Consider the following 56,921-nt stretch of genomic DNA (forward strand, 5'->3'; position numbering starts at 1 on the left):
ATTCATACAGGATAAATGGGACCAGATTAAATGGCACTGATAATCTTCCATAGACTAAATATATCTTCTACCTATAACTGCAGATTGTTGTGTGGGAATAGGAGTCAAAGTACGACAACCTGCCACACTTAATATATAATGCACGAGTCAACGCCTCTTTTATGCAAACACATACTCAATGTGAGCATCACTATTAGAGGAAGAAGTTTTGCATTAGATTTTATAGGTTTTATTGTGTCCACTCCGATGTAGGCTTTGCTGTTAAGCAGTTCTTGGGTCTTTCACTTCAGCTCAAAGCAGATGTATTACATGAGAGAGACACCCGACATCTACAGTAGATGTAATACATTTTACATGCACACTGTAACGTGTTGAAACTGCCTGGATGAAACATGGTGAAATAAATGCTGTGTCTCCTTCAGAAACATCACACTATTATTTCCCTTTGTGACAGTCTTCAAGTAAACCCAGTAACACACTGACGAAACTGCGGAGGCTTCAACTCATTTGCAGCTCAGGCCCTGCACAGTGGATTTAGATTTCACAGCCAGTACAACATATAAACATACAGATATAGACAATACATAAGGTCTTCATGTTGACATCCATACATCCGAGCTCGCAACGGCGTCGGCGAGGCAGTTTGTTCAGGGCGTCTATGGCTCAAGGGACGAAACTCTTCTCCGACCAGATGGCAGTAATGTGAGGTGTTGACTGAGGGGGTGATCAGCGTCATTTGCTATTGAGAGGGGTAGGCGTGTGACGGCGCTGTGGTTCACGTCTGAGAGCTCGGCTGTGGGGAGGTAGATGATGTGTGATGCCGGTACGTTTGTTTTTGTTGGAGATGGTTAATTAACATGGTGAAGAAGCAGGGGGCGAGCAGTACAACAACAGGAGGTGGGGGGCAACAAACAAGGGTCTTTATGGATAGAAGTGATGTGTTAAGTCCAAGGGACATGAAGCTGCTCCCCTGTTCAACTGTCATGCCATGTCTTGGATGGAGGTGGGGTTCAGTCCAGTGTCGGGTGTGTTTGATACGCTAATGACCAGTTATTTTGATTTGTCCACATTCAGCTGCAGGGAGATATCAGTGCACAGCTGTGTCAAGTGAGATGAGTTTTGATAGGCTGTCATTGAGTAGTGAGAATATGGCAGTGTCATCGGCGTATTTGAAGTATGTGGTGATGGGTGAAGGGCTGGTAGTAGTGACATCTAGAGGACACTAAACTGCTAACCACCGTGGATGTGTATTAAAGGATGATCAAAGCAACATTAGTGACAGCAAATAATAACCAATGAAAAACAGCTGCAGGCATTTCAACTATTTATTTAGCGTCAAAACAAAGACTGTTGTTGGTATGTTGGAAGAAGAGCATATACACTATGTCTGTGAACCAGCTGCTAACCTGAAAAAAGCAACAAGCTAAAAAAAAAAAAAATGTACACGCAAGAAAACGTCTTGTTTTTCCTTTAATATGCAGCATCACGTCTCCCAAGTGCACAAACATACACACAGTAGAGTTGGAGATAAATTACTCTGTTATGGTACATGTAAGACTCAGACACACACACTTCTCTCCTGCATTCATACTGTACATGTGCGTTTGTGTAACACCAAGTCCTCCAACCACACATACACCCCCACCCATTTCCATTACAGTTAACTATAGAGTCTGCGGAGTGTGGTGGTGGTGGAGCTGACAGGTGTACTGGCCCTTCAGACCATAATAAGCATTTTTAAATCAATATATCATTTAATCATGGAGGGAAAAGTTGTCCAAGAGGATAACTGTGGTTTCAGACAGCAGCGGCCTTCTTCTCCTTGTATGTGGCCATCATCTTCTTGATCTCAGCTATCGCCTTTCCTGGGTTCAGGCCCTAAGAGGAAGACGACACAGATGAGGAAACAGCAGTAAGAGTTATTTTGAAAAATTTAAAGAACAGAGAGAAAGACACCCTGCAAAGCACAAACAGCACATGTTGTCTGTATATTTGAAGGGCACTAGATATACGTAGCATGAGTTGTGGTGTGCATGTGGCTGAAGATTACCTTGGGGCAGGCCTTGGTGCAGTTCATGATAGTGTGGCAGCGGTAGAGGGAGAAAGGATCCTGCAGCTTGGACAGACGCTCCTCTGTGAACTCGTCTCGCGAGTCAATCATCCAACGATACGCCTGAGAAGCAACAGGATGTAACCCATGAACTCTTCGTATGTGGTCATTTCTTATGCGTTTTCAGGATTTAATCAGTAATTCCTAAACGTTAACATGCTCAGACACAAACCTGCATCAGCACGGCAGGCCCGAGGTATTTGTCTCCGTTCCACCAGTAGCTGGGGCAGCTTGTACTGCAGCAGGCGCACAGGATACATTCATACAGCCCATCCTACACAGGAGAAAAGCAGGAAAGGATATTTATTTTCATGTGACTTTGAGCAATGGAAAACCTGTCAATGTCTTAGCAAAATAAAAACAGCAGAGTACCAGTTTCTGTCTGTTCTCCACAGACTGCAGGTACTGCTCCTTGCCTTCCTTTGACTCGTCCTTCTTCTTCAGGTAGGGTTCAATAGACTTGTACTGGGCGTAGAAGTTACTCATGTCCTGCAAACACAATTGTACAATCAAGGATCCAGTCGGCATACAAATGTCAGAATAAAGCTTTATAAAACAACAACAAAAAAACAGCCCTTTTTAAATGCTTCAGAAAATGCGATAAAGGAAAACTGGATTTTGGTGACAGCACTTCTAAACGTTCATCTGTGCATCTGACTAACTTGGTTCACAAAAGGCCAAGACTATATCAACAAAGAAGAAGTGGCGTTGCAGCAAGTGTTGACCTGATATCCATGTACTATTCAGTAATATGTCACATTTAACCAGTTGTATTGAGTGTGGCATTTTACCTATGAGTCTATCAAAAGAGGCTGAAATGATTCTTTTTAGCAGCCACATGAACACTTGCATTTCTTGCATATACACCAAATTTACTATGTACATATTTTGAGGCAACTGACACACAAATGGAAATTGATAGGACTAGTGGAGTAACATCTGTTATCAGTTGGAGCTGTTGCAACAGTTCGGGGCGTGGTGGATATTTACTCACAGGTACCAGGTCCTTGACCACATACATATGTGGCAGAGGGTAAATCTTAGTTGGCTTGCTAATATTGGTGTCAATCTTGTCCAGACAGGCAAGTGTGTTTCCTCCATTAATGTTCATTGCACAGGACCCACAAATACCTGCATTTAAACAAAAATAATAAAAGCTTTTAATATCATTTCTGAGACAAGACAATCTGAAGACAAAAACACACTTTTTCTACCACAATACAGTAGTTTATTATTGTGGTGTAATAACAGAAGAGTAATGTAAACCGTATTTTTTGTTTAAAAAAAAGAGAGAGGAGATTGTGCAGCATCATCTTTCATGGTTGAATGTTGTAGTCGGCATGAACAAATAATCACTTAAAAATAAAAATTAATCTACAGAGCAGACTTCCAAAACTTTGGTATGTTCCCATAAAGGTCCAGTGTGTAGGATTTAGTTGCTTCTAGCAGTGAGGTTGCAGATCGCAACCAACTGAATATCCCTCACCTCGCCCTCCCCTTCCAAACGTCTAGGAGAAACTTGCGAAAGGCCTTATCTAGAGCCAGTGTTTGGTTTGTCCGTTCTGGGCTACTGTAGAAACATGGCGGTGCAACTTGGTGACCTCCGTGGAAGGGGACCCGCTTCCTCTGTAGATAAAACAGCTTATTCTAAGGTAATGAAAACACGATTCTTATTTTCGGGTGATTATACACCAATGAAAACATGCTTATAAATATTATATGCTTTTTCTGCCAATAGCTCCTCCTAAATGTTACATACTGGACCTTGAAATAAACAAGCCTGGAGTTTTCTTTAACTTCTCAAGAGTAAACCAACTACATGACCCCTATTAAATGTAGGCTGCACCATCATAACTGAGTAATTTGAGACTTTTTGTGGTTAATTATAATCTATTAATTGACTACTACATCTACAACTACTACTATTACACAGGATTATTATTTGCCACATTTATCCTTTAAAATTTATAAACAGGTTTTAAAAGTATGAACATTTGAATTAAATGAGCCATAATTCATTTCTAATGACACACAGAGTTGATAATTATTCTGTTCAGATTACTGACCTTCTCTACAGGAGCGGCGGAAGGTCAGAGTGGAGTCCATCTCATTTTTGATCTTGATCAGGGCATCAAGAACCATTGGGCCACAACTATGTGAAGAAGAACAAAACCAGTCGGTGAGTCCAGAGTGTCAAGACATGAAAGTGTAAAAGGGGACATCTCTGATGTGTTTGACTTGTGCAAAGAAAATCCTGACAGGTTTTATGGCTAAAGAGCATTTTTGAGTTTCGGATTCTTTTGGCTGCAGTGTCATGTTGACAGAAGTGAGGTGAGTGTCCCCAGGCTAATTAGAGGCACAGATGTCCATGACCTGTGTTAAATCTACCTGAAGGCTGTTCTCAGTTCGTTAATAATGCCCTCTGTTTACACGTGCTTAGGTACTGCTTAGAACTTGACTAAGCAATAAGCCTCCACATGATACAAGTCAACATGAACAACTAATAGCGGTGCTATTAAAAAGGGCCATATTCCCTCCGGTATTCATTATAAAAGATAAGCAGAGATTTGACTTGAATGTTAATGCTTAACCTGACTAAGTCCTCTTCACTGCACCTCTTACTAATAAAAGTTAAACATGTATAAACAATGGTCAGGTGTCAATCAATTTTAAATTCAACCTCCCTTTTTGTTTAGTAAGTGGCCACTAAATAAATGCAATAATACAATCCAAAGTGCTTCAGCTAACCTCACCCATCATTTGTGGATATCAGGACACCTTGTTGTGCATTACCACTTACGCATTTAAGTAGCTAATGAATGAGAACACAGACTGACGCACCGCAGCACATATTGGGCTTCCTCAGTGCAGAGGGAAAAGCTGTAACACCTACGTGTTGAGATCGATGTCGTAGGTCTGCATGCGGGGTTTGTCTCCTGGAGTATCTGGGTCCCATCTGTACACCTGAAACTTCTTTATTCTGGGTTCTGCTGCTGGAGCAGCTGCTGTTTGGGCATACCGCACCGACTGACAGCAGGCACAAGGGGAGAAAAAACATGATTATTTGGCACTCTACTGCTTTCATTACACACCACTGGACACTTTGGCTAAGAAAATTATGTCTGTTCAGTTAGATGATGAACTGACATTAAGAAAAATAACATTTCTTTCAATCTTTCTTTGCTTCTTTCGCTTCATGCTCAATTATCTCACTGACTGGGATAATTTATTTTTATTCTAATATTTATTCCTGTGCTTACAATCTTAAAAAATCCTAACAAACACATAGAAGAGTAGAATTTGAGAAGAGCATTTGTTGTTAGTTAAATCACAAACAAATTATGATTCACTGATAAAAGCCATCACTCATGATCTTATGAAACATTGCAGTGACATGATTTGCCAAACACGGCTCCTTTATTACACAAGGTCACGTTATAAATTCATCAATTTTGTCTGGGTTTTTGTTCTGACTGAATTTCGTACATGAAATTGTCAGATATTATGCTATATTCACTGAACAATGTTTACAAGTTTCTCCAACTCGTTTCCTGCCACGTTGGATGTTTACATGGATTTTTTATAGTCTATATTTAAAGCTAAACACACAACAACCGATAAACAAGAAATTAAAACGTTAAAATGTCTTGTTGAGTCAGTCTGACTATGACTTAGCTAGTTGACAGTGAGGGCTAGCTAGGACTTCGTAACATGAACTTCAGAGCATAGACGGCGCCTTCCGCTGTCAAAAGGGAATGAGTTGTGACGTGACAGAAACTGTAACTGACAATAACGTCAAATTGTAATTGTTTACTAATTGTTTAGTCTAATGACTTTCAACATACCACCAGTCCTGCGGGGGAGCGGAATGCCAAAACGCCACAGCGGCTCAAGGACGTGAGACCAGCAACCGACATTTTGGAGTTTCTCTGACCTCCAACGTCTGCTGTCCCAGCATCCACCGTGGCTGCGTCATAGCTCTGGCGCGTGTTTTGTTGACCGACGTCACGCGGCCGTGGAAACACACACACACACACACACACACACACACACACACACACACACACACACAGTAAGAGCGTGAATTTATGGTTTGTTTGACTTGATTGTGACATTTTTGTCACGTCTTTCGTTGTTTGTTTGCTCATAATCCCCCATTCGTTTGTTTCCATCATGACGCCGGCTATTTCTTGGTCAGCAAACCCGGGCGGAGCAGAGGACACACGGGCACCGGATGTCCGGGCTTTTAAATCGAACGAACCCAGTGCGCCTCTGTCAGTCGTGGTACGGCGTGTGTGGACTCACATAACATCGAGTCTCTTTACAGGTGGAGCTGCACTGAGGTCACTTAATCCAGCATTTTCATTGTGTTACAAAGGAGACTGTGGTGCAGTAGTGTACTCGAAGAACAGACATGGTGTTTTTGACGTTGTCTTGTTGGATCAGAAGTCGTGGACCTGACAGATACTGGAAAGTTCAAGAAGTTCTCAAACATGCACGGGTAAGGCCACGACTATTTCCTGGAGGAGAGGGGGCTACATGTTGTGATGTTGTAGTCTGTGTGGTAGTTAAACCTAAATGTTTTAGAAAATCAGCGAGTCGTATGCTAATTGCATCGGCTGTGTTTAGATATGACCCATGCTGTTTGCTCCGGTTAGAAAGATGCCCCATCATCCTAATCTAATATTAACAGCGCAATGATAGTCACTTTAGCATCCTTCCTGTCTGTTCTTCCAACAGCACTTCAGAGGCAGAAAGAACCGGTGCTACAGTCTGGCTGTGCGGGCGGTCAGGAGAGCTTTCGTCTACGCCACTAAATCTCGGAGGCTCAAGAAACGCAACATGAGAACGGTAAGACACAAATACTCATAGCAGGCACAGAGGCTGCAGTCTGAGATTTGTCAATGAGATTTTATTTGTAATATCCGAAAAATAGCTTCTAACTGCTGTGTAAACCAGACTACCTTTCTCAGTACAGGGACATGTATTGGCAATGATGGGGGCATTGTATTTCACCAAACCGATTCACTTTACTTTATTTCACCAGGATAATCCACTCAGTATCAGTACTGCTTTGCAAGGACTCCTGGGTACATACAGTATATTAAAAACATAAATACAACTAAAACGTGTCAAGAGTAGTAACAGTCTGTTGATCAAGTGTCCCAAGATAACTTTGAATGGTCACACGATGATTAAAGGGATGCTAAAAGAAAGTATGTCTTGCATAATAGGTTGAGTTTTCTGACTTTTCTCTAGTTTTTGTTTTTTCTTGTGAAATACTGGATATTTTCACCTCTTCTGGGCCCTAAAAATGCTTCAAATTGAATGATACAAGAAGGCAAAAAATCCCTCTGAACTGCTCACTAATGATGTCCACAGTAAGGCCGTAACCTGTGATTAGTGATCACAAGTAGACACTGATTCATTTTAAGGGGTCACAAGTCAAAAAGGTTGGGAACCATTAAAACGTAGCTGTCCTTCCAATCCCAGTTGTCTTCATTGTTTACAGTATTGTACTTGAGTTAATCAATATAATTTATTATATTTTTGTGCTCTTATTTCTTCAGCTCTGGATCTCACGCATTGCAGCAGCCTCACGAGAGCACGGCATGAAGTATCCCGCCCTTATGCACAACCTCACCAAGGTTAGTCAGGTTGAATGTCTTTGTACCGGTCCTCTCTACGTTCTTGATGCTGTTGGCTCACTCTACCTGTATGTAACGTATTTCCTCTCTTCCTCCATACAGAGCAGCGTTCAGCTAAACCGACGCGTTATCAGCGACCTGGCCGTCACGGAGCCTCGGTCATTCCTCTCGCTCGCAAAGCTGGCACAGACTCGCCAACAGGAAGGCTTCCGGGCGGCGTTGGGTGAAGGCAAAGAGCCTCCTGGTGTCTTCTCCCGTGTCGTTTTGCTACAGTAAAGGACTCGATACAGATTTCCAGTTGTTATGTAGTTTAAAGAACAGTGGTCTTGGATTGTGGAGATGTTCATGAAACACACTCACCTCCTTGCTTTACAGTTGTCACTTAATCTCAGTATTTTTCATATCAAGATAAAGGTAGTTAAATAATTTACTTAATTTTTGTGACACTTAATTGATCACTATACCGGGGTTGCCTCATGCTTAACGACCTGTCTTGACAACAGAGTCTGGTCACCATATGTAACGTGGGTTGCTTGGTGAAAAAGTGTCGACTCATGGCGAGGAATTAACTGGACTGCTGGACCTAAACAATTGGACATGGGTGTATAATGGAGTCTCACGTGGGTTATCCCCACGCTGGTTTTTGGTCTTGTTAGGGGGAATTTAAACAGAGATACCAACAGAGCAATGTCCCTGAAGTAGAAAGGGAGGTAATATTTTGCTCAAGGACACTCCAGCAGGACAGATGATTTGTGTTGCAGTGCCTTGATCCCTATGCTACCCTGCCTGCACCCATGCTGCGATTGGATTGTCCAAAAGCTGTGCATCTATGAAAAGAGATTTGACAAATCTATATGACTTTTCCTACCATTAAGGCAATAGGCAACTCTTAAATACTGTTGTGGGTTATTTTCAGGTGAACCATTTCAAGTAAAGAATATTTCTGCTCTCTTAAGTCATCACATGGACATAATCACAATCCAAGATGGCGGCGACATTAAACAGCATACCAATTGGTAGTCCAGACAGACCTGCTCCTGCTCCATTCACTGCTTTCAATCCAACATCAATATCACGAGGGCCAGAGATTCCCGGCTGCAGTGTTACCAACAAAATACTCCACCACAGCCCTGCTGATTACCTCCACTACTGTGATGGAGGATCAGTTTCCACAAACCTCCCTGCGTACATCATATGCAGCTTTTGTTAAGTTATGATTTGATGCTGTTTGATTGTGACTTTTTTTTTTTTTTTTTTGGAGGTTGGGAAGAAGAGTGACCTCTAGCTTTGTCATGTAATGACTTTTGTCTCTGTGTAAATATGTTTTACCATTTGTTGGGGTGAGGTTGTCCTCTGAATGTTTAGTTCATTAAACATTTTGATATATATTTTGTCATCCTGTCTTGATTCTCTTTATTGCAAAACATTGCTATTTTAAGGATGTGATGTGGTAGTCATTTGTAGTTTTCACGTTGGCTGCTTTGTCCCCTATAAATGTTCTTCTTTTATAGCCATGATAGTACACACTAATATTACATTACATTAACATGATACCATCTTAATTCAATCAACCAGTGGTATTGGAGAAGCATGAGCACCCAGGTTTGAAACATTCCTCCTGTCCAACATTTATTTCTGATGATCCTGCAGAGATCAAATCCAGTGAATGCTTCATGCTAGAAACTGATGTGCAAAGGACACATCACAGCAATGTCAATCACCAATGACTTAACAAAACCAGAAACAACCTGATGCAATCAAAAGAACACCAAGTCCATTCCTGTGAATTAGACGTATTATGACCCTCTGCGGCCACCGTATTGATTTTGGGTGGGACTACATAAATGACCTCTGCTGAAGACAGCTGTTGGGACAGCCAATGAGAAGAAGAAGTACTTATTACCAGCCAATCGTCGTTGCTGGTATTCAGAGAAACCTGCTCTCTCTGTTGCACTTGCGCAGAAGGTTGCGGCGTGACACGCGTGTGGAGGAAGTGCAGTGACAGGTCTGTAGCAGCTGCCTCGTCTCTCTCCACACAGAAGCTGCTGAACTGTACTTTATTTATTATCATTAAAAATGTCGTGGCTGTTCGGCCTGAACAAGGGGCAGCCCGAACCTCCCGGTCTCCCGGTTCAGCCGCCGCCGCCTGCCGGAGGCTCCAGCGGTGGCGGAGACAAACCCAAGGACAAATGGAGCAACTTCGATCCCACCGGGCTGGAGCGGGCGGCTAATGCGGCCAAGGAGCTCGACAAGTCCCGTAAGTGTTCGGGAGGGAGGCCTGTTAGCTTGGTGGCTGTCAACAACATTACTGCACACCGAGAGTCATGATGCATCTGCATCCAGCTCCTCTCTGGCTCACGGTTGTGGTCTCTTCAGTAATGCAGCAGCTTCGATAATGAGGCCCACACTCACAGCCAGCATCTGTACATATGTATTTAATGCCATCTTTGTGAAATTGTTGGTTGCTTATGAGAACAACGCTGTGCTGCTCTCACCTTCATTCAAACTAGTGGACTGAGTTCAAAGGTCATCACCTTGCAATCTGGGTTGCAACACCCAAATTCCACTTGTTCCACACACATGCAGTGCTTCACCAGTTGTTTCTATCTTGTTTTGTGTTCATAAATTCATTTTAAGAAAGTGGATGTAGAGAGAGAGAGAGACATGTCTGTCAGGAGTCAGAGGCAGATCATGGTGTTACATTGATCACTGAAAACCTCCATGTTTGAAGCCATCACACCTTTCAGCTCTGTGTTGTTGCCTCTCACCTCCATCCAGGACATGCCAAGGAAGCTCTGGATTTGGCTCGGATGCAGGAGCAGACCACTCAGTTGGAGCATCAGACCAAAGTGAAGGTACGGCAGAAATACACACACTAAAGTACTGATTCTCTCTTGTTCTGCTGCAGGACACCTGCGGTTTTCCAGAGGATTAGGTTCATTTCGCTAGTGCTAATTTACGTCAACATCATGTGATTTACTGGGTAGTTACTGGTGCTGAGAGATGCAGTAGAGTGTGGGTACTTTTTAGTCTGTGCTGCAGTGTGACCATCAGAATTGACAGCGACACAGCCAGTCCAGTATGAGAATTATGTGTGTGTGTGTATAGCTATTAAAAAGGTTCTTGAATAGTTTATTTTTTTTGTCACTGCAGTTTACAATGTAAAATGTAAACACTGGAGATCATTTTCTGTGCCCCTGTATCAGGAGTACGAAGCAGCAGTTGAACAGCTCAAAGGCGACCAGATTCGAATCCAGGCAGAGGAGAGAAGGAAAACTCTGAATGAGGAGACCAAGCAGCATCAGGCGGTGAGAACAGAAATACTTGGTCTTTCTCTTTTTTTAGTATTTTAAAGTAAAGAACAATTAGAAGTATATTGCAGCAGTGAACTGGACCAATTTGAGTTGTACGCTCAGTTAGTTGTTTTCTGTCCCATCACAGAGAGCTCAGTATCAAGATAAGCTGGCCAGACAGCGATATGAGGATCAACTACGGCAACAGGTGAGGCCAACTCCTACATATTTAGTATGTAAGGCTTTAAAATGAGATGCAGTACCAAAATAATGACTTATTTTTTTTGTCTTTTTTTCAACAGCAAGCCCTGAATGAGGAGAACCTTCGCAAACAGGAGGAGTCTGTACAGAAACAGGAGGCCATGAGGAAAGGTATAGACTACACCACTGCAACGCTAATGACAGGATCTTGTGGAAGCTTTTGAAGATGTTGAGCGGTGGTTTATGTACTTGTATGTTGTCATGGGGTTTTAACAGCGACGATAGAGCACGAGATGGAGCTGAGGCACAAGAATGAGCTTCTGCGTATAGAGGCCGAGTCTAAAGCACGAGCCCGCGTGGAGAGGGAGAATGCTGATATCATCCGCGAGCAGATCCGTCTGAAGTCTGCAGAACACAGACAGACTGTCCTGGAGTCCATTAAGTAAGACACACTGACTCATTTCATGGTGTTCCTGAATCAGGTGAAGATGTGTCAGTTTTGTATGTTAAGTAACTGGTTAATCAACAGTTGCATCTTGTAAACACCCAATAGGCGTGCTGACAGTTAACTGGTATTTGCTTTTAGGACTGCAGGTGCTGTGTTTGGAGAAGGATTCAGAGCCTTTGTGTCAGACTGGGACAAAGTCACAGCCACGGTGAGACATCAGTTTCCATCCACAATCAGTTTAGTGAATGATTATACTAAAAATAAAGTACATAGTAAATAATAAGAGCTGAATTTGCCTCTGAATTGCATTGATGGAAAGACAGACTGGGTAAACCGAATGAGTTCTCTGAAATACAATCTTCTACAAAATAAAGGTTAGTAATGTGTAAAAGTACCAACAAATAAATGTACTTACAGATATACAGTCAACAATCTTTCTATTACACGTATTTGCATTTGCTAGTATTACACAATTGATGACATCCAGTAACCATGCATTTCCATTTAACTGTTTAGATTGTCTGTGTGGGCAAACCTGAAATGGGTTTAAATGGAGTGTGTTTCTTGTTCCTTGCAGTCAACAATATTTGAATGTTGTATCACTGTTTCATCACATCACCAGGTGGCAGGTCTGACCCTTTTAGCTGTGGGAGTTTATTCGGCTCGAAACGCAACAGCAGTAGCGGGACGTTACATCGAGGCCAGGCTCGGGAAGCCGTCACTGGTGCGGGAGACGTCCCGATTCACTGTGGGAGAGGCAATCAAGCATCCAGTGAAGGTAGCTAATTAGCAATTGATCCTTTGCTCATTTTGTTAACTGCAGATTATAATTATGGTACTTACACTTTTTCTCTCCCTCCATCTTAACTATTTAGATGGCCAAACGGCTGAAGAGCAAACCTCAGGATGCCCTTGAGGGAGTTGTGCTCAGTGTAAGTGGACACTGAAATCTTTACAAAGGATGCAACCAACATGCGTTTTTAAAGTTTTGTAACCACTTGATGCATTTTATTTTTTTAATCTCTTAGCCTTCCCTGGAAGAGCGTGTGCGTGATGTTGCCATAGCAACAAGAAACACGAGGCAGAACAACGGCCTGTATAGGAATATCCTCATGTACGGTCCTCCAGGCACGGGCAAAACTCTCTTTGCTAAGGTACACCAGAGGACTGAATGATGAACGTAAACATTTACATACATGGAAAGTGATTTTGAACTGTAAGGCATTTCTTTTTGTATTGAGTAGAAGCTGGCAATGCATTCTGGGATGGACTATGCAATTATGACTGGTGGTGACGTGGCACCCATGGGCCGCGATGGTGTGACAGCCATGCACAAAGTATTTGACTGGGCTAACACGAGTCGACGCGGGTAGGCTACTTGATGTTATATTAAATAAATACAAAAGTACAAGCAGCAATACTGTCCACTCCAGATATAAAACATATAGGTTATCATGCATTTTTAATCCCGTTACAGACTTCTGCTTTTTGTTGATGAAGCTGATGCATTTCTTCGCAAGAGATCCACTGTAAGTCTGCATTTCCAAGAAATGTTATGTCATGAAATATTTTCTTACCCTTTTAATTTCTCGATTTATCTTTAACTACCTAACATGCAATCTTTACACTTGTTTTTTTGTAGGAGAAGATCAGTGAAGACCTCAGAGCCACTTTGAATGCATTCTTGTATCGCACCGGTGAACAAAGCAACAAGTAGACATTTATTTATATTCTGTATAAAATTTGGGCTCTAACCTAAACCTTTAAATGTGTCGTACTCTTCACTTCATTTTACCCTGCCTATACCAACTTGGCTACTTCCCAGCATGCCTCTAAGCTGCTTGATTTGTGTGTTTGTCCTGCAGGTTCATGCTGGTGTTGGCCAGTAACCAACCAGAACAGTTTGACTGGGCCATAAACGACCGTATAGATGAAATAGTGAATTTTGCTCTGCCGGGTCCTGATGAGAGGGAGAGGCTGGTGCGGTTGTACTTTGACAAATATGTGCTGGAGCCCGCCACCGGAGGGAGGCAGTGAGTACAATCCCCACACAACAACACAGCTGTTAAAATAGGGCACGAACCCAAGTCACTGCACACTAGGGATGCATACTGAAACAAGTAATGAGGCTCAGTCCTACATGTCTACTCACTCACATGTTATGTTATTAATTCTGAGTGATTTTGAGGAGTCGTATGATATTTGATAGAGTGATCCTTGGCTGAAAGGCTGTGCCAGGATGAGGATTAAATTCAGGCCCTTTTGAGATGAAGGCCAAGAAACAGCCCACTGGGCATCTGGAGTGTGGCCAATCATGCTGAGGCATTAATTACAAAGAGGTCCGATGTGTGATGGAGCCTGAAAGGTGGGGAGCGATCCACACACAAAGACCAGGAGGCAATGAACTGAGCTCCAAAAGCACAACAAAGTCAGAAAGAAATTGCAACCTGGCTAGAAAAACAGTGGAAGAGTCATTTACTTTGTCCCCCTCTCATCTATCGGTTTATGTGTGTCTTTGTGCAGGAGGATGAAGCTGGCACAGTTTGACTATGGTAAAAAGTGCTCTGAGATAGCGAAGCGGACAGAGGGCATGTCAGGAAGAGAGATCTCCAAGCTAGGTGTGGCCTGGCAGGTACGTTCCTTGTAGTCATTGTCAATCCATATCTGTAATCTAATTTTTTTTTTTTTTTAAACTGCAGTGTAAATCTTTCAAAATGCTACAAGATTTTCATGTGTCTTATGTTCTCTTGTAGGCAGCAGCATATTCCTCTGAAGATGGCGTCCTGACAGAGGCTATGATCGATGCTCGTGTTGACGATGCTGTCAAACAACACCTCCAGAAGATGGACTGGCTGCATGGAGAGGAGGAGGCTCAGACCAAGACCCTTACACCTCCCCCAGCTGGGGTGACAGCCAGCGGAGGCAAAATGGGCTTTACTCTGCCCCTCTGTGAGGCACCTCAGGCTGAAGAGGTGATCACTCCAGTCCTTGAGATAAATACAAAACAAGAAGGTGAAAGTATACCACCTCTTTCAGACATCGACCAATCAGCAGAAGGCAAAAGTGCCACCCCAGCTGGACAGGACTGCGAAGGCGCTGTCACACCGGAAACTGCGGCAACAGCGGAGAGTTTAGTCCAGCCTCCTGCCTCCAGTGAGGGCAAGATGGAAAAGGAAGACAAAACTGGATCTTCTCCTCCAAAGGATGGAACTCCAGTTTGAGTTGTAGATTTGTTAAGTGGAACGGCCTTGATTAAGAAGATTAGTGACCTGCCCCTAACTAGTCTGCAGTTTAACAGTTTGTCTAAAAGTCTGTTGGACTGTCTAAGACAGATGAATTCAGCAGGTTGGGCGAGATAATCAATTAACATTTGAAAACACAAATGACACCTGAGACTCTCATTCGAATATATAATCGCAGAAGTGTACTTTACATGGAAACCAGACTCTGTGTCTGTAATAACAGTATATAAGTGTTGTGCACAGTGGAGTGTCTGTTGAAATGATTAAATAGATCTGTGTTTTTATAAACCATAGAAGTTATGGTCTTTCTTACGTTTTGGGGTTGCTACATGATATTACACTACATGTAGCTTGGATTACAGTTTAAGACACTTGAATAATTGAGACAGCTGAATTAATATTTCTTTCAGAAAACAACATTTTGAACAGTCAGTGACATCTATTAGTCTAACCGCTACACAACCCTTCAATAAAATGCTGAAACTATTGGAGATCAAATCTTGCAATGACATTGTCATGAATTATAAATATATATGTGGTTTTGAAAGAGAGACAAAGTATAGTAACACAGTACATAAGAGAGGAGGGGTTAAGATTGGATGAGGCAGCCATACTGTCCTATAGGAATCCACATGGGATTTCAATATGTCATAGTAATGGCTGAGGGCTTGAGGAAGCATATTCTACAAAGCAAAGTCAAGGGCATGAAGTTGTCCTTTGTTTGGAATATGCCATGTGATAAAACTCCCTGTCGGACATTATAGGATGCCTTCATGCACTTTAATGTATGGGTTCGCATAAATAACCAAACAAACAATCTGGTAATTCCGATTAGGAAATTAAGTAAAAAAAATGATAATAGGAAACTATTCAACTCAGCTTGATTTAAAAAATAAACACACACATCAAACACAGTTACACTGAACAGCAGTTAGTTGCAAGACATAATACTCCCATAATATTTGAATGGAAAGCCTGTATGTGATATAGACTGGAGGTCCTAATGGCATTTTTGACATTAAGTCCCCAGGTGAGCCTATCAAATGTGTTATTTCCAGTGTGCTCACAACACTGCAACAAGGTCACCTTATTTGAAAATGCACGTATGTGTCTATCAAGGCAGGAGGTCTATCAACAATAAAATCATATCTCGCTGAATTTTCAACCAATTTTCTAGCAGTTTGGTTTGTTACAAATTCCAGACACGTATTTATCATCTGCCATGATATAATTTTGTTTAGAATTTTGGAAATAAATAAAGATTTAATTTTTAAAATGACAATTACAAGAAACACTAAAGGTAAAGGTAGAAGAAGAAGAATGTCTGGCAGGCTTCAATATTCTGTTTTAACTACAAAAAGATAAAATACAAAAATGATATATACAGTATCAGCAGTGTTGTGCAGAGTCGTAGTGGAACGATTACACATTCTGATAAACCAATCTTAGTTTTGTACAACTGAAAATAAAAGCACCAGGCAACTGACTTAGGGCTGCATGTTTATACAAGAGAGATGAACAATACAAATGTTGCCCTACTCTCACACAGTTTTTCCTTGGAGGAAGGCAGGTGCTTGTGCACTGGTTGGCTCCTGTCATACAGGCACATGCTCAGGAGCCTGCACATGCTGATGTTGGATAAATGCCCATCCATTGTCACACACAGTACTTTAATACCTCGTTTATGTAGCACCTCTATGGTACTCCGCAGCAAAGCGTTTTGTCAATGTCTCAATAAACAAGTAGGCAATGGCCGTTGTCCAGTGGACTTGCAGTCCAACAACCATAAACACAAGGGCTTCACCTGCCACATCAATGCCATCACCAAGATCCACAAAGCCTGTCACTGTTTGTGTGTGAGGGTCATACTGAACCTGCTTCTTTATGGCCATGGCTTCCACCATAAGACACACTTGACCAAAATCTTGCTGGATCCTAATTTTTTCATAGCATATCTAAAAGTCAGGTGTTAAATCCAGGCTTAGCATCCACAGTGTACAACCACCTATTTCAGGTAAAACAAAAGATAATGTAAACAAACACCACAATGCATACTTACAGAACAGAATGTGGGATACTTTAATAAGAAAATATTAAATTAGATGGAAGGTCAATAAGGTTGATTTCTAAAAGAATGTTTTTTTAAAATAATTTCACAATGAAATTTTTAAAATCAGCTATTTTTCAGTCAACATTTCAGAACAGTGGTGAGATTGCAATCTAAAATGGTGAGATGAGACATGAATTTAAACCACTATGAAAACTATCAATGTTACACATGTTTAATCCGTAAAGGAAGGGGCTTGGCAGTTCAATCAACCAGAGTCGAAGTCAAGCTTCTGCTGCAGCTCCTCTGTTAGCATATTTTTGCGTTTTAAATCCTCTAGCACAGAATTCACTACCTTCTTATGCCTTCTTTCCCGATCCTTGGCATTTCTTAAGTCCCGTTGTAATTCATCCACCTTGTCCTGAGCCTCAGTTAACTTTTTTTTAACTTTAACTGGGTCAAGGGCATACTGATGATCCTGAAAAATATACATTTTATCATAACTTAAAATTATTCTCCTCATTTTATAAATGTCCAGCATTCTGCAAGGGTGTTTAAAACAACAATTGTTTCACTCACTGAGATTGACACCTTAAGGTCCCCTGACAGCTGAACGTGAACATCTGGACATTGTGCAGCAGCTTTTTGTGAGGTCCTGCTTGACCTGGACGTACTGGGTGCCTGGAGATAAAATTTTAAAAAAACTATTTAAGTCAATACATACAATTTTGTTTAGAAAGTTTATTTTTATTGTTAGGTTTAGTGGGCATTACACATGTGTTAGTTAGAGATTAAGATTTTATGAAACATTGACATTAATTATAGAGATAGATGCCAATGACACTAACTTTGCAAAGACGGCCAGGAAATGCAAAGACTGATGGGATCACTCCTTCTTTTAAACGAGTTGTCTGTCCAGTCATGTCAAAGTCTTCTGACTTGAAATGACAACTACAAACAACTGAGCGTTGAGTTGGATCAAAGTGCCTTCTCCTCAGTGCAGCTGTCCATTTCTGTCTTTTAACTTGATCTTTTGGGAACCTATACACAAAACAAGTCCATCTGAAAAACACTATGCAATTCTGCATGCTTTTATAGCTACAATTCAGACACATTAGTAAATGTATGTCACCTCAGCGGCATGAAACTGTTGTAAACACTTTAAAGTACCTCATTTAGGACTACTTAACACAGTAATACAGTGACACAGTTGGTTGATAAATTTCATTTTCACATGGTTCCCACACTTTCTTAAACATCAAATTCAAGGGCTTTTCAAGGACTTTCCAGGCCCAATTCCCTCAAACACGGCATTGTTTGAGACATGGATCAAGGTTAAGTAGTTACAACACTGAGAATTTTTATAATGAGAACTATCAGGCTTTACAGAAGCTCACAGACAACAATTAAAGAGAGAGGCTTGAATGTGTGAACACTTCTCAACTGTGCTGTGTTACAGTTATATATATATATCAAAAGAACTTCAATTTCTTGCACAAAATATATAAATTCAAGCAAGATTTGTCTGTTTTCAAAAACTTTCAAGGATTTCAAGGACCCGTAGGAACCCTGTTTTCAGCAGCTTACTTAAATATTACTTTCTTTACCTAACATAAATTAGCTTAATTTAGTAACCTTATCAGGACAGTCACTTAACTTTATGCTAACGTTAGCTTAAAAGAGGGGTTGCTTATTGTGATGTATGAAATTCAACACATTTGTAACAGTAAAATAACTTCTCACCTGTGAAATGTTATTCCCCGTTCCTTGGTTTTGGCATTTCTTTGATTAGAGCATCCAATAGCAGCACAAAAGTCTGGCATTTTCTACAATTTGAACTGAACTGGCCAGAACCCCGCTGTAAGATGGCGGTGACAGAGAGACGCATATCACAAGCCGGAAGCGGTATCTACTCGTTCTTCTTCTTCTTCCTCCTCCTCCTCTGGGTTGGCAGTTGGCAACCAGCGTATTACGACCATTACCGCAACTTCTGCTTCGGAGTGTGGACTAGAGATCAGATCCAACCCATTAATCCTGTTTCTCTGATAAAATGCCCGATCCACTCGACAGGTTCATTCATGTTTTTATATTAAGATTCTGAATCTTGTTCATACTTATTACAATCCATGATTACATGCACAACAGACTCCTCAAACTGACATTGCTCACATAAACCAGCTGGATGCTTTCCTGTTACCTTAAGTGTGCTATTTAAACTGGAATGAACAAGTCTTATTTTGTTGAAATTGACCTCTTCTTTCCTTGACCTGAATTGACTTTACTATTTAAATTGCACACACCTCCATATCCTTTGAGGTTAGCCCAGTAGTTGGTCATTAACTGCTTCCTTTTAATATCTAGTGGCATCTCTCCGGCCAGGACTTGCAGGGCTGGGATGTGTCTTGACTTTAGTGCTTGTGATTGTATCTCATTTAGATACTCAGACTCCACTACCGTAATCACAGACCAAATCATTGCATACATAGTGTTTAATGGAGAGATGTTTGTCCCCATTCATGATATTTATGACTTTCTGACACTTTTCATGTTAACTTAGAGTCAAAAAGAATTCCTAAAATCATTCACCCTCACCAATGTTCTCCTATACATCTATACATCCCAGACTCATGTCAGGGAGAACTCTTTTCCTGGTGAAAACTACTATATTGGTTTTCAGTTGAGAAAAGTAGTTAATGTGCAAGATATTCATTCCCCTTTCCCATAAAACCCCATCATCTGCAAAAAGAGATCTGCCAATATCTGGTTGTATTTAAGAAAAAACATCATTGCTCATTTTCCAAACAAATCATAGGATCCAGAATTCCTCTTCCTTTCCTAAACCAACTTTGACTTAACTTTTAGCATATTAAAAAATAAAGTTGTGTTTGGAGTCAACCAGACCTGCAAGGGCTATTAGGTGATTAAACAGAAAACAGCACACACAGAAACGGTTGCATTTAATCCACATTTTTATCTTTCTGTGTCAAATGCTTCCATTAACATTATGGTACACATCTTGGTGCACCATGTTCCCCCTGGAGTCCTCTGTGTGTTTTGGATGTAACCGCCTGAATAAGGCCCTTGTGTTGTTGAATTTGGGCATCCGTGACCAGAAACCCACATCTGGAAAGAAAGAAAGGGAAACTGAATACCTGAAAAGATCAACAGTTTATCCCAGAATGCTCCTGATTTTGGTAAATTTACGACAAATGTTTGACTTAAGTTTATTAAGTTTGACTTAAGTGCTGGGGGATAAGGTTATGTAAAATAATTTTGGTAAAGTTAGGGTAAGGTTTTCATCCTTGTGTACTCCTTTCTATATATCACAGGCCAAAAACACGGCCTTTTTTGTACAAAAAAGTATGAATTTGCTGTGACACCAGGCTGAAACCTTTCACTTACATGAATGCTATAGCTTAAATATACAAACGTATCATATACTGTATAATCACTGAACCCCTTCCCAACATGCAGGTTCAGCTTCAGTTGGCTTCTTACTCACCATTCATTTGGTTTGCCCTCCAGTATTTGAGCCCTGAGTGCCAAACACTATCCAGCCACAGCAAGAACCAGCTGATGCAGAGGCCCAAGAGCATTCCAACTATCACGTCCATCTCCTGCTGGGTCATGATGTCACTTAAAAAGTAGGTTTCTCTGGAATCCGTCATGGACTGGCCCCCGTTATATGGAACAACATGATAGACTTGATGACTGCAGCAGACAGAGCAGCAGCCAGTGGTGAGAGATTTGCACATAGAAAAGTAAAGAGACACCATTGTCAGTGGACAAAAATGAACCCATGATGCTGAAAGATGATATAGGAGGATATGAATATTTTTTAAGTTGATACCAAAATCTGATCTCTTCCCACCCCTGTTGTACAATACCAGTAACTAATATGCATTTGTATGATAGTCTCAATAGAAAGACTTAAAAAATTGTTTGTCGTAGTTTGAAAATTTGCCTATGTATTTCTAAAATGTCAACTTTCCAGAATTTAAGAGAAACAGCCTTGTGCAGCCTTTTTAATCAGATACCTTTTACATGAGTTTTATGAGCCTAAGAGGTAGAAGAAGGGTATTGATTTAATTGATTAGCAGAGGTGGTATGCCACCAGGATCCTGACACATCTCGGCTTGTGATCAATTATGTTAGTAAATGACAGCCTAAACAAAAGCCACCATAAGTGAAAATATAACATTTGCAAGTGAAATAAAGCTTCTACTCCTTTCCCATGATGGTTCATGTTTTTCCATAAAAAGTTCTCTATGACGTTAGCAGAGCTGGTCTTTATTTCAGGTGAGGTGGCCCACCTCTGCTATAAAACACTGTGTGAAACACAGTTACCTGAAAATATAAACAATCATCAAACCTTGAAATACATAGTTGTTAAGACCATTTTATTTTTTGATAATTTAACAGTTGAATTAACTGACAATCGCCTAAACAAAGAATCCAGATATTCCAGTCTTATGCACTACAAATATTAGCAATACAAAAAAATATGTTTTTTAAAGGTGTCAGCAGCTAATATCATTGCTGATATGTTGGTGCATCTCTAAATAAAAGTTTGCACCATATTGCCACCATAAGACAGGGCCATCAACAACCGCTGGCCTGTATGATCTGTGGGGTTTAACAGGTCACAACCACACACACCACCTGAAGTCCCAGAAACCTGAGGGAACAGGTGTGGTGGCATGTGCTCCATCCCTCTGCATCAGCAGCACACAGTCTGAACATCTCTCTGAAACAAAGAGAGTGAGTAACTCACTGATAATTGATATTCTGAGCTGAAACCAAGATATAAATACCCAGGGTTCGTGGTGAGAAGTCATAACAAACGCTGTGTTAATTCAGGCTTATTGAAATGCACGAGCCTGTTTGGAGCTCACTTAATAGCAGCCATTAACACAAGTTTAGGAGTATAAGCGTCGAGTTTGTCTCACACACCACAATATAAAAGAAGGTCTCATTCCGTACACTTGGATTGTATTTTACCTGCCACAGGTGCAGGCGCAGACCCGGTCCTCCCCTCGCACTAACGGTAAGATGAAGTTGTGAAAGCGGTCAAAAAGCGCGTTCATGTCCGTCAGATAAGTCACGGTCCGGAGCAAAACAATAGCTGAAGTACACTGAGATACTCACCACAACGCTGTAATATTCCAAACACAACGGGGGGAAAAAAGATTACCTAGCTTAATTGCTATCAATTTATTAGTTAAACTGTCGGCGGAAATATGTTAATAAACTTTACGATTTGACATTAGTTGTTACCGTCACCGCAGAAGACTATAACATTAGGAGCATCATGGTGGCTTCATATCCAGACTCTTCCGTTAGCTTACATATTAGTGCTCGGAGCTGTCAGTGCCTCTTCATCCACTCCGCCCGACGTGCTGCTCAGCGACACACCACCGGGGAAGTGATGGGTTGTCCCGGTCACAGGTACTTTAACAAATCGCTGTTTTTTCTAATAATTAACTAAATACGTTGTCATGGTAACTTTTATTAGATAACGTTAGCTGTCACACTGACAATTCCCATTTAAAACCCCACTAACGGTCGCTTGGGTAACGTTACTCAAGTTGTTTCGGATAGTTTCAAAGTACGTTATATCCTACATTTGTAGTATTTTTTGGTAAATGTTATTCAAATAATGACGCTTATATTGATTATTATGTAAGCTAGCTAGTTAACTCTAATCTTATTTATTTACCATTAACTTATGCTGATTAAAGCCGAGGTCACCGAGTAACGGAAAGGTAGCGTTACATCCGGGCAGTAACGGATTGCTTCTTGTCTGCCTGATTGCACCAGGTAGACAGACAGACAGATAGAGTAACTAGGACAGACTCAATTCTACACCAATATATTTACATACAGATTTACTGTCATGCTTCCACCTGGTTTACAGCTTTAATTAGCACACCTCAATAATTTACACAAGCTTTCTGTCAATGAATCACAAGATGGAGATTGGGCGGTAACGTTACTGTCCAAACAAAGCCAAACTGAAGAAACGGTTTGAATATTTGTGCCTTACCCTAATATTCACCTGTTAAAATATTTTAAAATAATCAAACTTGCCCTTGCCCAACATGAAACCACCATGAACTAAATATCAAAAAGCAAATAAAGAATCAAGACATGTTTCTTAGAGATGCTTCTTTCTTTAGTGGATTCATATGTACACAGAAAAATCAGGCACTCTGAGCTGAGCTCGCAGTTTGCAAATAATTACAATGCTTCAATTCTTTAACATTTACAAAAGAAAAAAAAAATACTATGCCCTGAAAAATAGCATATCCAAATTTAAATATGAATCAACACATTATATTGGAAACACACTGGAGGAGTGCCTCAGAGAGGTCTAGGTTTGGTTATTCATTATTAGCCCACCCACTTTAACTTAATCCTATCTAATCTACAACACATAGTCGCACAAAAACACTCATTCAGTTCAATTAATTCTCGTCCATGTCTGACCCCAAGAAACACATTTACACTGTCCCAGGTCAGGAATAAAAGTCTGACATATATGCTTAAATGAATTACAATTATATATCTTCTGGAGAAAAAAAAATCAGCATCAATAGGCTGTAAATCAGAGAGACTTGTAAAGGAGTTGTTGAATCAGGGGCGTGGGTGTTACGGCTCTCCCTGAGGAGACATGGTTGAGTGATTTCACTTGACTGGGATGGAGGGAGGACCTTGGCCTGACCTTGATCCGGAGAAATAAAGGCAGAGCAAGAGCAGCGAGTCCGTCCTCTGCATAGAGGAAAAACCCATCATCACCAATATGTCCAACAGCAGCCATTTGTTAGGTCCTGACCCAAAGCTGTGTGTGTGTGTGTGTGTGTGTAGGCACACAATGTGTATGTACTGGGTTGTAAATGATTGAGGAGTATCAAGTGTGTGCATCCATATACTGTTGTTTGATTGCTTGTGGTCTGGGTCTGTGTTTATTGCAAATTTCTATTGAGTATCAGTAGAAACAGACAGTGTGAAGAAAAGGCCTGTTGCTCTTCTCCTCGAACTCTTGTAGAAGCTCATCAATTTCATTCTCCATGTCGTCAGTGTGCTGGATCTGCAGAGGTGGAGGAGGAAGCACATTAAGCACATCCTGCGCACACACTTGCACCAATTAACTCAAATCAATCTCTGTACACCATGTATGAATCATAGCACCTTTTATAGCATTGGCAGCGTTTTCATTAGGTGACCACACAATCTCCTCTTTTGAAAATATATTGGATGGCAGATTAAGTGACCATTTTATTCATATTACTTAAGTATATAGATTTACTGCATAATTTTTCAATATTAAACCAATGTCATAAATGACTTAACCGAGTGTCTGTTGCACTCTGTCCGCAGTGTTCCTGTACAACAGCATTTAAGAACCCTGGTAGGAGACACTCACACATTGACACAGCTCACAGATAAGGAAAGCACCCAGCGTGGCTTCCTCGTGGTTATCCTGAATGTCTACGTTGATGACGTGCACAGGCTGTAGAGTCTCCTGCTCTCTTGAATTCAGATCTGGGGAGCAACAACAGATGAAACAAAAAGTGAGGAGTGTTGGGAGTAAAAACTTGGTGTGTACAAATCATTTTGTGGGATAGAAACTTAATTGATTGTGTATGCCCACAAAAAGCTCTATCAAAGCAATGATCTTGCAAGGGGCTCTGAATTCTCAACTGTGTCCCTTCAGTGATTAGACTTTTCTTATGAGAAGCCTCACCCTCCAGCACTTGGTCATAGACTCTCTCTTCACAGGTGATGACCAGGTCAAACTTATCCTTGCAGTTTTGAAAGCGCTCCGGCTTTGATTTGATGCGCTTGTTGCGGTCCAGCATGTGCAGGATACCGTTCTGTGTGTATCTAAAGAGTGGGGAGGTCAAGGAACACAGCAGGAGCGAGAGAAACATTTCAAGGTAATACAACACTTTCGTCACACTATCAGACAGGATTTCAATCACCACTGAAAAATGCCTACCAACACCCTGTGAGCCTGTGGGGAAAAGGTAAGATATTCATCTCTCTGAATGACACTATATTTTGTTTGCTTTGTGGGGAACACACTTCTGTGGTGTCAGTGTTTGTATTAGACAAACTGCAGCACCCTCTAGTGGGCTCTGAAAAGCCTACCATTAATTAGAGGTCAGTTTGTTGAAAAAAGGTAAACAAAAAAACGAGGTAAATAGAAGAATGGCATTTCAGTGCAATATCAGTAAAATGTGAAACTTTTGACTGATTAATCCTTTCAATAAAGTTTTAATATTTATGTTACCAACAAGCCATTCTGATACTCGCAAGCCAACATCTGTTGTCCTTACGACAATATTTCTGTCCAATACTTCATGTTTCTAAAACGTTGTCAAAGTCTGTGTTGCTTTACACCTACATGGTCATCCTGCAAGACAGTGCCAAATATGTAAATAAAAAAAGACCAACCACTATGGTGAATTGTCTATAATAGTGACTATATTTTCAAGAAATCCATGCCAAGTTGCAAGAATACAACAAATAGTTGAGTCAGTATGTACATTTTCTATTCATAGTACATTGAGATTTATGGGACAATTTGTCAGAGTTGACCTCTCAACCTACCTTGGGTTGGCAAAATTTACACCTGCAATACAGTAAAAACATTAGCAACAGCAAGTAAAAATTTGGTGAAGCACATCTCGCCTACTTTTAAGCCTAGATTTTCACTTAAGTGGCCTATTTAACCAGATTAACTCAGGATGACTTTCTCAGACATAGTGAAGGAACCTTCCTACATTTGGTCTGGTCTTTAATAAAAAAAAAAAATGTATCTGAAGAATTACAAAAAGATACTGTAGGAATAAAAGCCTTAAAATATATAACCAAAAGGACCAGGTTTCACATTAGACTGCTCACTCATAGTGGAGACTATATCAAGAAGACCAAACAGTACCACTCGTCAGTACTTATTGACAGGATCAATAACTGCATCATTTTGATGAAATCAAAGAAAATGCGGTGGAAAAATCACTCACTATTGCAGTTTTTACTTCACCAGCTCCAGCAAATTCCAGGCTTTTTGTAATGTGGGCCAAGGTGGCATGTGCATATACGCTCTCACTAAATCAGGAATAACACAAGCGGTTGTAATTAATCTTCAACCTTCTTGGGGCACTAAAGCCAATATCGTCTTCATCAAAATTAAAGCTGTGGCTCAGAAAGCCAGTTCTTTAAACATGATTAACTATTCCTTGTTCACTCTATCTGGGAAAACCGTCCTAGATTAACATTTGTTAAATGCCCTGTTAGGTGTTTTTTCAGTCAGTGTCTACATGTGACCACTGTTTTTCTTTGCTAATGGAGTTATGCTGTGGTTAGTTTCTTTATACTTTCACCCTTACCAAGTTTTACAGCGTTTATTACTGATGCACCAGTGATTCACATAATTACAGCAATTAACTACAGAAGACAAGTGAGCCAGATTATTAAATGAATACTAGAAAAAGGACAATATTTTCTGTTTATCTTGCTGGTGTTATTCAAACTGCAAAAATATCTACTGTGACAACATAAAACATACATGTTGGAAACACAGGGAAACTGCACTAGCAAGGACAGTGTTAACATGAAGACCCCTCACAATTACAGACACTCAACCATATAAACTAGGGTTTTAGAAGCAAGTAAAGATTTAAATTGGATGGTCTCAACAAAAACTTTACATTATGATCTTCACCAAAATTTCACTTACTGCTGCATGCTTGTTGTATTGCAAGGTGTCTTTACACCCCGTATTTTATAGGTTTAATAAAGCATATATCTGTGGCACATTTTAAAATCCATGTACTGTGATTTACCCATCGGTGCAGTCCGATCTGCTGTGCCGTTCAAACGCCGTCACGAGAACATGGGCCATGTTTACGTATCTGGCTTCCAGTATACAGAATGTGTGTGTGTGTGTGTGTGTGTGTAAAAGTGAGTGAGAAGGGGATACAGTTCCTTGTCCTTGCGGACCAAGTCGTTGTACATCTGTACATATGTCGTTTTGAAGTCATACACATTTGGCTTATCTGGGGCAGGACCGGGTAGCTTCACATGAGACCCTGTCCCAAATGAACGCACATCAAATCCACGTTTGCTGCAAAGACGAAAAAGGACAAAAGAGTAAATTACATACCATTTCTAGCAACAACACTAGATACAAGAAAACATTACATACAAGCAGAATGCAGTAATGAGCATCTGTCCGTGCCTTAAGTGCAAAGTACCCTATGAAGTCAGCTTTTCAAGTGTCTCCTCACATACAACAAGATGTTAACTAAGTGTTTGATGTGGTCCTGTTATGTCACAGGCTAAATTAAGACATCACTGCACACTGAAAATGCGCAGGCCCATTTCCAGCTTGTCTCTTCTGTGCTGTCAGTCTAAGTAAATAATTTTGTACTAGGCAGAGGTAGCAGCTATTAGGAAATGAGACCAAATGTGAAATGTCTGAACAATCCCAAACCAGCACACACTTTGTTTAAAAACCAATAAATCTAGACAAAAATAAATGTCGAAACGGTGTGTGAATGAGGGGACTGATCAGAGGAGGGAAGCCACCCGGTGTTGCACAGCTGCAGTTGCTCCCTTCCGGACAATTCCCTATAGGGGGCGCTCTTGTCAACATATGGAGGGGGAAAAAACTACCCAACAAGTTGGGCCGGTATTTCGAAAGCACTGAATCTGTTTGAAAGCAAAATTTGTGTGGGCCTTAACTTAAGCCAACCGCAAACCTAGTAAAATAAACAGCGTTTAGAGCACGCCGTAGCCCCGGTGTAACACTCAGAGGAGCGAGTCCATTGTTAACTGCGTTGAGGCCCGACGGGTTGTCTTGTCACCGTGTCGGCATGGCTCGTGACCGGCTCAGAAAACGGCTCGATAACGCACAGATTTCGTTCACTGCATGATAGTTTTCCTTTTCTTCTCTTCCCGGCGGCTCATCTTTACCTGAGGATATTGTGCGCTTCCATACTGCGGTTCTGGTTGCTCGAGCACACAACCGCTACACGCAGCGGGTGGCTCGGCATTGCGACTCTCCGGCTGAAACTAACCGATACACGCTGTGAGGAACTAATAGAGGTAGTTAGTTTGATCCCTGTGAGAAAGAATAAACAAGACAAACCCTTATGTTACGCTAAACAATAAAACGTTTCGAGAACAAATACTGTGCGACTGGCTCTTCTTCTTTTGAAGCAGGAAGTTAAAATGGCGGCGCCCCTTTAGTTGAATACGGCTTTATCAAGTGATGTCATATGAGGGCGGAGTTTCCTCCTTGTCATGCAGAAAAATGTAGCGACGGTCGTGACGTCTATAAACAAAAATACTGTGAAATATATAATTTTCCTTGAAAGTCACATTTTTACAGCAGTAAAAGTGGCCATTAAACCTGAAAATTAAACCAAACCTGGTGACACTGCCGCTGAAACAAACCTTAGTGAAAAAAGCAAAATACAAAAATAACCTCTAACTCTTGACTAATATACTGCACAAGCAGACACCATGTTACAGTGTACACATAAGCAGAGTGTGTACCTGTATGCCATATTTGATGATATACTTTTCCCTTTAATTTGTGTTCAATACAACACAAATTATATATTTAAATTACTTAGTATCTTCATCCATAAAGACATAACTGCATATTTTAACTCTTCCTATAACGTCTACCTCCATGTTTTTGATAAGGTTGTATACATTCCACAACATTCATGTGGATGTTACTGCATCTGTTACAAGTGTGTATAATGGCAGCAACATGTTGTTGTTTGTTTGTTTTACTATATCATATTGTGCTTTGCAGTGTAGATTCTCCCGACTGGACGTATTTATTGTTTCATCCAATCTAGAGTTGAGCTATATGATGAGTACCCTGAGGTGACGTGCATTTATTAACCATCAGAGATTTCGCCATACCGTTTATACTGCAGCAACTCTCGCTTTAACATCTCTGGGTGTATTTGGTCATTTTGGGTAAAGTTGTAAATCAATGAGCAGGCTTTATGGCAATGTTGGACTTTTATAGGATTTTTCCATCAATGTGATGAACTACCTTGATTTTCCAGGTATTTAATTGGCCTAATTAGCCATAAAATTACAGTTACTGTTAAATTACTGTTATTTTAGACATTTTCAGAAAATCACTATACATATCAATATTGTGACATAACCTTGCATGTACCCTGATAGAGGATGCATACCGCCCACTTCTGATCTCATCATATTTTCAGCCTAACCTTAAATTTGTAACTACTTTAACCATCCAGAAAGACCTAAACAAATGGGATCAAGCCCAGTGGCGTCATTAGACCTGGGCGTCTGACGCTACAGCCCCGAATGTTTTATGAATAGCCCGGGATCTCAAAAAATGTCAAAAATAAGAATATAAAAATAGCCCCGGATCAGTGGTTCTCAAACTTTTTGTGACAAGGCACACCATTTATGAAAACAAGTATTTCCAAGGCATTTCCAAGCTATGTAAATCATTAAAAATAAGACAAATAATTACAAGGCACACAGTTTGAGAACCGCTGGTCTAGCTAGCCTGCACTCACTGTGATATTAATGTGCAACATGGGCTAAGCATAGAAAGAAAGTGTGATGACCTTACTTTGCCTTTGTAGAATCCAAGTCGTCAAGCCATAATTTGTTTCCACTGAAACATATGTGTGAAGTATATGCATCTCTGCAACTGATTTGGCAATTGAAACATAGCTAGTTAGGTAACTACCAGGCTACCATAGTACACGTTCAATAGCAAGCAGAAATGTCAGCAGCAAGGTATGCTCATTTATTATTATGATTATTACTATTGTTATTATTATAATATTAATATTATTTACAAAGTCAACTCCATCATCCTACAGGAAACAAAATGTGTCTACTCAGTCTGTGTCACTTTTAATTATTTAGAAGAAAAAAGTCGACTCATTATTTGAGTGTATTTTGTGTAAGTTCCCCCTACACATTAGTGTGCCATTCAAAGATGATATTTAGAGGTTAAAGTACCATGTAGGCATCTTATATTCATTTTATTCTGAAATAACTTGAAAATTGTGCACTTATCGTGTGAAAACCTAAAGATTTCTGGGCTGGGCTACACCCCCAGTGTTTCAAGAGCCTAACAACGCCTCTGATCAAGCCCTGTTTTGTGATTGACCTGCGTGAGACACCAAGAAAGGGTTTGTGTTTATACAGATATTTTGAATTCCTGTCTGTTGTTGATTCTTCTAAATTGTCCTGGGATGTGCAAACTTAACACATGTACACACTCTCTCACATACACACACAAGAAGAAAAATAAGGACAGCTGTAAAGTATTACAAATGACCTCATGGTACTTTATTCACTGACAGCAGGACATAACGGCATTCTCAAGATGTTTGGCACAGTATTTGGAGATTGTACACCAGATTGCCCTTCACAAAATGGTAAAAATACATACTGTATGCAGAACTAAAAGCAAAACTAGATGGTGGGATGATTTAGTCAAGTGGAAAAATTGAATTCAGTAAAGTTTTATTTTTCCTGCGTCTCAGCAAGGACAGGACAAGTCTGGACACTTTCACAGGCTGCACATTTAGCAAAAACAGCTGTTTCTGATGTACTCAAAGCCATTTCATTTATTGTATTGCTGTTTAAATGCTGCCAGCATACAGATTGACAGACTCAATCACAGACAACCTTGAGCAAAAACATAACACAGTAAACTACTGCATAATAGTAGATGTAGGTTATCAGTACCCACGCAGAGGTTGACAAGGCGTGTTATTTGCAGAGCCACAGTAGATTGTGCTTCAATTCAGTGATAACAGGATGTGTATATCATATTATATGGCTGATTGAAAATAACTATTATTGACAACGAGTGACTATGATTGTGAGATTAGATATGGTCATCATGGATGTTAAATGCAGGCCATTTGATTCATTTAGCAGTGCATCTTGGATTCAGTGTAACATCAGTGATGCGAGTGAGTGTGGTAGGAGTATGTGTGCTGTGTCGTGGGGCTCATGATGTTTTCTGTGATATATGCCACCAGCAAGCAGATGATGACCAGCATCACGCAAATAGCTCCCCCCACCGTTGTCATGGCGATCACAATGTCCTGCATCCCAGACGGCGGCAGAGTAAATTCTACACAGTCCCGCGGGTCTGCTCTCTGGGCTGGATTGGAGTGGGCCAGAGAGCGCAGGCAGATGCGGTAGGGGATGTTCTCATGCAGCTCAGTCAGGAGAAAGTCCCTGCAGCCAGATCCAAGATGGACACCAGCACACTCAAACTGAGTATAACTTCCGTTCCACCAGCAGCTCAACTCGTAGCCTCCCCTTCTGTGGCGTCGGCCACTGAAAACAGAGTTTGATCTAAGAGTTCCCTCGCTTGTTAAATTACTCCCAGGATTCCCACTGCTCTTCTGACTGGCTGCAGTCTTCACGTCTCGGCCAGTCATTGTGGATTCTCCCTCATGGGTCCACTGTAACAGTACGCTGCCATTGATAAGAATATTTGCCACCAGATTCCCCAAAGACACAGCTGTCCTGCAGTCTCCCTTACGACACTTGTACCCAGGCAGCGTTTGTCGAAAACACAGCTGCCCCCCAATGCCTCCCTCAATCACTCGGTAGGCACACAGTGGTGACACCCCTTCCTCTGGGCTCCAGCTTGGTGCCCTGCCAGACCTTCCAGATATCACAGTAGTAATATTGCCTCTGCTGGTGTTGAAAGAGAAGCCATTCACGTGGCCTGTTACCTCTTTAAGCGTTGGCGATGGCCTACTTTGGTGGCTGTGATTGCCATAGTTGGAAGTAATATCAGTCTGTTTTAACCAGTTTTGGGGCGTCCCCAAATGATTCCTGCCTCTCACCTCTGATGGGGATGTTGTTGATGCTGAGCTGCTGCGATGAGATCTGCTGGACCCAGCTGTCTGGTGTAATGTGCAGAGCAGGAGTGCCGATAAGGCGAGCAGTGATGGCCTTTGTTGGCTTTTCATCTCACTTCCTCTCGTCGAATTATTTTCTCTCACAGTGGATCAGATGGGCGACGGTACAAGGCGGGCTGATGTCTGCCATAAGATCAGCTCTGCCTCAGTGCACACAGACGAAATCCGTGCGAAACAGGATGGCGCGTCCATGGGCGAGAGGAGCGGGTAGGCATCTGCGACAAAAATAACATTTAATCATGCGGCCATGCTGTCACTGAGAGATCCGAGAATGACCTTGCATAGGATAAGCGTGCAGGATGAAGTTAATGAAGCCTGAACGGTGATAAAAGTCACTTCAGAGCAGCTTCCGACTCAGAGGCATTTATAAAAATCACTCACTTGTTTCGGTGGGACGTGAGGACCCGGCTATCGTGCCATCAGATTTGCTTTCTTCTTCCTGTCTGGCTTGACGTAAGGCTTTGGTGCCTGCTGTGTGAGAGTGCACGTGGAGGAGCGCGCGCCGCGGAGTGTTTGGGAGCGTGGGTGCGTGCACAAAATATTTGTAGTCATCAGCATTCGGTTTGTGAGTCATCATCCCACACAGAGCTTCAGGTGTCTGTCAATAACGGAGACAACAACCAGAGTCCTGACAACAATGACCGACGGACGGTTTAAAGCAGCCTGCATCCCACCTGTGCTGCTCTCCTGCAGGTCCCTCACATCAGATCAGACCAGTTAGGCCTGGCTGTGCAAACAACACCTGTAGCAACACCCAAAACCATAAAAATAAATGTGCCATCTTTCTACTAATCTTGCATTAGTTTAACATTTATGGTAGGGTCCCAGAGAGCCAAATGTGTTTGAAATAATGTTGCTTAGATGTAGGCATTTTTATTTTTATTTTTTTTGTTACATGATTATCTCATGATAATAAATAATCACAAGCACAATGGAAAAAAAAAGGTATGATCAAGATGCATCATTGTTGCCTCATCCCAAGAGAGAAACTTGACAACCCAGTAAACAATTAGTACCAAGGGAGAGTATGAATGGCTGACTAATAGGAGAAAAAAATGCTGCATCAGTGGGACTGACTTAGCTCCACCTGTCTATTAGAGGTCGCATAGGATAACTGGTTAAATAGATAATGATATATCTGATGGTCTGATTCTAGCTGTTGATATTTAGGTAAGCTACGGGACTTAAAATAAATGAGCAGATAGCTGGTCCTTCACAACATGCATTTCCATAGCTAGTTAAGTGATGATTAGTATGATAGATTCAAAGGGGACAGGCTGTTAACGCAATCAGTAACAGCAACCCACACCTGTTGATGTGATCATTCAGGTCAAGAGACAGCGTTGCATTTGCAGTTGGTCGGTGACGTGGAAAGAAGACATGGAAAATGCCTGCCTTTGCATGTACACTCAAAGCGTCAACATATTAAATTAAATTGACCTTGAGCCTGGTCAGCAAAGATGAAACCTTCAGTGTGACCCACCTATTTGTTTGCCTGTTTGCGCATATATAAAACACCATAAGGACCATCAGTAGCAGTAGTGGTGCTTGTGAAGCCTTGATGTTTCAGTCTGACTCTCACACACATGCTTGTCTCAAAGAAAAAGCTAACTATGTCGCCTTGCAGAGTATGATGCCATGTCAGAGGTCCTCACTGTAGACGCTATTTTGTTTGGGCTCTTGGTCTTTTCTGGCATCCTTGGAAACATCTTGGTCATCCATGTGGTGAGATAATGTAGAATATTTTATTTGTCAATTGAGCTGAATGTTTTGGGTAGAATTGTTCTCAGTCTGTCTTGCTTATACTCTCAGGTGTTTCAGTCAGCCGCTGAGAGTCCATCTCGGAGACTCTCTCCCTCTGACACTATTTTGGTGCACCTGTCACTGGCCAACCTGCTGATCTCACTTTTCCGCACAGTGCCCATCTTTGTGTCAGACCTGGGCTTGGATGTAACTCTGTCTCCGGGCTGGTGCCGAGTCTTCATGCTGCTGTGGGTATGGTGGCGAGCTGTGGGCTGTTGGGTGACTCTAGCACTTAGCGTCTTCCACTGCATTATCCTGAGGCGACACCATGTGGCCGTTGGACCTCTCGCACAGCAGAGGGAGAGGCAACGGGTTTGGATCGTTCTGGGGCTGGTGTGGGGGGCAAACCTGGCCTTCTCACTTCCAGCTCTGGTATATAGCACTCATGTTCAAGGCAACGTCACTGTGGAGCTGATGGTGATCAGCTGCACCATCAGGCCACTGCTGGGCTGTGTCTGGGAGTTCCCCTCCATCGAACAGGGCTCGGCCTTCGCCTCCACCTCGCTGGCACTTAATGAGGTGTTACCACTAGTGCTGATGGTTTGCTGCAACATGGCCACGCTTCATGCTCTTGCAAAACACATCCGAGCTGTTACCTCAGGGGGAGAGTCAAAAGGAACCCATGGGGAGCTGGACAAACATGTGTCCACTGAACGCAAAGCAGCTCATGTAATCATGTTGCTAGTGTCGCTCTTCGTGGTCTGCTGGGTGCTACAGGTTGCTGCGGTGATGTACTACAACCATGATGGGGGACAGCACGCTGAAGGGCTGCTGACTGTGGCCCACTTCTCTGCCTCGCTGTTTGTAGGATTCAGTCCCTTAGTGGTGGCCTTTGGACATAGCAAACTGAGAAGGAGAATCATGAGTATGATGCTGGGGTGGTCTAAAGTTCTTAAATGTCACAATAAAGACACTGAGGAGGGGGGGGAAATCCCCAAAGACTAAAGGAAAGAAGGGAAAACAAACCATTTGTATTGTTCAAAAAGAGAGGAAGGTCATAAAAGTGGAGGAGAAAGTTAAAGCAAACAAATGATGGAAGCAAGGTGTGACTGCACTGATACTAAAGTACTGAAAAAATACTAAAATGTACACCCATATAATAACGGATGCATCATCCATTTGAATCCAGAGGGGCTGCACTGCATTTCCCCTGGATAAAACTGTTGTCAAGTATTATTTTAGCTTAGTTTGAGGCATTTCAAGCCATTTAATGCAAGTCAAACTGAGAGACAGCATGTTGGCTAAATCAGAAATCATTACAGGGCAATCAAGCAGGTAATTTGGTTTCTTTTATCGTTGAAATTATTTTATCCAATCCAATGTATCATTGCTTGTTTCTTTTGAGCTGAGATTAATTTTAATAATCCCTTTTCTTCTTTTGTTTGTGCTGTCAAGTCAAGTTTATTTGTATAAGCCAATATCTTTTAGTGTTACAAACCTACAATCAAACCCAGTCCAATCTCGAATATGCCAAAGAAAAACTCTTTGGTGATCCTCAAAAGTTTGCTATTAGGTCCAATAGTATAAATTTATCATAAGTTGTACTTTTATGTTTGATAAATGTGTATATTAACCACTTTGCCCTTGTGTTTTATCACTAAACATTTCTTATATACACACATATATATAAACAGATCCAGAAACCCAAATATTTCAAATTGGGGGGCCAGAGAGTAGTCTCTTACTGTCTTACAATATGTCTTCTTGAGATTTAGTTGAAATATTATTTTATTGTGTTACACATATGGTGACAAAACATGAAATGCTTAGTCAGAAGCCATCATGGTAACTAATTACTTTAATAAAACTGTAGATCTTGTTGATATCCGTTTATAAGCTTCAAGGGATCCATTAACACAACTGTTTCAGAGTATAATAAACACAACCCTTTGGTTTTGCTTTCAAATCTCATCCATTCTACACTGAACCTATATAGCAAAATGTTAGACCCAGATAATGGCAAACTAATGAAAACATATTGCAATATCATCTCAATGATCGGTTTTGATCGTTTTGGTAAAAATGTTTAGTTTTTTTTCCTTGGACCATTTGTTTGGACTGTAAAATAAAGACATCACTCTATGTATCAGCCCTGTCTAGTGAATGAATTGACCTTGTAACCTTAATTACTTTTTAGCAATTTGCCTTTCCACTGAGTCCATCAGTCCAACTCCAGTCACACACACACAGAGGAACATCATATATTGATAACCATAAACCTCATATATTCATAACCATAAACCTCCTTTAAATATAATTAATGTTAAATAAAAGTTGCAGAGTGTACTGTCAGCCAGGGGATCTGTCAGTGAGTGAGCATAGACTTGACGAAAGAACGCAGCCGCCGGTGGCCAACTGCCAGAATAGCAGGTGACACGGCAATGAAGATACTGTTGGAAAAACGAGCAATGACCAGAACAAACTCCGTGGAGGAGCCGCGGTTGTAGTTGAAATAGTTGACAGTGATAATGCTGGTTCCCCATGAGCCAATGAAGAGTATTATGATAGCGAGAATCACCTGAAAAAAAAACAAAAGACATAAAGAATTAGAGAAGTCAAACTCAGATCCGATTTTGAGATTGGATGAAATATGTTCCCTGACTCCAATAAAAATGTTGCTAAAACAATTAATATCCAGGTTTCTCTGTTTCATAAATTAATTCTCAGGTCTGCTGTAGATTAAACATTTTAATTTACCCATCTGCTACTCATCTACATAACGAACATGGCTTCAGTGAGGTTTGGTCACCCTCCTCCTCCTCACCTTGGCTGCTCGTCTCTCAGCAGGAATCCGTTTTGTGAAAAGTGCATCTTGCACTGAACTCCGCATCCTACTGTGAGTGTAGAGTGTGTAAAGGGAGCCCAGGTTGGTAAAGGTCATTAGGATTATGGGAATTACTTCATGGATCACCATAGATGAGGTGGTGTAGACCAGGCCACTGTAGCTGGAGGGGAAGTTCCACACACAGCCCATCAGGGGGCGCGTTGTGACGCTCACCAGCATCAGGGTCTGAGATAAGAGGAGGAAGATAGAGGAGTTGGAGTCAGAACTGGAGGAAACAGGGTGGAACATACACTTAGTCATCAACTTAGGGAGATGTATTCTTTCCTTAGGAAAAGGGTCATCTACTTTTGACACCTATACAAATATTTTATTGCTAATCTGTTTAAACTGAGTCAAAACTTAAATGCCGGACTTTACTTGAGATGTTTACATTTTCACTACTTTCTGCACCACTTGTCAAGGGAAGGATTGATGCTGCAAAAAGCTTGAATTTCCTTGGTGTTAATAGGAAACTATCCACAAATGAAACTTTTTTAAACCCTCAATAGTTTAAATTCAGCACTTTTTGCAGAGTTGGTAGAACAACATACGTGTATATACAATCTAGTCTAATCACGTTTGTTCCACATTAAATCTTTGTTGCTGTTTTAGGGATTTTACTGTTTTACCACAAAACATATCTCAAGTTTTAACTGATTAAATACAAATGTAACATTTTTACTGACCATTTTTCTGAAAGCATGCTATACAAGTTTTAGATTTTTGGATGTATTTCTCCAGCTGTTCCAGACACCCGTTGGTTTCCATTTATTTTTGTGCGATAACATCTTCAATTAGCAGACTTTTGAGATCTGCTTGAGCTGTCTAATTTAAGTCTACACAATGTTTTGTCAACTTTAAATTATTGTGTGATAATGCAGCACATTTTTAAAGTCTTCACTAAATTACTCATAAAAAAAATGTAATTGAATTCATACATTTAAGCTAATGCAGCTTCCTGTTGCAGCAGGCTCTCACCTCTGTGCTGTTCTTATTCCCATTAGTGGAAAAGACATGAGCAGGAATGGCATAAATAAAGTTGAGAAGCCAGATGAGGCTCAGACTCAGCAGTAGGGTCGTAGAAGCGCCCTGGGACTTGTGAAGGTTCCCGATAACGGGAGTCACACGCCTCAATGTCTGGAAGTGGAACGCACTGAGGAAGAGTGTTGACCACACGTTGACGGCTCGCAGCCACACCCAGACACCCATGAAGAACTGACACCAATCTTTGGATAAGTACAGCTGTAAAAGAAAGTGCAAGAAAGTCAAATCAACATACCCTTTGGGTATACCTCCAGTGGCAATCTTACAAACTATTGATCTTAAAGAACACATACCTGGAGTCCTATGTCTGAGATGATAAGCAGTATGTTCCTCATTACAGACACCAGCAGGTTAGACACTGCCATGTTAATGATAATGATGTCCGAGTTACGTCCCCCACCACGGTCCATTATTAAGCTCTTACCAATCACCCCGATCACGGTGGCATTACCCAGGATGCTTAGTATCACCAGGCCGATGTAGAAGGCAATTTGTACAGGGAACACAGAGACACGAAGTCCCATCCCAGGAAGCTTTGTGTTTCCATTCTCTTCCGTGGAGCCGTTCATTGCAGCCATCGTCTCAGCAACCTTGACGATGAAGCAGTTTTAACAGCTGATATAAAGTCTTAAAGCATGCTCCATCTTTGCTTTAATGTATGTCAGGTGAATATAATTCAGTTCAGTTCATCCCCCAGCATGCTGCCAACATGTTATGCAGCAGCATAATCACCTCACTGGTCTTTGTGGGTGCAGTGAGCTAACTTAACACATTCCTTCTTGGGGCCAATGGAAGAAGGCGATCCTGCCTGTGTCATCACGACAAAAAACTGACAGCAGAGGTGTCTTTGTGTTACGATCTGGTAAGACAGTCCCTGTTAGGCCCTCAGAAAGCCAAAAAGCAAAACTATGTTTTATGCCCTGGGGAGCTTGAGGCGCAGGTTAATGAAACACAAGAGATTAATCAGCTTCTCTGAAATGTGCTTCCTTTGCAACTTGATTCGTTAAGCCATCATCCTAGGGGAAGTGACAGCCTTTTTGTTTGTGCACATGTATGTTCTTGCTTGTGGGTGGGTTTTCAGCACATTAACAAAACATTTAATCTTATGCATGTCACCAGGCCAGAGGTGGATGCTAATAAACACTGAAACCCTACTAACATAAGTTCCTTCCCTAAAAGAAATCAGTTTACCTTTAAATCACGTTCGTAGCAGTAAATCAAGTCATGGTGTCCTTCCCTTTCTCATTTAGCGTTCACAAACCACAATGGTCACAAATCCTTATTTGTCACAGGAGATAGTAAATACAGTATTTCAAATTTCCACAATGGCTAGATATGCTCTTCACGCAAATTAAGACGAGCCCTCATTAGGGGCATGTGAAGGGTTCTAAGGGGTATGATTCTTGCTTGGGTTGCAAGAGGTCCTGCGGTCATATCCCTATGAGCCTCCATTTGTCACAAGGGATTGTGACAAGGAGGGACTTCACCAACAAACATAAATCATTTAAACTAGAATAAACTAAAATAAACAATGCATGGGTGTGTGGGGTATGTGCTGTAGTGGTGTTCTTCAATCTTATAGTGGAGGATTTAAGTTAGGTGTGCAAGACATTTAGTAGTTAAGAGTGCCTTTAACAGCTGCTGAACCAGGTTTTGCCTTTTATTTACCATTAAATACACCAATGTCTTTAATAGTATTTATACTAATAAAACAAAGGTGATCAGTCAAGTCATTGTAAGATAATCTGACCAATCACCAAGTACTTTTCAGTCCTTTCAGCAGGTTAAACAGCACTTCAATGTTCCAGTTAACATACTTGTCCCCTTTTTTATTGGAAGAATGTTTCAATACTGGATTTGGGTATGCTCAAGTAAAAAATGCTAAAATACAATGGTACATGATCTCTAATCATCCTAAATGAACCATTTATGAATTTATTAAGATGACATTAAGTTTACCATTGACCCAGTTATAGCAATATCTGATTGCAGCCAACAGCCACTAGATGGCCCCATAAACAACCAAATACCAGAAAACCAGCAAGGACAACACATTTTTATGGTATTTTTAAAAATGTATTTATAATTTTATAAAATCAAATGCTTATGAACACTGTGCAAATATCTTTTATACAAATCTTCTTTCTTGTCATTTAATTTGCTCAGAGAAACATTTTACCAGACAAACCTGGCCATAAATTCAGTAGCATATAAATACAAAACAAGTCAATTTAAAATATATATATATATATATTCACAGTACATATTCACTATAAACACTGAATAATTATGAGCTTTGTACAGAAACAGGATGCTGATGTTGAATTTACACTGATCTGAAGAGCCGATAACATAAAATACAACAATTATCTTCGTGCTTTACAAGCACCACATCCTCGCTGCGTTTTATCACCGACAGCAATGCAGAAACACACCTCTCTGTGATTTTACTGTGTGCTGCCAGTGTGGCAACTGATGCAACAGCTAAATGTCCATCACTGAGTGCAACCAAGAGAAAAATTGATGAAACTTTTTCTGACTCATTCATGATTGGCTTCAAAATCAAAACATTAGAAACTTTTGATATAATGAACAATGCAGAGGGGCCACACATGGTACAGAGCAAGCAGAAATGTGGTCATAGATATTTGCCAGCATGCATCGTTATGATGCAGTGTTGTTTTTTTTTGGCCAGTTAGCTTCACTATGGTTTGCTGACTGTGGGCCCCAAAATGGATTTTGGAAAACAACGTTTCAGTGATACCTCTGTGTGTAACATAACTTTGTTATGGTGTAGTCCCTCATTCATCCAGGAGTGTTCCGTCGTAGAAAAGGTTTCAGTCGTAGTCAACTTGACACATCTGTTTTCAGAATCAAGACGTTTCGGCTCCCATCCGGAAGTCATTCTCAATTGTGAAAATGGACCGGGAACTCAGAAATTTAAGCTACAACTTTGTTATATTAATACATTTGTGTTAATATAACAAATTTAAGCTACAACTTTGTTATATTAATACATTTGTATATTTTAACAAATTAACACTTTCATAAATTTCAAAGGATGAATCAGTATCAGTCAGAGCAAGCACTTTGCTAATGTCATAGTCCTCTAACTTAGCATTCACAGCTTCTTCAGCTTCAGGCTACTATTAGACTAGTTCCTCTAACAACATTCATGTGAAAAACTTTAAACATTGTGTAGTAAAAAAAGGTCAGAGGGTTAAGGTGACCTGTGACTTTGTGACAATCCCACCGTAGTTTCAGAATTGATGCTCACGTCACATCATCTTATTTTCAGTTATTTAAATGAATAATGAAGTGAAAACAAAGTTTAATTCAGCCTGATTATCAGGCTACTGTAGTTCGGCTTCTCAGGCCGCAGTTGTATTTTTAATTGCACTGCTTTTGCATTTGCTCTACACTTCAAAATAAAGATGCATTGTGGTTTATGGTACCTCAAAGACTTAAAATTTGTAATTTTCTCATTCTTATCTTGTCTTATTTCAGGTGTTGTACCCAAAACTCCATTCAAACTAGTCAGTTCTCAGCTGAGCATAGCTAGTGAACTAGTGATGTAATACAGGGCAGGACACACTTCACGTTTACTAAGAACTTTGAATATACTTGAAAGGAGAAAAGAACATTTTCATATAATTTCAAGTAAATATACCTGTAATTATGTAACAGTACAATTTAAGAGTAGGCTAACCTTACAGACTGATAATCATAATAATGAATAATAATTTTCAATAACAATAGTTACTCACACAAACTGTGAACGCTGCCTACCTGCATACTCTGCAGCTGTGTATGTTCCTGACTAACTGATATGTTTGAACACGTGTGGTGCTGTGGTGGACAGCCTTCCTGCAAAGTTGGTGATTTTCATTTGCAGGACAAAAAATTAATAATCATGCCAGATTTTTGCTCAGCCATTGTGAGGACAGAGGGGTGGGGTTATGTGATGAAGCCTTTTCTGTCACTATAATTAATTTCAAGAATAAAGTTTCAACTCAGTCCTGCACAAGTTATCTAGTTCATCCAGCACTTAAAAGGCTCGATTTCACCCTTTCCCCCCCCCGCCCTAGCTGGCTGATTGCTGCAGACTCTGGCTGTTAATCCTACTGGTTGGAATCTATCAGAGAGAACAGAAAGAGAAACAGGAAATTACACTTCCTGTAATGAACCAAAGTGGCTGTGTATGAACATAATTGCAGAAATTAAGGGGAAAAAAGTAGATGACAATATTCAGCTCAGCAAACCTGTGTGCCTCCCTGCAGTGCAGCATATCCCGTCCCCTCGGCCAGAGCTGTAGACCGGGGACACACACACTCGACTGCTCGGTGCGAGGTGTGCGAGCCGCGTTGAATGAGAGGTAGGATGCAGGTAGACAGAGGAGATGGAGGGCTTCGAGGAAGAGCTGTGGGAGTTTTCTCTCTCCCAGCTCAGCCAGTAGCCTTTCAAGCCTTCCTGACGGGCCTGCCACACTACCTGCACCTCCTGACGCTCTGCTGGGATCAGCTGAAGGTCGGCCAGGCCAGGCAGAGCTGCTGCAGGAAGAAAACACAGAGGAAAGATTTAAAAGGCCTGGTCAAGTGAAGCCAATACAGCGCCAAAAAGTAGGAATGACTCACAGAAGAACTCTAAAGGTCAGCTTTCAATCAAGAGAAATAAACAGAACAAATGCAATGCTGTTAACCAAAGACAACTAAATTATCTGGAAGGAAGAACTTAAAGACACAAACTCACACAGACACAAAAACAAGGTATACAAGCGTCAAACTGACAACGTACCCTCTTGAGTGCATGCCCTCACAGACATGGCTCTTTCTTTTCCATTCACATACAGAGCGCTGACTGTGACCAGGTACTGAGTGCCTGGCTCCAGGCCAGTTAGTATGGCAGAGTTCTGCTGGCTGTGTAACGTCACGGTGTGGACGTGTCCGCTTGGAATAGCTCCGTACTCCACTGTATATCTCAGGACTCGAGCCGGCTGCAGGGGACCCCAGCTCACACGGATCTGACGAGGGCCAGAATCTGACACGGACACCACTTCCGGGCTTAAAACATCTGAAGGGAGCGGAGGCAGAGGGGGTGGACAAGAGACACAGGTAAGAATATGACAAATTAAGCCTAGTGTGCCTTGCACAGATTTCTGTGCAGCACCTGTTGTAAAAGTCAGGGGCTGAGTGTGTTGATGCATTTTAGCAAATTAAGTAATAATACACTTCCCTCCCTAATGGCAAGAATATCTGTCTAGAAACAAACCATCAACCCTCTTAGACAAGTACTCAGCCTGATGAATGGCTGGGCCTCCAGCTTTGTAATATATTTCTATTAGAAAAATGGATTCCATGACAACTGAGAAAACTCCATCTGATGAGGAAGTTTGTGAAATATTATCAACAACTCCATAACAGCAACTGAATGAACCTTGTGGTGAGATTGTTTTGTCAACTATTTCTATCTAGTTCTTCCCCTTCTTTTCATTTTTTGTCATGATTCAAGTATGTTTCTATAAGTGCATTACAGGATTATAAAAATAAAATCCCCGTTTAAATCCTCTCACCAGGAAGTGTGGTGAAGTTTACAGAGAGTGTGTTAAACAGCCTCTGGTTGGACTCGGGGCGGAGGGAAGCCGTGTAGGTGGTATCAGGCTGCAGGTTGGTCAGCTCTGCCCAGCTGGAGACGCCTGGGAGAATGCGTCTGGTCTCAGGGTCCGTTTTCCACACAGAGTTATACCGGAGTTCATAGTAACCGCTGTCTGCGCTCAGAACAGGACGCCACTGCAGCACAGCACTGTGGGAAGTCAAGTCAACCACGCGCAGCCGTTCTGCATGAATGATTTCTGTAGATAAGATAAGATAAAAGTGAGATAAAATACTAGAAAGTAGAGTGAGTAATTCTGTAGTTAAATTCACTTTTTATGTCTAATCTGTCATGGAGCTACTGGTTCTACTGTGCTAACTCTCATATTTCAAATACACACATACTGATGATGGCCTCCCTCATGTCCTCTGTGATGATTTCGATGTTATCTATGTCCACAGAGTAGAGGTGAGACTCCAGAGGTGGTGTCACTGCACGTTGTAACACCTGGTAGTTTCCATGTACTGTAGACACAGCTAACACAGAAACTCCCTGCGCCTTCAGCTCAGACATCGGCTTGTCCACGTCTCCAGGCTGAACACCATCAGTCAACCACAGCAGTATCTTTGGCACGTTCTCCAATGTCTCTGTCAGAAGCCGCTGGGCCACCCTGAGCGCAGCCTCGGTGTTGGTGTCTCCCTGCAGCTGTCTGACACTCCGCAGAGCTTTCTGCAGACTTTCCTGATTGTTGTGGACGTCCATGCCGAACTCCAGGTTTGGGTTTGTGCCCACCTGCAGCAGCCCGACTCTTACGTGCCCACGGCCCAACGAGAAGGGGCGAAGCAGCTCGGTGGCAAAGAGCAACAGGCGTGAGAACTCGTAGTTTGCCACACTTCCTGAAGAGTCCAGCAGAAGGAGAATATCCCCTTCACAGCAGTTTAACACTGCAAACGACAGGCGGAAAAACAGGAAGGTCATTTCAATGTGTGGGTGTGAACCTCATGTCATTCTTGTTTTGATTGACAGGTTTACTAGTTACCATTTTTCAAATGTATGCCATCATACAGCATTCAGACCTGCGCTGACTGATATTTATGGCCACTTGAAAGCACTGGAAACATGCTGTTAACACAACATTGACATATTATCACCTTTTTATTGATATGGCGTACTTGTTGCCTATTTACACATCCAGGAGATACAGAGTAACATGAGTGAGTGATGAGTAACATTGTGTTTCTGGCCACCAAATTTAAGTCCAATATTCACTCTCGTTTTAGCTCTTTAGCTGCTAAATGTTTCACCATGTTCACCAGCTAGTCGCTAACTTTGTCTGCTGATTGGTGCTGGGTAGGTAGCGCACAGTGCGTTTTGAGAGCTTTTGGTAAAGCTGCCTACTGGGACTGAAAACGGCACTGATGAGAGCGGCTCCACAGAACTGAGGGGAACTGCAGAGTCAGGTGATAAGTTCATTTGATCCATGTTAATATAAATATATTGGTAATAGCAGCTTTAAAGTAGAGCTTCAGTTTCCCCATTTTTAAACACTGGATCAAGTCACAGACGGGCAAGATTTTAATAAATGGTTAACGTGGAATTTTCATAAAACAGGGTGACTTATTAGGAGCCTATGCTGCATCCTCAAAGATACTAGAAACTGTTGCCAATGATGAATCATCCCGTCATGTAAAAAAAAGGGTCACTGATTTAAGGTATCTTAGGCAAGACTGATCTAATTAATGTCACAGATGCCATTACTGCCCTTGGGGAGGCATTAATATGAAGAATGAAAGGCAATAACAGGTTTATGAGGTGTCTTGTTTCATGCATAACACTGAAATCCTGAGAACAACCTGCTCACACTGTATCAAAATGTATCAGAAAAATATTGCATTGAGAATACAGCAGAGGATTTATCATAGCAAGGAATCAAGAGAATTGGTCACAGGAGTCGATTTATCGCATGAAACAAGAGTGAGATTTAAATTGTAGGCAAATCAGTAACAAAAAGAAAACGTGCAGAGAGGAAAAACTTTTGTGTGCCAGTCATCTTAGGGGAATAATTTCCAATGAAAATAAGCAATTCTAGCTACAAGCACCATCCTGCACAATCAGATACGTGTAAAATACATTTGATGACTCACTCATCTGTTTCTCCTGGAAACTGCTGAGTGCTTTCTCATAATCCTGCTCACTGCATGTGGCTTTTGGTACATTTGGTGCCTGTAGGTCATGAAATATTGGTCTTATACCATCACCTATTATAAATGATTAATACACTGATATTGCTTCTTAATGGGGGGTCAGATTAAATGTTTTTGCTCCATGAAAATGACTTACCCCTACCCCTACATAATGTACACATCTGTTTTATTGCCTCACTTCTTCCATATCCGCATCGTTCACACTTCTCTATCTTTTCCATTTGCAGCTCCTCCACAGAACACACCCATTATTTTATTGCAGCACTGGTCCATAATCATTAAACTTTTACAGGGAGGCAGAAAATAAAGCAACAGGAAAATAAACAGGCGGAGAGGAAATGAGGGAGAACAGCGATCAGGCAAAGTGGTGTCAGCCAACATCTTAATAAAACACAGATAACATACAAAGATTACAAGAGAAGAGATGCTATAGGGGAAGGGCAGAAGCTTCAACAAAGTGAAACCTCTGTGGACATTGGTGGCAAAGGGGGGAAGCTGAAAGGGGAAAATGAGACAAAGAACACAGAAACGAGACAGAAAAATGAGGGGAGATGGTTGGACTAGAGTTGTTGATGGAGATGTAGGGAAATTGCTCCATCTTTGCATTCCTCAGAGGAAAAGTGCATATGAATATGTATTTGTGTGTGTGAGAGAGAGAGAGATTTGAGCATGTCATCTGTCCTTTAATTGGTTTCAAGCTGTGCCAAGGCCATATGCCACACTGCAGAGAGCTGCACAGATGAATGAAAAATATGTTAATGTTTCCCGTGAAGTTTACTGAGTGCACATGCGCTGACATCAAACAGACAGATGGTAGACAGGTATCAGGTCTATGTTGGATCAAAATCGACACAGGCTACTTTTAAACTCTTGATGATCTAAAACATTTTACACATAAACTGTGTATGGCTCTGCTGCCTTTTAAACTTTAGTTCCTGCAGAAAAAGTGAAACTGCAAATTAATTACAAATTCCACACATTCTATGTGGGCTTTTTTTGGGATCTCTGACGTAGCTAATATGTCAAAAATATTTTATTTAATTAGCTGTGGCCACCTGCAAGTACCACGACTTTCTCTATGTCAAAGTCAGCATTAAAAACAAAGCTCCTATTGTCCTTAAAAATACAGCAATGGACTTCTTCCTGTGAAGGACCAGACTGTTTTTCAACTTAAGTTTAGCACTGCATGGATTGGCACCAGTTATTATCTCTGATATCTTCAGCCCCTATTCTACCTTGAGACCTCTCAGATCTGCTGACCAATCACTGTTGTTCAATCCAAACTTAAAAGGACAGACTGTAGAATCATCTGCCCCTCACGATTATGGTATCTTTCCCCTCAACTGATATCTTTAAAACCCACCTTAAAGGAATAGTTTGACATTTTTGGAAACAAACCCAACAAACTGTTCTGTGTTTAAAGGGGCACTCCACCAATTATTTTACAAATGAAGGTGAGTTTACTAGTCATAGGGAGTACTACATGCTTGTAAAAACAGTATAATGTCTTCTGTCGCTCTGCAGGAGCTTTGGCTGAGAAAATAACCCTGATGATGTCACAGTGATGTCCTCAGGGTTATCTCAGTTTGGGCTTGTTGGCTACAAAATTAAAACAGAAAGCCTGTGTTAAAAACTGGGGGCATGGGGTTTGAAAGACGTGGGTGTTTATCAGGCAGGGAGGGTCTAATAAAAAGATGCTGTTGCAGTTGCATTATGGGTAATGTTTGGGAGTGTTTTTTGGAGTTTGACCCACACTAGGGACTTTCTTGTGAGTCCCTCAACATTATGGAAGTGCAATAATAAATTGCTGGAGTACCCCTTTAAGAGTCACTCAAGCAGTCACATGCAGCTGAAATGTTTAAGGGCAGACCAGTGCTGGTGGACACAGTTTTTACTTCCATATGTTTCTATAAACAGTTTGAGGTCCAATTTGGCTGTAATTTCTCCAGTGGTGTCATAATTTGGAAAATGTGTCATTTTCCGTAGCTTGTTACAGTTAATACACCCTGATCATTTTTTCCATAGGGAGTCACAAAAACAACTCAAGTCCAGTTCAGCTACCTGGTGTCTTTCTCAGTTTAAACCTATGAAAAAAAATCTGACATCACCTGCAGTGGTGGAAGAAGTATCCACATCCTTTAATTAAGTGAAAGTAGAAAATAATCTGTTAGAAGTAAAAGTTCTGCATTCAAAGTCTTATATAAGTTAAAGTACTGAACTATTATCAGCTAAAAGTACTCATTATGCAAAAAAAAGCCCCCTGTAAGTACTATAATGTATTATATTATTGGATTATTAGTATTGATACACTAACATGTAAGCAGTACTTGTAATGTTGTAGCTGGTCGAAGCAGTGTTCATTTTAACTACTTTATATACTGTTGGGGAGTTTATAACACTGCATCATATTTTATACAGTGATTATGTGTTTTGTGTGTAAAATCATCTGTCATCATCAATCATCAGTCTGCCAAGTAACTAGTAACTTTAGCTGTCAGATCAAATGTAGCAAAGTAAAAAAAAATGCAGAAATGCAAAATAGCACTGAAATGAAATGTAAAACTTCAAAAGCTGTACTGAAGTACAGTACTTGAGTAAATGTAAATATGTTATTCAATAAAGCTTCTTCACAGTGACTTTTCATATTGTAGCCTGATTATTACAGATCATTATTTTGAATAGATCATAAACTGTGACCAAATACACCCATTATATTTCTTGAATTAAAAGTAATGAAACAGTGTTATGCAATGTACCACCACACAATAACACTGTCCATGTGACAACTTGTTTAAACCAGTCTGCCTGTGGAAATGATCCCATGTTGCTTTATTAAAAATGCCTGTGATCGTTAATCCGCATTGACTCACCAATTAACAGCGATGTTTAAATATTCACTGTAAGGAAGTATATTATCATAAATGGCGACTTTAAGCTTACCATAAAGGAAAAACACGTTTTTCCTGAGGGTTTAACTTCCAGACCAGACTCCATTTAGAAAAAAATCTAATTTCCCTTATCTAACCCCGAAGAAGAAGAAGAAGAAGATTGCAATATCTCTACTTTGTATTAGTGTATCAGGTTTGTGTACTGTCCATGTTTCATTCGGCGTTATACCTGTATCTGTCCTATTTCATATCTGTATGTTATCAACTCACCTGTGGCAGATACAGGAATTTGCATGTTGCTCCGCTGCAACATCGCCCAGAAAAGAACACAGTGAAGTAAAAAGTCCTTCATCCTTTCTAAGCAGCATTAAAAACAGATGAATTTGATCAGAATCAACACAGGCAGGTGAAATAAGCAACACCAGGTCTTCCTTCACCGGATCACTGTCACAAATGGTCCAGTCTGAGTTATTACGCACCTCTGTCGCCTCTTCAGCAGAGTTTTGCTACTGCACGGGTCATCCAAACTTTTCTTCAGCAAACACCTGCGTCATGCGTAGCCTTCTCATAAATGTCTGCGCGGTGCAGTTATTTCCTTTAATGTAAGTTTACTTCTCTCCCAGTCCGCTGATCTGTTTGTACATATCCATCAGTATACTTCTGTTTATAGTAATGCCATCTGTATATAATGCCCATAGTACCACTTGTAAAATATTTTCACAATATTACTCTATCCTATTTTATATCCTGCACTTGCTTAGTGCACTTCTGGTTAAACCTAAACTGCATTTCGTTGCCTTGTACTTGTACATGTGTAATGACAATAAAGTTGAATCTAATCTAATCTGTTTCACTTTCTAGTCCAGCTTAATCCTCCTGCTTATCCAGGTAATTATAGCATTACTTTTTGCTGGAGTTTGATCTTTCATGGGACTTTTAAAGACAGATGCTATCTCAATGATTTCTGTTTCTCCGCTTCCTCCTGTATTGTAATTTCCCCACTCCAAGGGGTCACCACACTTATTCATACATGTAAAAGACCCATGCATCCCAGAGGAACCATGAAAATCTCATCATGCATGCCAGAATTAAATGTCTGCTTTGGCTGCAAGAAAATAATGATCTCATCTGTTTTCCCTGTACATTATATTGTGCTGGAGGAATAACAGTGAAACTGATCTGATCTCCATTTTCTCTGGGGACACATTGGAAGCCCTTCAGGCTGACCACAAAACTGGACCCCACTTTGGGAAACAGTAACAGGGCAAGAAACCCATTTGGATGAAGCAGAGGCAAGGAGACCCATTCATCCAGTCCATTAGACAGGATTACAGAAAATACTACAGCTGCCACTTATCAGAACGATAACTTGGATTAAGTGCAGGCTATTCACATGCATTTAATGCAGTCGACTACAATAGGACCAACGTCCCTGCAACGTCTCCCCCCCGTGTGTGTGCGTGCACACCAGATAAAGATAAAAGGCTTAATAAATGGAGGGCACTGAGTGAATGTGCATGTGACCGTTGCCAAGACAGAGCGGCTGTTACTTCACTCGAAATAATGTGGATACTCAGAATATGCTTGTAGGCCTACTGTATCTCAGACAGGGTGTGGTGCAGGGTGGGTTAGAGGTGGGATGGGGAGAGACAACGTTTTAAAGAGGACATATTTAGATTCTGCCTTACATGATGTAAAACACTTTTCTTTCATACCAGGCTGGTATCTCTAACCAGTAGCTAGACTGTGCAGATGTAGAAGTTCAGTCTGTTCACGTAAACAGTCTGTCTGCAAGTTCATGAATCCTGAAGTTTTTAAGACGAATTACTGACTCTGCTTGTCTCCAAATGATGCCTGGAAGACATTTTGTGATTTGCTTTTATTTTCTCAAAGCAGCACACTTGAAAGGAATAGTTTGATATTTTGAGGAAAAACATTTACTGCAGTTTGCATTTGATACCACTCTCCTGTCTGTATGTTAAATATGAAGCTACTGCCAGGCCAGCAGATGGTTAACTTAGCCTAGCACAAAGACTGGAAACAGCTAGCCTGGTTCTGTCCTAGAAATATTCCTGCACATAACCCCCTGCGAAACCACAAAGCACAACATGATAACAAACATGATATCATGCGTTAATTAGGCTGAATTTGCTACCTTCAGTAAGCGCTAGCTGTTTCACCCGTTTTCCAGTCTTTATACTGAGCTACTCTAACTGGCTGCTGGCTCCAACTTCATATTTACAGTAGCCCTACAAACATGAGAGTGGTATCAATCCTCTTATCTAACTCTCAACAAGTTATGCATTTGCAAAATGACAAACAATTCTTTTATAGTGTGAGTTCTGTTGGATGTTTTGTTACACTCAAAAAAGTGCTGGGTTGTTTCTGTAAACACACTGTTGTGTTGCTCATGCTGGGTCAAAGGGGTTGTAAGGGGTTCATTCACAGCTGATCAGCTGGTTGGATACTTTGACCCAGCTGATGGTTTATTAATTTTCCCGCTCTTCCATTGTCAAATTTTCTGGATCCAACTCTTGCGCTCAGAGGTTCACAACATGTGGGCAGGATTTTATGGTGGATTATGAATACTTTACCTATATTTTAATAAATTGTGGTAACAGCACGATCTTAAGCACATTTCACTGTAAAAACACAATCTGGGATCATGGTGGGGGGCGCAACAGCACTGAGCGCACTCTTGCTGCAGACACTCATTGGTTTTCAGTTAAGCTGCCACTTGAAGTAAACAGACATAAAATAGCTATTTTGTTAGTTACCGTTATGTGATAATTAATAAAGTAGCTAAGGCACGACCGGGTGTGCCATACACGTTAGCACAAGTGAAGAGCCCAGATGCCGGCTCATTACTTAGCCAAGTTTAGTTAGCTAGCTAGTTTAGTTGACGTTAGCTAGCTAGCTTGCTGTTGCTGTCCCATGGGTGCCGAAAAACCCGTTCGCTAGCATCAAGACCCCCACGAGATCTCGGCCGGAAACAATCGGCACGACCTGGTGTGTAATTAAAACAGGTAAAGCAGTTTCAGTTAAAAATCAGCGTTTCTCCGATGCTCTTCGGCAGACACAGGACATGAGGAGGGGCTGCAAGCCGACCGTTAGCTCAGCTTGTTTTTAGGTTAGGATTCCTTCAGTGTTCACCGTTCAGGTTTTTACCGGGAGCCAAATATTAAATTTCTTGAATCGTGTCTCTTCATTACCCACACACAAAATCAGGTATTGTTGGTGGTGCATATTGTTTTTCATTGTATCACATTTGTATGGGAAATATTTAACCCAGTTATACACTCACTTGGTTGGATCAAATGAACAAACCAGCCTTCTGGGTTAAAAGGTAAAACCCAGCACTTGGGTCAAACCAGCCCAGCGTGTGTTCTCTCCCACAGTTACCCAGCGGTTGAGTTATTTTTTAACCTAGCATTTTTTTGTGTGTAGTTATGTTATTTATTGTGTCATGTGCATAAAAGTGCCCAGACCACATGGACTTATAAGACACCAAAAGTACTGCTGCAGCGGTGAAACATTAGTCGGACAAGAATGTAACTTCTTACATTACATTGCAAACAAAGATCTTTGTCTCCTGTTCCCTTCTCGACAAATACAATCTGCCACAAAACGTGAAATTTAATTTGTCTTTAATCTCACCTAAATCACATAACAAATAATGCATTTTCTCTTCATGGAGATGATCAAACCTACAGCCAATGGTACAGTAGATGTAGATGTGCTGTGTAGATGTGCTGTGTCCCAAATTCAAACTACATACTGATTCTAAGCAGGTTTTTAGTATATACTGTGTTCACACTGGAAAAGTGACCAAATTAAGTATACTCAAACCAGAAAGCATGCATACCAAATACGGTCGATTTCTGAGTGTGTAATGCAAAGCATTACAAAGGAAATGGAGGAGCTGCTCACAGCTGAAAAAAATTTTAAAAAGTGTGGGCGGTGGTGAAAGAGCTCCAAAAAAATCTTAAAGAAAATAATAAAATTTTGGGCAAAACATTTGAATGAATATTTGTTAAATTTTTGTGGCAGTAGGTTTCCAGAGTTGCAGTTTGATTGACAACTGACGACACATTTTGTTTAATTTCCTGTTAGTATAAAGTATGTTGATATTTTGTATACTAACTGCTAAAACTATATACTATGATGATTAGTATGTAGTACACACTGTATAGAATTAGTATGTAGTATGAGGGACACAGCTTGTTATTATTAAGTCTGCACAATTGTTCCTGCTCTATGCTCAGATACATTGACTAACACTTCAGGTAAAGAGGCCACATTCGGCTTCGCATTTATTCCAGTGTAAGTGTGTAAGTCCTCTTCTCCATCAGTAGCAGCTTGTTATTGTAATTCATACTGTGGTACTTTGAAAGCATGCAGTTTTTACTTCCGCTTCAAACAGGTTGATTTAGATTTTTATAGTTATGTGTATAATAAGCGAGACATTAACTCCTGCTGTAGCACCCCAGTTTATGTGTGTGTTCATGCTCCTAACTCACTTAATCTAAAGAAGAGTGTGTGAGCAGTATTAAAATTCCTTCTGCACATGCAGCATGAAGACATTAAGGAACTACCGGCACTTTTTTCTTCCCAGTGTAAAAAAATCACGGCCTGGTTGTGCACAAAGAAGGGAGATGTGCTATTAAAAAGCCATTTTATTAACACCATGTTGATGACCGCTGATTAACTTCCAGCTGTCAGCTCTCTGTCTTTGCTGCACAAATTAACAGGCTTTGTTACCACAACAGCAGCGTGATACAATAATACTGACCACACAGCACAGGGATTAAGTGGTAACCTATTTCCCTTTTAAGACTGAATGATTCCATTATGAACACGCTGTTTAAAAAGTGGAGTGAACATTTGAGCTGCCTCAGATTTTTAGCATTGGTGGCAGAAAAAGCCCTCAAGGACGGCTTTGAACCAAAAAGTCTTCTTTGTAAACGCAGGGAAAACACAATATACGCAGCACTTACAGGTATTGATTAGAGGCACTGACTCAAGGACAGACTGAAGGATGGAGCCTTCCTTCCTTCCGTCTCTAAACTCATCTGCTGTCTGGTGCATGTCCGGGCCTGCAGCATCACCAGCCTTCCCTCTAAGATGGAAAACTGGAATTTCCCATGAAGAAGAGTTTGGCAAAGGCAGTTTTCTCTTCATGTTTGCATGGACAAACGTGTGTTTGTGAGTCTGGGCATGTGTGAATGTGTACGGGTGAGTCTGTGTGTGAGTGATTTTTTTTTTTTTTTACAAAAAGCCACAGGGTGCAATGTATATGCTATAGGCTTACAGTACATGCCTGTAATTCTTTTATGGCTTTTCCAAAATGAGAATGTTTAACACGCATCCGTTTTTCATTGCATTGCTAATTATTGTTATTGTACAGATTTGAAATGCACCTTCTTCTCCATAGTCATAATTTGGGAAAGTATGAAAACACACTTTGCCACTGCTTTTCAAAATTGTCTGTAAAGGACAAAAGCCTAAGCCTGTGTCACAGATCAACATACTGCTTTTTTTTTACTGTATGTACTACATACTAATCGTCATAGTACAGTGTTTTAGCAGTTAGTATACAAAAATATCAACACACTTTACCATTTTATTCTTACAGGAAGTTATTACAAATAGTTGACCTTGGTTGTCAATCAAACTGCAACTTTGGAAAGCTAAGACAATTAAACATTTTTTAGAGCTGTTTCTCCACCAACCACAAGTTTTTTCAGTTGTGAGCAGCACCTCCATTTCCTTCCTGCATTACACTGTGGGAGAATAGTGTTCATCAACAGCGCACTCAGAAATTGACTATATTTAATATGCAAAGACGATTTTTAAGTATTTTAAGTCCAGCATTGTTTACATACATGTTGCGGTCTATCTTGCAGTCTTCTTCTTCACTGCTTTTACTTTTCTTGGCACATTACAGCCACCTGTTGATCAGCTGAATAGTGTGAAACCATTGGTAGGACTGTGTATTGTGTCACCTGTATGTGCATGTGTGCATCCTTGTGCGAGTGCACGATACAAACAAAACAGGAACTACTCATAAAATAACTGCTCCATAGAAACTCCACAGGGAACCTTTAAGCACAGCAGTGCTTGGAGCTAAATGCTAACGTCAACCTCATGAAGTGTGGCTAAAAAAGTGACAATACAAGAATCCTTGGATGGTGAGGAGGGACAGAAAAAGAAACAAAAGGAGAGAATGCAAGAAAGAAAGAGATGCACTTCTATAACTTTTTCCACTCAATGTAGTGTGTAGTGTGTGAGGCCTGCGACAAAGTGTTTATCAAATTATGAATGATGCACACATACAGTGTTGTAGATTGAGAGAAAGCCCCACAGCACACAAACAAAAAACACAATTTAAATGTCCAAAGTGTGAAATGACTTTACTCTTCTACGTGTGTGTTTTTTTTTTTCACGTGCGTTGGAAAGCTGTCACAGAGTAAAATCTAATCACCAGTTTCAGAGCTCTGTCGGGAGAATAAATAAAACTCTTTAGTGTCAGCCTAGAGAGCACTAACCTTCAGCTGCCTCATAAAAAACGGAGAAGCACTTCATGAATGCAGTTTTGGCTGCACGCGAAGGCTGCAGGCATTTTGCCAATTAGTTACTCTGACAGTGTACTCTGCAAACGGATTTCATTCATCCATTCACCCGGAGGCTGATTTGGTCGAGTTTAACAGATGATGGCAGTTTTCTGATTCTAACGCCATTTAGCTAATGGAGCAGCTGAAGTTGTGTAATTAACTTTAATGTCTGCCAGTCACATGTCTAATCTGATCAAAGTATTACAGTGGTCATTATGAAGAGAGATGCAGGACTTTTGGGAAAGGATACAGGAAATAGAGTGATGGACGACTGAGAGGGAGTGACAGCTTCCTGTAACAGAGTCAATTGGGAGAGAAAACAGAGACACAGAGGTCAAAATTGTAGCGAGGCCAGCACTAAGTAGCTCTCCTCTGACGTAAAACCTGGAAAATGAGCCTGGAAAAAAGCAGCAGTCCAAACGCTGCAGAGGGAAATGTATCTGAATACAGTAAAGTGTTGTGGGTCAACAAAAGTGAATGAGAACAGCCTGTATGTATAAAAATGTCAGAGGACCAGACTTTAATGACAAATGACATATAAGTTATACTACAGTTGACCATTGTCCATCTTTGCAGTTGCGGAAGAGCGCTCTGTGCTCCTATTGGTTAATGCCACGAAACACGTAGTGGAAGTTGTCATACTAGGCGAGAGAACTGACACGCTAGTCTTTTTGATGGGATGTCGTGAGGCGTCCCAGATGCAACGGTGGTTGTCGTCCACTATGACACACCACACGGGGTAAAACAATGAATTGTCACGTTTTCGTTCCCCACACCCTGCATCTGTCGGGTTGGGCTATTATCAGGCTGATATCTTGTAGTCTGAACCCAGCACTGAGATTTCCATCCTGGTTAATTTGGTGACACTGGTGGTTACTGTGGGAACAGCAAATGTGTTTTAATACTACAGTTAACACTTGCTGAGCAGCTGGTTTGTCAGAAATACGACAGAAGAGAACCTGGTCTATCTGTTTACAGCGCAGCCAAACAAACTCACTGTGTTTTAATAAAGAAGTTGCTTAATGATTGTAGTAGCAGTAGTTTCCCACACAACAGTGTGGCACAGTGACGGTTACCTGGCTGAGGAGTTGGAGGTGTGTAGTCTGTCACCTGTAACTCTTCATCTAACAGCTCACTGTGGCTGCTCCTTCTTGATTTGTTACTCCCTCCCAAAAATTCAGTTGATCCACTGATGAAAAAATGCAGAAAATGACCCTTGTCTTTTTTTGTAGATGCATTTTTAATGATGAATGATGATCGCAGTCAGTGCTAACTTTGGTGACAAATACAAAACAGTGCATTTTCTGTCGTTTCTTCACTATGTTTCGCCAGTTGAACGTTTTAAATGTGAAGCAGCAGTAAGAGGGGTTTGAATTCTTAGAAATCTACAGGACTTTAACAGTGGAGGAACCTAGAAACAAATATTTTGGCCACACAAAGTTAGGCTTATTTTTTCAGACTTTCCTCGAATGTTTGCGTTTTTTCTTGTAAATTACTGGCAGATTTTTCTTCTTTGGGACTATTAAAAAAAAACAAGAGGGTGATTTCACTCTTTGGTTGAACTGGACATAGGCCAAAGTCTACTTGTCGACCCCTTGTCACAAATTGCATGTTTCCAGGATATAAAGGTTGGGAACAACTGTATATAATTAAATGAATTATTCATACTTTCCAGGCAGCCCCTGGTTCCCAGAGATTTCTGTGCAGGATGAAAATCTATTAACAGTGACTGGAAACCTTCATAAGAGGGTTAACCATCACTGTGAACATCATGCTGGCTTTTATTTTTGGTCACAGTTGTGACATTGTTGTTGGTCTGCACTTACAGCCGTATTATTCTGCAGTGAAAATACAACAACAACTAAAGCTGATGATGATGTTCACTGTGATGGATGAACTGCCTAAATCAAGTTTTCAAGTCTTTGCAAATTAATTTTGTAACAAAAACGAATGTCAACTACTATATATGGTTGGGAATTAGGTAAAACATGAAA

General features: G+C 40.9%; 10 protein-coding genes across 12 annotated transcripts; 3 read left to right on the plus strand and 7 right to left on the minus strand.

Annotated features, from left to right (window-relative positions):
* Positions 1-1,311: 1,311 nt before the first annotated feature.
* Positions 1,312-6,111, minus strand: sdhb (succinate dehydrogenase complex, subunit B, iron sulfur (Ip)). The gene is made up of 8 exons (XM_044214195.1): positions 5,956-6,111; positions 5,004-5,137; positions 4,177-4,262; positions 3,105-3,241; positions 2,483-2,599; positions 2,283-2,384; positions 2,051-2,173; positions 1,312-1,878 (listed from the first exon to the last, which is right to left on the minus strand). Exons 1-8 carry the CDS (start codon positions 6,025-6,027, stop codon positions 1,798-1,800), a joined length of 852 nt encoding a protein of 283 aa, XP_044070130.1. The 5' UTR covers positions 6,028-6,111; the 3' UTR covers positions 1,312-1,797.
* A 148-nt stretch (positions 6,112-6,259) lies between these two features.
* On the plus strand, positions 6,260-9,146 carry mrpl20 (mitochondrial ribosomal protein L20). The gene is made up of 4 exons (XM_044214515.1): positions 6,260-6,611; positions 6,851-6,961; positions 7,681-7,758; positions 7,861-9,146. Exons 1-4 carry the CDS (start codon positions 6,525-6,527, stop codon positions 8,032-8,034), a joined length of 450 nt encoding a protein of 149 aa, XP_044070450.1. The 5' UTR covers positions 6,260-6,524; the 3' UTR covers positions 8,035-9,146.
* A 543-nt stretch (positions 9,147-9,689) lies between these two features.
* atad3 (ATPase family AAA domain containing 3) lies at positions 9,690-15,230 on the plus strand. Its single transcript, XM_044213918.1, has 16 exons — positions 9,690-10,015; positions 10,537-10,613; positions 10,965-11,066; positions 11,200-11,259; positions 11,354-11,423; positions 11,529-11,694; positions 11,839-11,908; positions 12,323-12,478; positions 12,576-12,632; positions 12,729-12,854; positions 12,945-13,069; positions 13,178-13,229; positions 13,343-13,413; positions 13,566-13,733; positions 14,224-14,332; positions 14,454-15,230. Exons 1-16 carry the CDS (start codon positions 9,835-9,837, stop codon positions 14,919-14,921), a joined length of 2,058 nt encoding a protein of 685 aa, XP_044069853.1. The 5' UTR covers positions 9,690-9,834; the 3' UTR covers positions 14,922-15,230.
* Positions 15,231-16,426: 1,196 nt separating this feature from the next.
* Positions 16,427-18,969, minus strand: LOC122884463 (THAP domain-containing protein 2-like). Of its 2 annotated transcripts, XM_044214434.1 has the most exons (5): positions 18,733-18,969; positions 17,838-18,030; positions 17,569-17,670; positions 17,345-17,467; positions 16,427-16,947 (listed from the first exon to the last, which is right to left on the minus strand). In XM_044214434.1, exons 1-5 carry the CDS (start codon positions 18,810-18,812, stop codon positions 16,924-16,926), a joined length of 522 nt encoding a protein of 173 aa, XP_044070369.1. In that variant the 5' UTR covers positions 18,813-18,969; the 3' UTR covers positions 16,427-16,923. The 2 variants fall into 2 exon arrangements, with proteins under 2 accessions (XP_044070369.1, XP_044070359.1); XM_044214424.1 differs by lacking the exon at positions 16,427-16,947 and having other exon boundaries at positions 16,998-17,467; positions 18,733-18,937.
* Positions 18,970-19,940: 971 nt separating this feature from the next.
* Positions 19,941-22,131, minus strand: LOC122884520 (transmembrane protein 240-like). Its single transcript, XM_044214527.1, has 3 exons — positions 21,991-22,131; positions 20,492-20,700; positions 19,941-20,112 (listed from the first exon to the last, which is right to left on the minus strand). The coding sequence occupies exons 1-3, from the start codon at positions 22,074-22,076 to the stop codon at positions 19,973-19,975; spliced, it is 435 nt and encodes a 144-aa protein (XP_044070462.1). The 5' UTR covers positions 22,077-22,131; the 3' UTR covers positions 19,941-19,972.
* Positions 22,132-23,146: 1,015 nt separating this feature from the next.
* On the minus strand, positions 23,147-28,251 carry ssu72 (SSU72 homolog, RNA polymerase II CTD phosphatase). Its single transcript, XM_044214414.1, has 5 exons — positions 27,973-28,251; positions 26,978-27,121; positions 24,737-24,876; positions 24,416-24,534; positions 23,147-24,079 (listed from the first exon to the last, which is right to left on the minus strand). The coding sequence occupies exons 1-5, from the start codon at positions 28,050-28,052 to the stop codon at positions 23,978-23,980; spliced, it is 585 nt and encodes a 194-aa protein (XP_044070349.1). The 5' UTR covers positions 28,053-28,251; the 3' UTR covers positions 23,147-23,977.
* A 2,083-nt stretch (positions 28,252-30,334) lies between these two features.
* Positions 30,335-32,494, minus strand: fndc10 (fibronectin type III domain containing 10). The gene is made up of 2 exons (XM_044214242.1): positions 32,343-32,494; positions 30,335-32,176 (listed from the first exon to the last, which is right to left on the minus strand). Exon 2 carries the CDS (start codon positions 32,010-32,012, stop codon positions 30,984-30,986), a length of 1,029 nt encoding a protein of 342 aa, XP_044070177.1. The 5' UTR covers positions 32,013-32,176; positions 32,343-32,494; the 3' UTR covers positions 30,335-30,983.
* Positions 32,370-35,850, plus strand: LOC122884390 (olfactory receptor class A-like protein 4). Its single transcript, XM_044214259.1, has 3 exons — positions 32,370-32,486; positions 33,589-33,686; positions 33,774-35,850. Exons 2-3 carry the CDS (start codon positions 33,600-33,602, stop codon positions 34,707-34,709), a joined length of 1,023 nt encoding a protein of 340 aa, XP_044070194.1. The 5' UTR covers positions 32,370-32,486; positions 33,589-33,599; the 3' UTR covers positions 34,710-35,850.
* Positions 35,851-35,987: 137 nt separating this feature from the next.
* Positions 35,988-38,964, minus strand: LOC122884392 (olfactory receptor class A-like protein 4). Its single transcript, XM_044214273.1, has 4 exons — positions 37,926-38,964; positions 37,567-37,830; positions 36,529-36,774; positions 35,988-36,282 (listed from the first exon to the last, which is right to left on the minus strand). The coding sequence occupies exons 1-4, from the start codon at positions 38,208-38,210 to the stop codon at positions 36,070-36,072; spliced, it is 1,008 nt and encodes a 335-aa protein (XP_044070208.1). The 5' UTR covers positions 38,211-38,964; the 3' UTR covers positions 35,988-36,069.
* A 722-nt stretch (positions 38,965-39,686) lies between these two features.
* Positions 39,687-48,965, minus strand: LOC122884293 (von Willebrand factor A domain-containing protein 1-like). Of its 2 annotated transcripts, none has more exons than XM_044214044.1 (6): positions 48,584-48,965; positions 43,626-44,165; positions 43,202-43,480; positions 42,427-42,702; positions 41,895-42,179; positions 39,687-41,767 (listed from the first exon to the last, which is right to left on the minus strand). In XM_044214044.1, the coding sequence occupies exons 1-6, from the start codon at positions 48,663-48,665 to the stop codon at positions 41,754-41,756; spliced, it is 1,476 nt and encodes a 491-aa protein (XP_044069979.1). In that variant the 5' UTR covers positions 48,666-48,965; the 3' UTR covers positions 39,687-41,753. The 2 variants fall into 2 exon arrangements, with proteins under 2 accessions (XP_044069979.1, XP_044069990.1); XM_044214055.1 differs by having other exon boundaries at positions 41,895-42,182; positions 48,584-48,962.
* Between the last annotated feature and the right edge of the window lie 7,956 nt (positions 48,966-56,921).

This window comes from Siniperca chuatsi, linkage group LG2, assembly GCF_020085105.1.
Source record: "Siniperca chuatsi isolate FFG_IHB_CAS linkage group LG2, ASM2008510v1, whole genome shotgun sequence".
Lineage (NCBI taxonomy): Eukaryota > Metazoa > Chordata > Actinopteri > Centrarchiformes > Sinipercidae > Siniperca > Siniperca chuatsi.

What these genes read in the sequence shown, in the direction of transcription:
- sdhb (XM_044214195.1), bottom strand. Translation starts at nt 6,027, where the DNA reads ATGTCGGTTGCTGGTCTCACGTCCTTGAGCCGCTGTGGCGTTTTGGCA. An exon ending in CCGCCGCTCCTGTAGAGAAG is followed by an intron (nt 3,242 to 4,176) that starts GTCAGTAATCTG and finishes GTTTAAATGCAG; the next exon opens with GTATTTGTGGGTCCTGTGCA. An exon ending in GCACCAAGGCCTGCCCCAAG is followed by an intron (nt 1,879 to 2,050) that starts GTAATCTTCAGC and finishes TCTTCCTCTTAG; the next exon opens with GGCCTGAACCCAGGAAAGGC.
- mrpl20 (XM_044214515.1), top strand. Translation starts at nt 6,525, where the DNA reads ATGGTGTTTTTGACGTTGTCTTGTTGGATCAGAAGTCGTGGACCTGAC. An exon ending in AAGTTCTCAAACATGCACGG is followed by an intron (nt 6,612 to 6,850) that starts GTAAGGCCACGA and finishes TTCTTCCAACAG; the next exon opens with CACTTCAGAGGCAGAAAGAA. An exon ending in TTATGCACAACCTCACCAAG is followed by an intron (nt 7,759 to 7,860) that starts GTTAGTCAGGTT and finishes TCCTCCATACAG; the next exon opens with AGCAGCGTTCAGCTAAACCG.
- atad3 (XM_044213918.1), top strand. Translation starts at nt 9,835, where the DNA reads ATGTCGTGGCTGTTCGGCCTGAACAAGGGGCAGCCCGAACCTCCCGGT. An exon ending in GCAAAACTCTCTTTGCTAAG is followed by an intron (nt 12,855 to 12,944) that starts GTACACCAGAGG and finishes TGTATTGAGTAG; the next exon opens with AAGCTGGCAATGCATTCTGG. An exon ending in GCTAACACGAGTCGACGCGG is followed by an intron (nt 13,070 to 13,177) that starts GTAGGCTACTTG and finishes ATCCCGTTACAG; the next exon opens with ACTTCTGCTTTTTGTTGATG.
- LOC122884463 (XM_044214424.1), bottom strand. Translation starts at nt 18,812, where the DNA reads ATGCCAGACTTTTGTGCTGCTATTGGATGCTCTAATCAAAGAAATGCC. An exon ending in CGGGGAATAACATTTCACAG is followed by an intron (nt 18,031 to 18,732) that starts GTGAGAAGTTAT and finishes TTTTGTGTATAG; the next exon opens with GTTCCCAAAAGATCAAGTTA. An exon ending in TTCCTGGCCGTCTTTGCAAA is followed by an intron (nt 17,671 to 17,837) that starts GTTAGTGTCATT and finishes TTTTATCTCCAG; the next exon opens with GCACCCAGTACGTCCAGGTC.
- LOC122884520 (XM_044214527.1), bottom strand. Translation starts at nt 22,076, where the DNA reads ATGAACGCGCTTTTTGACCGCTTTCACAACTTCATCTTACCGTTAGTG. An exon ending in TGCGCCTGCACCTGTGGCAG is followed by an intron (nt 20,701 to 21,990) that starts GTAAAATACAAT and finishes TGTCTGCTGCAG; the next exon opens with TCATCAAGTCTATCATGTTG. An exon ending in GAGGGCAAACCAAATGAATG is followed by an intron (nt 20,113 to 20,491) that starts GTGAGTAAGAAG and finishes CTTTCTTTCCAG; the next exon opens with ATGTGGGTTTCTGGTCACGG.
- ssu72 (XM_044214414.1), bottom strand. Translation starts at nt 28,052, where the DNA reads ATGCCGAGCCACCCGCTGCGTGTAGCGGTTGTGTGCTCGAGCAACCAG. An exon ending in GTCCGCAAGGACAAGGAACT is followed by an intron (nt 24,877 to 26,977) that starts GTATCCCCTTCT and finishes CCCACTCTTTAG; the next exon opens with ATACACACAGAACGGTATCC. An exon ending in CTATGACCAAGTGCTGGAGG is followed by an intron (nt 24,535 to 24,736) that starts GTGAGGCTTCTC and finishes GTTGCTCCCCAG; the next exon opens with ATCTGAATTCAAGAGAGCAG.
- fndc10 (XM_044214242.1), bottom strand. Translation starts at nt 32,012, where the DNA reads ATGAAAAGCCAACAAAGGCCATCACTGCTCGCCTTATCGGCACTCCTG.
- LOC122884390 (XM_044214259.1), top strand. Translation starts at nt 33,600, where the DNA reads ATGTCAGAGGTCCTCACTGTAGACGCTATTTTGTTTGGGCTCTTGGTC. An exon ending in ACATCTTGGTCATCCATGTG is followed by an intron (nt 33,687 to 33,773) that starts GTGAGATAATGT and finishes TTATACTCTCAG; the next exon opens with GTGTTTCAGTCAGCCGCTGA.
- LOC122884392 (XM_044214273.1), bottom strand. Translation starts at nt 38,210, where the DNA reads ATGGCTGCAATGAACGGCTCCACGGAAGAGAATGGAAACACAAAGCTT. An exon ending in GGAATAAGAACAGCACAGAG is followed by an intron (nt 36,775 to 37,566) that starts GTGAGAGCCTGC and finishes CTCTTATCTCAG; the next exon opens with ACCCTGATGCTGGTGAGCGT. An exon ending in CTGAGAGACGAGCAGCCAAG is followed by an intron (nt 36,283 to 36,528) that starts GTGAGGAGGAGG and finishes TTTTTTTTTCAG; the next exon opens with GTGATTCTCGCTATCATAAT.
- LOC122884293 (XM_044214055.1), bottom strand. Translation starts at nt 48,665, where the DNA reads ATGAAGGACTTTTTACTTCACTGTGTTCTTTTCTGGGCGATGTTGCAG. An exon ending in AATTCCTGTATCTGCCACAG is followed by an intron (nt 44,166 to 48,583) that starts GTGAGTTGATAA and finishes TGTCGTTTGCAG; the next exon opens with TGTTAAACTGCTGTGAAGGG. An exon ending in CATGAGGGAGGCCATCATCA is followed by an intron (nt 43,481 to 43,625) that starts GTATGTGTGTAT and finishes TCTTATCTACAG; the next exon opens with AAATCATTCATGCAGAACGG.